This window comes from Gastrolobium bilobum, unplaced genomic scaffold, assembly GCF_033153095.1.
Source record: "Gastrolobium bilobum isolate Gb01-03AN ecotype WA unplaced genomic scaffold, APGP_CSIRO_Gbil_v1 utg102725, whole genome shotgun sequence".
Classification (NCBI taxonomy): Eukaryota; Viridiplantae; Streptophyta; class Magnoliopsida; order Fabales; family Fabaceae; genus Gastrolobium; species Gastrolobium bilobum.
In genome coordinates, this window is record NW_026899056.1 from 1 (window position 1) to 71350 (window position 71350).

At 36.2% G+C, this 71350-nt stretch overlaps 2 protein-coding genes across 2 annotated transcripts; both read left to right on the forward strand.

Moving 5' to 3' along the window:
• Positions 1-714: 714 nt before the first annotated feature.
• LOC133286688 (uncharacterized) lies at positions 715-34433 on the forward strand (the record flags this gene model as incomplete). Its single annotated transcript, XM_061484136.1, has 26 exons — positions 715-787; positions 1026-1081; positions 1192-1297; positions 1414-1479; positions 2079-2176; positions 2235-2250; positions 6856-6906; positions 7329-7464; positions 7634-7695; positions 7776-7904; positions 8930-9020; positions 9111-9145; positions 14363-14438; positions 14534-14716; positions 15103-15261; positions 25204-25225; positions 25330-25444; positions 25522-25638; positions 30008-30151; positions 30463-30606; positions 30919-31062; positions 31441-31552; positions 31921-32125; positions 32266-32457; positions 32740-33060; positions 34055-34433. Coding segments are annotated over 26 exons (3115 nt in total), but the record flags the coding sequence as incomplete, so codon positions are not given.
• Positions 34434-62712: 28279 nt separating this feature from the next.
• Positions 62713-67450, forward strand: LOC133286689 (CLP protease regulatory subunit CLPX1, mitochondrial-like). The gene is made up of 6 exons (XM_061484137.1): positions 62713-63455; positions 63715-63779; positions 64211-64317; positions 64660-64743; positions 65075-65121; positions 67287-67450. The coding sequence occupies exons 1-6, from the start codon at positions 62961-62963 to the stop codon at positions 67398-67400; spliced, it is 912 nt and encodes a 303-aa protein (XP_061340121.1). The 5' UTR covers positions 62713-62960; the 3' UTR covers positions 67401-67450.
• Positions 67451-71350: the final 3900 nt, after the last annotated feature.

Sequence of the window (71350 nt, forward strand, 5' to 3'; positions counted from 1 at the left end):
ATTTAAAATCTGAATATTTGCAGGACTTGTTTGTCAGCTGAATGCAAAACCAAGAATTAACATTCTTTTTTGCTAGGATTTATTTTTTATTCACTTCCATTGCATGTGAAAAAACTTAGTTACTTTACTGATTTGTCATTCTTGCTTAATGATAGTTTAATAAGTTTACACTGATAGTTGATCAAATTTAAACTCTTTTTTTTATGTTGAGGGCCAAAAGGATTCAAATCTAGGTGTCTGGAATATAATTTCAGTTAAAAGGTTTAGGGGTTTCAATTTAGTCTGGTTTGATAACCCGAAGATTTGGAGGTAAAGTACAGGTTAAAAGTGAATGAATTGCTCGTAGATATTTATATGTGAAGCAATTTTCAGTTGGAAGGTTACTTGGCATGTTTTGCTGCGAGTTTCATAGCTATTGCTTTGGATATATACCAATCAAATATTCATCCATGTTTTGAAAGCAAAAATTCTTCAAAAATTCTAAATTGCAATTCTGCTGACACATTATAGTAGTTTCCTAAATTACACCCAGTTTTCAAACATTGCTATCTTTTGATCTTAAGAAATGACTATTTGACTAAATTTGTACTTCCATCTGAAAATTTAAATCACATTTGACGGGTGAGAATCTAGTCATCACGATTCAGGACTTGTATTAGCTGAATATTCCACTGTCTTCTCTTGATTTTAGACTCCTCTCATCGTTTTGTGCAGGGGAAAGATGGGTGCTTCACTTCACAGATCGTCAAAATCAAAGGCCATTGGAGGAAAACCTCCATATTTAATGGTGTTGTTAATTTTCTGTACATTTTTTTTCTTCAATTTTTTTTTTCTTGTTCTGACAAGCATTCACAATGCAAGTGTTTTTAAGCTAGAAGAGCTTTCCTTCATAAATCATGTTTTGGTAACTGGAATTATTTCCCTTATATAAACTTTTGGAGAATACTTTGCTGTATGTGATGATTATGCACATTGAAGCATCAAAATGTTAATCATAATGATTTTCTTTTTTTGGGATTATGCAGCCTTACTTTGGTATGTTTGGATATGGTGGACCCATAGCATCTATGCATTTGGGGAGGTACGATTTCCTTTAAAAAATCTCCATTATCTAGTTCTGTTTCAAGTACATTCTCAAAATGTATATCTTTATCACTCCCTCTCTCTTATTTATGTTATTTAACATTATAGGCGTGCTTTAGTCTCTTCCAAAACAAAACATGTCAAGAAAGTCTACATGTTGTTTCTTGAGAGAGAAGCTTTGTTAAGTGCATCTAGCTCTAAAATGACATGGAAGGTATGTATGTTTTCCTAGCAATGCATTTGGCGCCTTCATTTCTTCTCTTATTTTTCTGTGCTCTCAACAGACAGTAGCATGTTACTTTTACTAAACATCTTTTTTTTGTCATTCAGACTGATGGTGGCATCAGGGATCCCTCAGAGGATGAAATCAGGGACTCTGATGGAAGCTTTACAAGGGTATATATCATCTATCATCTTTTACTTATTGTAGTCCTCTTATTCATTTTCACCATTGTGGATTTGACGTTTGTCTTTAACCACTTAATCATATAATACTTAAACCATGTAATTATAATAAGCTAAATGTGCTTATCATTTAAATTTATGTATCATTTGGGATCGATAGTTTATTTTTTCTTTTGTTTGCTGATTTTATTTTTTATGTAGACTATCATATTATTATTGGTGTTTGAGCTGAGAATTTTCTACTCTCTCTTTTTTTTAATCTTGAAACTGTCCTGAAAATATTTTTTTTATTTTTTATTTAGACTATCATATTATTATTGGACAAGACTCCTCTAAAACGAGCTTGTCTCTATAGTGAACAAGAAATTGGAGCTTTATACCATTACTTCTACTGCCACCTTCACTGTCATTTTCTTAATGTATTTATGTTTTTGGTTGAGCCCTAGTTATTGTCTTATTTATCCAATTCTATATATCAAGGCATCTGGAAAAGTCTTTTCCCCATCGTACTACTAATGTTATGTTTACACGGGGCAAAATGGTTATATCTTCAATTTTATTCATGAACACATTATATGATACTGTTGCAGGTTGACATTTACGAGCCAAAAGTAAAAGATGTTGACATAAGTAGACTCCAGTGCCACCTAAAGGACATATATTTCCCCTACATTCAGGTTTGGATTCTGCCAATGAATTGAATAAGTCTAACAGATAAGATGAAATCTTTATCTTTTCAAATTTAGGTGTGAGTGTTTAGAAGTTCGTTTTGTTTTTTACTATTGTCAACATAAAAATTGGTATTCAACATTATTTCTAGGTGCCTTTTGAAATGATCTAATCTGCTGCTCTATATATTGTTATATTGATGCTTATTGTAAATATAGTATGTTATGTACAAAAAAATAAGTAGTATGGTAGTCTTTTTATGTTTGTAAATGGAGGATGACGGTTTCTTCCTCTTGCTCCTTTTCTCCCTGTCGCTATTTGAGTTTTTAGTAGGAAATTAGATTTATTTAAGAAAACATGGAAATCAGCTCCTTACAACAGAGGTAGACTTCTAGAATACCTATAACAGAAAAATAAAAGATACAATTGGTCATTGGAGACCTGTAACTTCTCAGGTCCTCACTCAGTTTTTGCCTACTTCTATGGTCATATCTTATTTCGCACATAGCCTCTAACTTCATTACATTTCTTCCCATACCAAGTTTGTTGTTATGGCTCAAATTTCTCTTCCTCACTTACTCATATAGGAGTGCCTAACAATATTCCAAACCCCCTTCCCCCCACCCCCGCGGCCCCAAAAAAAAAATCACTTGTCCTGTTGAAGGGTCTGGGAAGTCTTATACAGCTTTCAAGGAAATCTCGCCATGTCCCATTGCTTGAAACACTCTGTTAAAGAACCTTGAGGTCACCACCCCAAAAGCTAGCTCAAAGGGTGGGAGTGCCTAAGGTCTTATAAACTCCACATTAGTTGCACATACAACCAATGTGGGACTATATATCTCAACACGCCCCCTCACATGAAAGCCCTTTGGGCTTGAAGTGTGGACAATGCAACAGGCTCAGCCTACCTGTGCTAAGAAACGCCACAAGAGAAAGTGGGGGGCGGCGAGGCTCTGATACCATGTTAAAGAACCTTGAGGTCACCACCCCAAAAGCTAGCTCAAAGGGTGGGAGTGCCTAAGGTCTTATAAACTCCTCATTAGTTGCACATACAACCAATGTGGGACTATATATCTCAACACACTCAATGAACCCTAGGCAGGCCAGGTAACTTGAGAGGTCGGAATAAGCAGTCTGGAACTTCTTGGGCAGGATTGACTTGGTGCTCAACCATCCTGTTAAGAGTGTTAGTGTTAATAGTGTAGAAGTCCCACATTGAGTCTGTCTCTTTGTATTCTTCAATTGGTTTGCTATATAATAGCACTAATGTTGTGTAGTTTAATACAACAAGGATTACTATTATTTCCTCTTATATCTATGATATTCAACATGGTATCTAGAGCCTAACAAGAGGAATCTTAATCCGTTTAACTTAGTTCTATTTTCCATAATTTCAATATGGTTATAGAGAGATATCACCCTCCTTGAGGGATTCCCGTTGCTATTTCTTTTTCGGGTTTTTCTTTGTATGCTCTGTGACTGCAGCTTAGACTGATCTGTCACATCAGAAAAGAATGATCCTTGAGAAGTTGTTGGGTTGACCACCGTTGTCGTTGACCGACCACCGTTGACCGCGTCGTCCACCGTTGACAGCCGTCTCCGGCGACTTTTCCGGTGACTTTTTTGATGACTTTCCGGCGACTTTTTCGGCGATCCACCACCGTCTCCGAAGACTTTTCCAACGACCCACCGCCGTCTCCGGCGACTTTTCCGATTCCGCGAAGCTTTGTTTTTCTTTAATCTTCTTTCTTCCCAAGATGGAGTATTTATACGATTCATCATCCATCTTGAGGGGGAGCACTGTCCAAGTTGCTGATGTTGTCTGCGCTGATGTTAATTCCGACACTGAAGTTCCTCTTGAGGGGGAGCACTGTCCATGTTGCTGATGGTCATTCCAGCACAATTGTCTTTGCCGATGATAATTCCGGCACTGTTTAGAAGTTCCTCTTGAGGGGGAGCACTGTCCATGTTGCTGATGGTCATTCCAGCACAAATTGTCTTTGCCGATGATAATTCCGGCACTGTTTAGAAGTTCCTCTTGAGGGGAGCACTGTCCATGTTGCTGATGGTCATTCCAGTACAATTGTCTTTGCCGATGATAATTCCGGTAGTTTAGAAGTTCCTCTTGAGGGAGAGCACTGTCCATGTTGCTGATGGTCATTCCAGCACAAATTGTCTTTGCCGATGATAATTCCGGCACTGTTTAGAAGTTCCTCTTGAGGGGGAGCACTGTCCATGTTGCTGATGGTCATTCCAGCACAATTGTCTTTGCCGATGATAATTCCGGTAGTTTAGAAGTTCCTCTTGAGGGGGAGCACTGTCCATGTTGCTGATGGTCATTCCAGCACAATTGTCTTTGCCGATGATAATTCCGGCACTGTTTAGAAGTTCCTCTTGAGGGGGAGCATCGTCCATGTTGCTGATGGTCATTCCAGCACAATTGTCTTTGCTGATGATCATTCCGACATCTTCCATGTTGATGTTCATTTCGACGCCATTTTTAGCACATTGTTGATTTTTGGTTTCTCATTTAGGAGATTTATTTTGATGTTATGTTACTTGGTCTTTCTTGTAATAAGCTTGTAGCATAGTCAAGGGGAAACCACGGCTGCTCACCAACTGTTAAATGAAATGTCTGAGAGGGATCTTGATGCTGATGTCCTGGTCAGCTCAGTTGTCTTTGCCGATGATAATTCCGGCACCATCCATGCTCTGATGTCCATTCCAGCACTGTCTCTTTATCAGCTCTTCACACTGATGGCCATTCCAGTTGATTTGTTGTACTTAGTCATTTCATTTCGTTGATGTAGCATTGTTGTTTTTGGTTCCTAATGGGAGTATTATTTATGTATCAAGCTTGTAGCATATGATCTATATGCTACAGCTTGAGGGGGAGTGTTAAGAGTGTTAGTGTTAATAGTGTAGAAGTCCCACATTGAGTCTGTCTCTTTGTATTCTTCAATTGGTTTGCTATATAATAGCACCAATGTTGTGTAGTTTAATACAACAAGGATTACTATCATTTCCTCTTGTATCTATGATATTCAACACATCCGATGAGCAGCTGGATAACAATATGATTCGTCATTCTTGACACGACATATGTGGCCATTTGTAGATTGACATAGTCAAACTCGTCATTTGTCAGTTCATGATCAGAAAACTTTCATTATCTGCATAAAATTGTGGAATATCTTAGATTTAGTCACGAGCTTCATGAATCTAACAATTGTCAATGTAACTCATTCGAACAGAAAAATAATCTCTTGCCATTCTTGTTGTGAAAGCCTTCTTCCAAGGTCATCTTGGGGACTCAATAATATAGCAACTTCAATGAACCTATGAACCATCAAGACTACCCATTTTCAACTTCCAAATTGTCCTTTTAGTAGTTCTTTTGTTATTTTTGTCACTTATATTTTTAAGAAACCAAACCTTCAACAAACAAGTAATAAAGATGTAAAAATCCTTACTAAATTTTAATTTAGTCGAGAGTAATTTTGTCATAAACAATTCCATGTCAATGATGAGTTCCATACAGGAGAGTTCATTCTGAATCCCCTTATATTCAATTTATATGCAAAAGTAAAATGATCGTAAGTGACGAAAACTTAATTGTTCGGAGGGTAGCTTGTTACATCACGTGTTTACATTCCCCTATTGTTGAGATATATAAAACCATTAATGTAGCCTCACCCAACAACTTAAGCTTTTGGGTTGAATTGGTTCTTTATATGGTATTAGAGCCTCGTGTCCCGGGTTCGATCCTCATCGCCCCCCACTTTCTTTCTAGTGGAATTTCTTTCTTCGCACAGGTAAGTGGGCCGGTGCATTGTCCATCCTTCCAGGCCAGTGGGCTCTCGTGTGAGGCCAACAGCTTAAGTTTTTGGGTTGAATTGGTTCTTTACACCTATGCATTTCAAATGACCGATAAATCTTCGAACATCCTGATGAAGTAAAAAGCCATGTCTTTGTAATGTTATATATCAAGTAGCTATGATATTTCAATTCATAAATTATCTCAAATACCCAAACACTGATCTTATCATCAATCCAAAAGGAAACCAAGCCATAAATCAAATGCCTAAGTAACAATATGCACTTGCAACCTAAAATCCCCACGTCAGGTCAAGAAGTAGAATATTTCAAGCAATTATCATGAAATCATCGAATGCTTGTTGACAAAAGATGAGGAGTAAAGAGCCGAGCAAGCAATTTCTGGAGCTCAATGCGCAATCAAGCAATTTTCACCTTAGTACCATTCCTTGAGCTAAGCCGTCGAATTGATTTATTAATCTTCAAAAAAACTTATATTTGGTATATTATATTTATACATTTATAATATTTTGGTTTCGCTCACTCCACCTGAATTTGGGAGCACAAACTGGGCCTTTGAGGGGAATAGAGAGGAAACCTATTTCCTAGAGTTTCTTTCTCGTCCCATCAAATTGTTAAACTCCCAAACATTAGTAATACCTGATTGCGTGCTAGTAAAACTGGTTTCAGAATTCATCATTTTTTTTTAAGAAAAGAAGGAACAATTAAGTTGATATGGTGATATGACAGTGACAGTGCTAGCATATATGATTGTGAATTTGCCATAGATAAAAAAATTTCTTCTCTTCAAAAGTGTTTTTGGCAAAATATTGTTCTTCATTGAATTGAATATATCCAGTATGAATTATTTCATTCATGCAGAGTGATGACATGTCTGACGAAGGGAAGACTATTACCCCAACAGAGTTTCAGGTTCTCGCACTAGCATTACATTTTCACTAGTTCATGAATACTATTATAGCTATGGACGGTTGTACATTTACACTGAAGTATCCGATAAGTATTACCAAATTGTATTGAAAAAGAGAGAGATGTAATCCAATAAGTATTACTGCATCACGTCAAATCATAATCAACACTTTTTTTTCCTTTTGCTTTTTCTTAGCTTATTTTTCTTTTGTACGAGGCTATGAGCCTAGCAGCTTTCATATTAAAACATAATTTTACTGTCTCAACTAAGATTTGCTGAAGAATTTTGTCTTACACTTCAATCAAATTTATAGATGTTACTTTCAATTTGTTCAAGGAAAAAAATGTTATTATTTTTCTTGAAATGTGAAAAGCATATTAATGAAATATTATGCGGTATTGCTGTGAAATTTGTTCTTTTATAGGTCAATGAGGTTGATTTGACTGAGATTCAAGGTGGAGAGGTTGCAATCACCAATTTGCATTCTTGCAATGGCCCTGAGTTTGTTTTACAGCTTCATCTTTCCTTAGTACCCGACCATGATGGCATCAAAAGTGCAGGTAACCTTTTCTTATCTTAATGAACACTAGTTCTCTCTAGCAATGTTTAGTGTATGATATATGGTAATGCTATATCATGTGTCTAATATGTTAATACGTTTAATCATTTTATATAATTAACTGCACAGAAATTTGAATGTCTACTTCTACGAGGGTAACTATATTTCAGGTTCAAGAGAATTCCAAGAAGCAAATGCACGCTTGAGGTTTCTATATTTCCCATTCACAGAGGTAACGAACATAGTATACAGTACAAGTCTATCCTAGATCTCATGTTCTAGACCAATTAAATGAATATTTTTATGTTACAGGGAAAGGAGAATATTGAGAAGGTTTTGGAAAAGCTAATGGCTGATGGTTTTGTAAGAAGAGAAAACTTCCAAGGCTTTAGTCGAGTATCTATTAGGCGGCTTGGTCGTCTACTTCCAGATGCTCGATGGGTAAAAATTCGAACCTTGGCTTATAAATTGTATAGATAATTGCCCTTGCACTAAGGTTTTAGTAGCTGTTTCCTTATGAAAGCTGTATGATTTCTTTGTCATGAAATCTGAATGAAGATGATACGATCCCAGCTTTAGGGGTGCATTTGAGGAAACATTATAGGAGAATTCCCTTTTTTTGTGTGTGCTTTCAAATTTTGCCAATGTGGTATAAATATACTGTATTAATGAACTGGGCTGGTACTATTCTTATACTTTAACTCATATATGAGTATAAATGAGAGTATTCTTATACTTTACCTCATTAAACCAACATGACAATTAATTGTATGTCCTATTTCTCTTTTCTGATTTTCTTCTTTTCCCTGTAATTTGAACGGTTACCATCACTTACAGTTCATGCTCTAAAATGCATTTCTGTTTTGAAACTGTTTTTTATTGATATCTCAGTGTATATATCATGCGTCAATTTGCAGTGCCTTACGTAACCTACTTTCTGATGTAACCACACTAGCATGAAATTTCCCTTTGGCTGAATTTTTATTTGGTTCTAATAAATTTTCAATCTAAGTAGCTGCTCCTAAGTTTAAAACACGGCTTGTTTCAAACCAGTTTGTATGTTGGGTTTTATCTGTCAGCTCACATGAGGGAAAAATTAGACTACACAAAAAATCTTACTTATGGTTGGTATAAACTTAAGCTTTTGAATAAGCCTTCTTTTTATTAAATTTGGGCTACATTATCTTAGTATTGGACACCAATCATGACATCGACAGCCAGCAGGCTTAGATATAGAGGGATAAGAGGAGGTTTGATCATATACATACAATGAATGCAATCAGAAATTATAATAATTCTATATGCTGGCCAGGTCTTTAATATGTTTCATTTTACTTTTAGTTTATATAAATTAACTATTCTGGCATTCATTAGACTTTCGTCTTATAGTTATTTTATCTTTTAATCATATTTTTTCAATGATTGCTATTGACTTGCATTTTTTTATTTTATTTATATTTTGCCAGACTTTCCTTCCATTTATGGACTTAAGAAACAAAAAGGGAAACAAGGCTAACATATTGAAGAGATGTTCGTTAAGGGTGAAATGCTTCATTGGTATACCATAGTCACGATATGTTCCCTCTTACTTTCGTAATTACTATTTGTTTCTTTGCTCGGTCTCGAGTTTGACGTTCTAATTTGCAGAAACTGATGCTGGTTTTAAGCCAACACTGTCCAAGGTTAGGCTTGCCATACTTGAACATATTACTAAATAAATGTGCTATTATGTGTCCTTTACTATTTTGACCTTTGTTTTTATTTTTGAATCTACCTGTTAAATTATTTTACCCGCCCAAACAGATCTATGCTAACTAACTACCCGTGGGCCTATCACAATCATTATATGTTTTATTGCCAACTAAAAGTGTAACAGGAGCTACGTGAGCTATTATGACGTGCTTGAACTGAACCTTTCTTTATATCAATTATGTTTGCTTTTATTCTGTGGTATTACATTTGTTATTACTTTGAGATTTTAATTCTTGAGTGATACAACTCCCCCTAAATTTAAGACTTACCATAGGATTTTTAGGTAATTACACTTACTGAACAAACTCAATGATGACTTAGCTGCTGAATCATCCAATGGTGGTAAATTGGAAAAACGGTTAGAGGGGTTGGAGTTAAAAGGAACACATATGGAACGAGGGAGCATCTTATGACACATTTGAGACTTAGCCTTCGTAGAGATGAGAGGCTCTCTAAATCCTCTGAATCTACCTTTACTTTCTTCTTCTTTTTTCCTCCAATTTGTGAACATCAAATTGTGATGTTCTTCCTTACTTAATTGTAAACCCTTGATGCATATCCCTATTGAGTTCTGAATGAAACTAGTTACATGGTGGTGACACGAACGATGGACCACATAATGGAGGCTATGGAAACTTGTATTGGAGGACTAAGGAGGCAATACAGAGAGTGGAGGCTGGATTGGCTGATGTTCTTCAAACGCTTCAAGAGCTCGCTGTCGATAGGAACAAACAAAAATCTGCTAGCCGTTCACACAGAGGAAAAGAGGAACGAAGGAGTGGGGATTCATTTGGATCAGAAGATGGGATTTAAGGCTAAGAAAACAGAGATGAATGTTTATGATTGGTTGAATCGAGTCGACAGGTACTACGAAGTGAACCATATGGATGATAGGGAGAAATTACGTGCTATTGTGATCATTTTGGAAGGAGAATCCCTCCATTGGTTCAGGTGGTGGGAACGGAATACTGTTCAGGCTACTTGGGGATCATTTTGCCTTGAGGTCTTAAGCCGGTTCCAACTAGACTTAGAAGGAAACTCACTCTATGAAATGCTAATCCTTCATTAAAATAGGAGCATGCATGATTATCATCGTGATTTCGAGAGAATCAGGGTAGCTCACAATTTGGTTGAATGGCTTGACGAGTTGCATCAGGGAGGAGCTCTTGGTTCTTCCATTGGACTCATTGCCGACGATGATGAAAAATGCCCAACGCATTGAGAGGCACAACTGGGCTTGTGCTATAGAAGGTCTAGGAGGAACAAAAATTACAAGCTCAAGGGGATCCAATAGGGGAGCCCAATTTCATGGAACCTTTTTTTTTTTTTTGTCAAACTAATTCGGGTTAACTTAACTCACGGGTTGGGGCAAACCAAAATAACTCTTTAACGCAGCTTCTGCCATGCAAGGACCTTCGAGAATCCAGCCAATCACACTAATGAACCTTGATCCGGCCAATCCTTTGCAACGTCAAACTGAGAGTCATGCCCGTAAAAAGAACCAGACTAGAACTAGAACCTATCTCAAGCGGAGTTGCAGGACCGGTCTCGTAAAGGGTTGTGCTCCATTGCGAGGAACGGTGGAACCTAGGCCACCGTTGTTGTGTGAAATAACTGAATCTTCTCATTATGGAGGAAGATGTTAGAGAAGACGACATGCAAACCTCAAAGACCATAGCAGAAGGTGATTATGGAAACAATGGTGAAGAAGTGATGTTGCAACTTCCTTCACAGTGTCTGTTGGGCTTGATTACGAGCCAAACCATGTGCGTTTGGGGAGAGGTTGAAGGTAGGAATATGGTTGTGCTCATAGAAGTGGCACATCTCATAATTTCATCAAATAAGATATGGCTGAGCAACTTCAACTAAGGGTGGAGGCTACTCCCAATTACCAAGTTAAAGTAGGCAATGAGGATTGTCTGAAATGCAGTGGGGTCTGACGTGGGGTTGAGATTCTAGTTCAGGAAGTAGTAGTGGTACAAGAATTATTCCTTTTCAGCCTTGTTGGTGTGGACGTGGTACTTAGGTTGAATTGGCTGCAAGGTTTTGGCAACTTTACAGCTAACTTTTGCGATTTGATATTGGGTTTCAACTTTCAAACAAGAGGGACAAAAAGTCCTCATTAGAGTTAAGCCCAAGCTTCCCTAATTGGAAGCATTATTCGAATCAGTGGTAAAGGAAATCAGAGATGATGGGCAAAGGTTCTTCTTGCACTCTTCAAGGGAGGTTCCTTGGGACCCAGGAAGCTAGAGTCATTGGGAAGAGCTAGAACAACTACTAAGGGAGTTTGAGGATATATTTGTGACACCATCTGGGGGACCTTCTAAGCGTAGTCATGATCACGCCATTGTCCTCAAGGCTGGCTGTAAGGTTCCTAATATTAAGCCTTGAAGGTACCTTTTCACCAAAAAGAAGAAATTGAAAAAATATAGTTGAATTATTGAATTCTAGATTAATCCTACCTAGTGTGAGCACTTATTCTAGTCCAGTTGTTTGTGTTGATTAAAGAAAGCTAAATAAGATTACAGTGCCTGACATATTTTCGATGCCTATTATTGATGAATTGATAGATGAGATTGGAGGGTCTAGTATTTTTTTCAAATTTAGATTTGAAATCTGGATAAAAGGGGAGGATATTGAAAGACTGCTTTCATGACCCATGAAAGGCATTACGAATACCTTGTAATTCTTTTCAGGTTACAAATAATAATATCCCTTCCATGTTCCAATCATCCAGAGCGACAAAAATGGATATCCAAGCTAATGGGCTTTGATTTTGAAGTGCAATATCATCCTGGCCAAGATAATGTCGGGACTGACTCTCTCTCTTGCGTAGAATGCAACAACTTTCTATTTCAATGGTTAAGCTACCCGTGATAGAACAAATTGAAGAGGAATAGAAGGAAGATCCCAAGTTGAGGCAATTTATACTTGATATATTAAATGCTCTTTCCAGCCATCAACCCTTCCTAGAAGGGAAATCGTTGTGCAATGATAATCTGGTGGTTCTAAAGGAATCCAAACTAATTACATTGTTACTTTTGGAGTTTAATGACACCTTTTTGTGGAGGACACTTTGGATTCTTCAGAACCTTCAAAAGAATTTCCAATCTGGTTTACTGGGAAAGGATGAAAAAAACCATACAAGCTTATGTAGCCAGTTGTGTGGTTTGTCAAAGAATAAAGCTTTGAATCTGTCGCATGCTGGACCTTTGCAACCTCTTCCAATTCCAAATTAGGCATGGTCTGATATCTCCCTGGATTTCATAGGGGGACTGTCTAAGGCATGTGGATATGATACAATCTTGGTGGTGGTAGACAGGCTCACAAAATATGTCCATTTTATGCCACTTTATCACCCTTAAAATGCCTAAGAGGTGATTGATTTTTATTTCCAATATTGTCAAATTACATGGCTTCCCCAATGCTTTGTCTCTGATAGAGACTTGGTGTTCCTTAGCCATTTCTAGGTAGAACTTTTTGAACAGGCTGAGACCTTATTTAAATTTAGTACAACATATCCTCCCAATCCAACTGATAAACGAAAGTTGTCAATAAATGCCTGGAAACCTATATCAGGTGTTCTTGCCATCCTAAGCCAAAACAAGGGCCTCGTTGTTTGCATTGGGCAGAGTACTGGTATAATACCATGTACAAGTCATCCTCAGGTATCATGCCCTTTAAGGCACTCTATGGGACTGATCCTCCATTGGTCTTTTGAGTAGGACATGTTGCCATGGTAGCAGAAGTAGAGAAGTTTCAGCAAAACAATGACCTTATCTTGCAAAAACTGTAGCAAAACTTGACGAAATCCCAAAACCAAATGAAGGTTTAGGCCAATAAGTATAGAAGAGATATCTAGTTGGAGGTAAATGATATGGTGAATTTGCAAATTCAACCATACATGCTTACAACCGTAGCTAGAAGAATTAATGAAAATCTCGGCCCGCGTTATTATGGCCCTTACAAAGTGTTAGAATGGGTGGGATTTGTAGCATATAGATAGACTTACCCTCTATTGTCTTATTCATCCTATATTTCATGTTTCTTTGTTGAAAAAGGTAGTTTAGGTTTCTGATCAGGTCCAACCTTTGCCTCCAATGAGGTAGTAGGAGTTTGAGTTTCAAGTGACATCTACCAAAGTCTTTAAGTGGAGAAAAACAAGCGATTCTGTGGAAGTTTTGATGAGGTGAAAAGACTTGCTCCTTTTTGAGGATTTTTGGAAGGAATCTTATTTGTTGCATCAACAATTCCCTCTTTCTACCTTGAGGAGAAGGTGCTTGAATTTTGGGAGGGGGGTATTAATACGATTCCCCTTAATTTAAGACTTACCATATGAATCGTTTCAAGGAATTACACTCACTTAACAGCCTCAGTGATGACTCAGCTGCTGAATCATCAAGTGGTGGGAAATTGAAAAAGTAGGTAAAGGGAGTGAAGTTAAAAGGAACACGTATGGAATGGGGGAGCATCTTTTGGCACATTTGGGACTTGGACTTTGGAGAGATCAGAGGCTCTCAAACTTCTCTTGATCTATTTACCTTTACTTTCTTTTCTTTTTTTTCAATTTGTGAACATCAAATTCTGATGTACTTCCTTACTTTATTATAAAACCTTGATGTATTTCCTTATTTTATTGTAAATCCATACTAGTGATGAGTTTTGAATGAAAACAAGTTACTGTTTCATACGAATTCCCGAATTAATTGATTCTGTTGTCACATTAAGCTTCAATACTAAGATGAATTTGTTCATAGATATTCATTTGGCTTGGTAAGTTGTTACATTATGTAGCAAGCAAAATATATAGTTCAAGAACCAATTAACTCTGCATATGGAAAACTGTTGGTTGTGTTAGCTTCCATTATAGTAATGACTTACAATTTTTTTGTTTTTATATTGGTTACTGTTACGTGATATAAGTATAAAGACATTTGTATGTTCGGCTTAAGAAAGCCCAAGTGCACATATTTTTTTATGCGAGAGTAAAATTCAAAACACTATTTAACTATATATAATTGGAAATTGAAAAATGAATCTGCTCTTCCCTTTGTTGAATAGGATTGACTATGTATGCATACAAAATTGATCTTGACCTTTATTTTCTTTCTAATTTAATGATCAACAACTAACTCTTGACTTTTCAGACTGATCTAGCACACCATAATCCTTTTACCACTACTTTGAAGAACTTAGGCAATAAGGCCTCTGACAAAGAGAAGGGTACTTTCTTGGTTTTGATTCCTATGATACTGTTTTAACTTCATTGTCATGATTATTAGATATTATCCAACTCATCGATTATTTAAAATCAACAGATGTTATTGTTGAAATTAGAAAGAATACAAAAGTATTAACTCCTTTACAGTTAGAAAAGGAGTACCAGGAGTGGATATTACAAATGCATGATCAGTATGATGAAGAAGCTGATTCTGGTGAGGATCAACCAACTATCATCGTCAGTCCTACAAACAAAAAGGCACTTTGTATCTCTTCAGATGGTATGTGTGGAGGACTAACCAGATTTTGATATCCTCCCCTCCTCCCCCCTCCCCCCCCCCCCCCCCCCAAAAAAAAAAATATAAAGAAATAGAAAATGGACAAATGCTCCTTTGCAGTGGAGCAATTCAAAGTTTTGAAGGAAACCAAGTTGTCCTTTTCCTTTTCTAACTTAGAGGAAGTCCTAGTCTCCCTAGTCCGTCCTCAATCTTAAGAAAAAAAAACCTTGTTGATCCTCTTATACACTAAACTTGTGATATTGACATAACAAAAGTTCACTTTTGTGTAGTCTCTCGAAATAAAAATGCCATCGTATGTTATTTTTGTTTCTATTGAACAAAATCATATCCACTTTTATTTGATCATCTTTTTCCTTGTCAATATGCAGTTATTAGAGTTCATCAGGTTCTGAAGAGAAGGGAAAAGTATTGGAAGCGGGGACAAAAAGTTAAAGTGTTAAAAGGAGCATGTGCCGGGTGTTACAAGACCACTATTTATGCAACCATAGAGTACTTCTTGCTTGAAGGATTTGAAGGAGACACCGGTGGTAAGCTTTCTGTTTGTACTACATAAGTAATTTGTTAAGTTAGACAACATTCTTTTCTCTCTTAGACAACTTCTTGCTTGTGATTTTGGTTAATAGAATATGTGATTTTGTGATCCCGGAGAATCCCAAGAATTTTGAGAGTGCAGAGGCGAGGACTAGACTCACTAGTGAGAAGAGTGCTTTGAAATATGAACACCCCAATCATACCTAGATAAAAAAGTGTAGGTAATAGCAAGAAAGGTCAACAATAGTAGAAACGCAGACAAGTAATGCGGGGAATAAATTCCTCTATTTTTCTTATCTCAACCAAAATATGCACCCTAAACTCGCAGGCTAGATACACAAAAAGACAAAGGCGTGATGAACTGATGATCTACCTAAATAGTATATATAATGCAGTCTCTGTTCTGTAGTGATTGTTTGCATGGAAACAACTTTGATATATAGGCTTTGGTTATAATTTCATTCAAGTCTTCTTCATTTGGAGCATCCAATTCAAAGTCGTCTACTTTTACATCTTCCAAATCATCATCAAAATTATATTCAATAGATTGTCTAGATTTCTTCTTGGCCAATTTTGTTATCAACTATCACAAAAACATCATTCATGCTTCAAACGATTTCTTTTCTTTGTGTGGACCTAAACAAATACAAAGCAATTAATACACAACTCATATCATATGTTTGATATGAAATATAGTTCATACTTAGTATTATTGAAATTGATCAAATTATACCATCTCAAAGGCACTCCAATTTTTCTCACACCTAAAGGAATTGCATGTCAAGCTTAGCACAAACAATCTTTTGAGCTTTGAAACTTTTATCCCCGTAAGATTCCCACCATGTTGCTGGAGTTTTGGACTCAACTCCCTTCTAGTGCCTTAAAATACCCATTCAATACTTGAATTTTTCAAGTTGCTTATTAATCTTACTTGCATCATCAATACTCCCTCCCATCCTTTGGATAACAATCATATACTCCTAGTTTTACTTCAAGATCAATTTCAAATAAAGGAGAATAATGATGTTTGGGGTTATGGTAATAGCCTGTAGCATGTGAAGGCCTATGGAGTTTCTTGTCTCATCTTTCATCAATGACATCCTATATCAGCTTATAACTAAATAATGAAAAAAATTGAATTAGTTTTGAAACAAAGAATAATTTTTTTTACAAATTTTCAATTAAAATAAAACTTGATCAATTATAATTTTTGGACATTATTGAGGGCTTATTGAATTTTCTCTTTAGCCAAATCCATCTTCTCATCAATGAATCCCATGGCCGCTTTCTCATCGAATAAACTAATCGAAGCACTTTCATAAAAAGAAGAGCACACTTAAAGCAAATGTCAACGTTTTTCCAAAACTCTTTGTTCATAGCCACATCTTCTATAAGCTTTGAACATTCTTATCCGGGGAAGTTTGTTCTCATGAAGGCATTCTAAAGCCAAGTAAGATGTGGCAAAGCGAGTCATGATGGGTCTAATCAAATCTTTGCCTTTGGTGAAGCTCTGCAATAACGAAATGAGAGAAGTCATTGAATATAAATAAGTTGCAACTTTCCCCCTTAGGAATTGTTTCTTGATGAACCGATACCCTCGCTAAATTTTCTAACATCAAGTCAATGCAATGTGGTGCACAAGGTGTCCAATACTTCTGTTAGAATATATTAGATATGATTAGATATGATTAGTATGATTAGATATGATTAGAATCTGTAATTATTCTGATTGTATTAGGTCTGGACCTTTCATATAAGCCCATTAGAGTCTATATATTGTAACCCTCTGAATTAGATCAATACACAACATATTATTTTATATTCAAGTTGGTACCAGAGCTCTTTCGTTCTGGGGACCCTCGCTTCTGCTTAGAAACCTTGTTTTTGCTTTAAAACCTAAGCCCACTGCTTAGGAGTCCTCTTTCTTGCCGTGCGTCCTTCCAGCAAGCCATCTAAGGCTGTAAACAGCCTCTGAGTAATTTTTCCAAACGCGTCAGCACCTCCGACGGTCACCGGAACCACCGCCCGCCACCAGAATCACTGTTCAGGCCACCGGAGACTTTTTCTGGCGAATTTTCCGACCAAACTTCACGCGATCAGGACCGTCTCTTCCCGGCGACCAGGTCTGTGGAGGTCCGGTCAGCAATGCACCTCTCACGCGCCTCCAAGCTCCTCTGCGCGTGGGCCTCACGCGCCACCTTCTGCCGGCGCGTGAGCCCTTTTCCGACGGCTTTTTCCGGCCGGTCTTGGACAGAGAAGCTCGCCTTCTCCTGCTCTTTCTGGATCTGTGGTTGTTTTGGTGTCGGTCTGACTTTTTGCGCGCACCCCTTGATCAGTGATCAGGTTCGTTCCTATTTACTCGGTTTATATCTTTCTGATTTCTTATTATGGCAGCAAATGGTTCTGTTCATTCGGAGGTCAATTCTCCACCTCCTCCTGTCAAAAGTTCTCCCAATATCATCTCTACCAATGTTGGGTCCATTACCTCTTCAAAATTGAAGGGTTCTGTTAATTACAAGAACTGGGCCACCTCTGTTCGAGTTTGGTTCTTTGGACAAGGACATGGGAGCCACCTCACGACTAAGTCTACTGATGTTCCTAAGGAGGAAAAGTCTGATTGAGAAAAGATAGACAACCAGCTTCTGAGCATCCTCTGGCAATCTATTGATCCAGTTGTCTTGGACATCTTCTATTCATTTCAAACTTGTACTGAAGTGTGGCAGGAAGCAAAAAACCTCTATACTAATGATGTTCAGCAGCTCTATTTCATCATCTCTCAGTTTATGGAACTGAGCAAATCATCTGACGTTCAGATGGAGACATATGTTGGCAAGAGTCGATCTTTGATGCAGGCATATTTGGATATGTTACCTTACCCTACTGATGCTACTGCATATCGGAAACAGGTGGAACGCCTCTTTATGGTTGCCACACTGTCTGGCCTCCCTGAAGAATATGATAATGTTCGGGATACTATCTTGACTAGTGGGGAGCCTGATCTTTCAATGACGTATCAGCGTCTTCTGAATCTGAATAAGAAATCTGCTCCTGCATCATCTTCTGCTGTTGATTCTACTGCTCTAGTTTCCCGTACTGACTTTCGCGGGAACATTGGAGGTGGACGTGGTCGTGGTAGAGGCCCGGGAGGACGTGCTCCAGGAGCCCCAGGAGGGCGTGACCCAGAAGGCCTAGTCGGATGTGTTCAGCGACCTCGTTGTAATTACTGTCAGCAACTTGGTCATTATGAGGAACGTTGCTACACAAAGTACCCTCACCTACGACCTTCTTATGCTGCTAATATAGCTCAATCGGATTTTGCTTCAAATGGTACAGTCTCTCTCTCCTCTGAAGACTATGCAGCATTCCAGACTCTTCTCAGAAAGGTCTCTCCTCAGTCTCAGGCCTCTGCTTCAAAAACTGGTAATCCCGTTGCTTGTGTTTCTCATTCTGCATCACTTGGCCCTTGGATATTTGACTCAGGTGCTACTGATCACCTCTGTGGTAATAAGGTACCCTTTTCATCCCTTACATATTCTGATAGCTTACCCTCTTTTACCCTTGCTGATGGCACTAAGGCTCCTGTTCATGGAATTGGACCAATCTGTCCAACCTCTTCATTGACCTTAACATCTGTCTATTACATTCCTAACATCCCTTACAATTTAATATCTGTTAGTAAATTGATCAACTCTCTTAACTGTATTGTCACTTTCTCAAATCATTCTGTTTCTGTGCAGGATCCGGGTACGGGGAAGACGATTGGAGTGGGCCGTGAGTCACGGGGTCTGTTCTACCTGGTTGTGCCGAGTCCTTCCGTTGCTTGTTCTCTCACAGAATCTCCACAACTCATCCATAGTCGCCTCGGGCATCCTAGTCTTTCCAAGTTACAGAAGATGGTTCCTCTTTTGTCCGGTCTTCAGACTTTAGATTGTCAGTCATGTCAGCAAGGAAAGCACATACGCTCCTCCTTCGCTAATCGAGTCAATAAACGAGCTGATGCTCCTTTTTCAATTATTCATTCAGATATTTGGGGTCCTAGTCGTAGTGTGTATGTTTTAGGTTTTCGGTATTTTGTTACCTTTATTGATGATTTTTCTTGTTGTACTTGGATCTCTTTAATGAAAAACCGTTCTGAGTAGTTTTCTATTTATCAAAAATTTTCTGCTGAAATTCATATTCAATTTGGTGCCTCTGTTCGTATTTTACGTAGTGATAATGCTAAGGAATATGTTTCTGTGGACTTTTCTAATTTCTTAGCCAAACAGGGTACTTTACACCAAACTACTTGTCCTCACACTCCACAACAAAATGGAGTAGCTGAACGTAAGAATAGACACCTCATTGAGACTGCACGGACTCTTCTTATTCACATGTGTGTTCCTCTTCACTTCTGGGCCGATGCAGTCCTTGCCTCTTCTTTTCTCATCAACCGTATGCCTTCATCTGTGCTTGATAATGACATTCCTTATCACTTATTGCTTCCAGATGTTCCTCTCTATCCTCTATCCCCACATGTCTTTGGTTGTACCTGTTTTGTTCATGATCTCACCCCTGGTAAGGACAAGTTAACATCCAAAGCCTTTAAATGTATTTTTCTTGGTTATTCTCGTCTTCAAAAGTGTTATCGTTGTTATTCTCCAGATCTTAAGCGTTACTTAGTTTCCGCTGATGTCACTTTTCTTGATCAACAACCCTTTCATTCTATCCCATCTCAGTTGTCACAGGTTGATTATGTTCTTCATGTCCCTTTTCTTGACTTGTCTTTGTCAGCTGCAGGTACTTCTATTCCAGATAAGCAACCTATTGCTTCAATTCCTGCGGACCGTCCATTTCTCACTTATCAGCGTCGTAAAACTGTGCCTCCTGTCGACTCAACTCCTGCTGACTCATTGCCCCCCTGCAGTTGATTCTTCCCCTCCGGATCCTTCACCAGAGGCTCTTCATATTGCTCAAAGAAAAGGTACACGTACTACTCGTAACCCTTATCCTCTTTATACCTTTTTGAGCTATGACCGTCTTTCTTCACCTCATTTCACCTTTGTTTCTAGTCTTTCTTCTATTTCTATTCCTAAAACCACAGGTGAAGCACTTTCCCATCCAGGGTGGCGCCAAGCGATGCTTGATGAGATGATTGCACTTCATTCCAATGGCACTTGGGACCTTGTTTCTGCTCCTCCAGAGAAGTCTATAGTTGGTTGTCGCTGGGTGTTTACTGTAAAAGTTGGACCTGATGGTCATGTTGATCGACTCAAGGCACGCCTAGTTGCCAAGGGTTTTACTCAAATCTTTGGCCTTGATTATGGCGATACATTCTCTCCGGTCGCTAAGATGGCGTCAGTCCGCCTATTTCTTGCCCTTGCTGCTGTTCGTCACTGGCCACTCCTTCAACTTGACATCAAAAATGCCTTTTTCATGGTGATTTGCAAGAGGAAGTTTACATGGAGCAACCACCTGGTTTTGTTGCTCAGGGGGAGTCTGGAAAAGTGTCTCGTTTTCGAAAATCCTTATATGGTCTCAAGCAATCTCCTCAAGCATGGTTCAGTCACTTCAGTTCTGCCGTTCAGGCGTTTGGCTTAATCCGCAGTAAAGTTGATCATTCTGTATTTTATAGGATTACATCTCCTGACAAGTGCATCTATTATTTAGTCTATGTTGACGACATCATTCTCACCGGAAGTGATCAAGACGGAATTCGTCAGTTAAAACAGCATTTATTCAGTGCATTTCAAACAAAGGACCTTGGGAAGCTGCGTTACTTCTTGGGAATTGAGGTGGCGCAATCTAGACAAGGCATTTCTATTTGTCAAAGGAAGTATGCCTTGGATATCCTCGAAGAAACTGGTATGTTGGGGAGTAAACCGATTGATACACTCATGGATCCTAATGTCAAGTTATTACCCGGACAGGGGGAGCAGTTATCTGATCCTGGACGTTATCGGAGGCTGATTGGGAAGCTCAATTATCTTACTGTGACTAGGCCAGATATTTCTTTCGCTGTTAGTACGGCTAGTCAGTTCCTTGATTCCCCTTGTGAATCACATTGGGTTGCTGCTGTGAGGATCCTCCGATACATCAAAGGAGCACTAGGAAAAGGTTTGCTGTATTCAGATCAGGGAAATACAGAAATTTGTGGTTATTCAGATGCTGATTGGGCAGGATCACCCTCGGACAGGCGCTCTACTTCCGGCTATTGTGTCTTCTTTGGAGGAAACTTAATTTCGTGGAAGAGCAAGAAACAACCTGTAGTTGCTCGGTCTAGTGCAGAAGCTGAGTATCGTGCAATGGCAAATACTACCTGTGAGTTAATCTGGTTAAAGCAGTTGATTCAGGAGCTTCATCTTTGTGAACAGAAACAACCCATGACACTCTTCTGTGATAATCAAGTTGCGCTACATATATCCTCTAATCCTGTCTTTCATGAGAGGACCAAACATATAGAGATTGATTGTCACTTCATTCGAGAAAAGATTCAATCAGGAGAAATCAAGACTGCTTTCGTCAACTCCTCTAATCAACTAGCGGATGTCTTCACTAAAGCTCTTAGAGGTCCTCGGGTTCAATACATTTGTGACAAGCTTGGTGCTCACAATATATACGCACCAGCTTGAGGGGGAGTGTTAGAATATATTAGATATGATTAGATATGATTAGTTTGATTAGATATGATTAGAGTCTGTAATTATTCTGATTGTATTAGGTCTGGGCCTTTCATATAAGTCCATTAGAGTCTCTATATATTGTAACTCTCTGAATTAGATCAATACACAACATATTATTTTATATTCAAGTACTTCAAAATCCATCTTCTTATAAATGAATCCCGTGGCCGCCTTCTCATCGAATAAACTAATCGAAGCACTTTCATAAAAAGAAGAGCACACTTAAAGCAAATGTCAACGTTTTTCCAAAATTCATTGTTCATAGCCACATTCTTTTCTCCATCAGCAACTCTCCATCAGGTTCATAATTTGTCTGTCATAACTTGGATATCATTTTTTCACCAACCTGATTAACCACTTCATCAATCATCTTAAAAAATTTGTAAGCTTACGAACACGATTCCCATTAGGGTATTCACTCAAAAATTTATTATTGTTCTCCTTTTTTTATCAGTCCACCCTTCAATCGGTATTAGGCATCCCATTTTCTTCCATTGAGCTCTGTATTCTTAATAGTTGCCATTGCCATATTATATTGTTTCTTCAAACATTTGACTCTGCACTCATAGTAGGATGGTGGCTTGAAACCCAATCAATGTCTTGAAATAGATTCAAAACTGTCAAGACATGCCTCCTCTCTCATATTTTTCTTAAGTATGGTGTTGATGGTTGTTTGAGTAGTTGTTCTACTTTCCTTGAAAATACTACATCCATCTTTATCCCATTTTCTTTTTTCAATTCCAATACTAGACTCTTCTTGTTGTTGTTGTGTGATAGTCTTAGACTTTTTTTAATATTTTTTCTTGCAATCTAGCTATAATATTTAACATTTCGTTCTTTACTTCTTCAGGCATCGCTCTACACGCATAAACATTATATTGTATTTCTGTCAAATGATGTTGTGGTCGTTAATTACCTCTGCTCACTACCGTCTCATAATATTTGCATTGTACTTTTCTTACATCTCCCTCAATTGAAAGCCTATAGCAACTCACAACCAACCACTTTCACAGAGGTCCTGATTGAACCACCATCGCAAAGGTCCTGTAATCCTGATGCAAGTAGCCAAACCAACCACCATCGCACGACCTAGTCTAGTTGCAACAGCCAATAATAGCAAGTCAAATGGAGAAGTCACAAGGCAAAGAAGTCTCAATCGCAATTGCAAATTACAAGATTAGAGTCTTTGAAAATGTTTTTAATCAATTTCAAGTCGTGGGTAACAAAAACGGGTTCTGTGTGCTGAGATTTTTTCCTGAATGAGAAACACTGTGGGATCGCACAATCACACTCATCTTAAGAGTTACACATCGAACCTCGCTCAATCACACCGATCTTAAGAGTTACACATCGAACCTCGCTCAATCACACCGATCTTAAGAGTTATACATTGAACCCATTCATCTTGCTAGGATTACGATCCTAGTTGCAATTTGGACCGATTGGATGTAAAAAATTATAGGATCGGACGATCGTATGATTTAAAACTTGATTTTGACTTGTAACCTTTGGATCCAAGATGTGATAGAGGAGAAACATTTACAGGTTAGCAAATTCCTCACTGACTCGAATTAATTTGTCATGATGACCAAGATTGTTTCTACAAAGAAGTTCAAAGATTGTTGCGAACGAGACAAGGTGGTAATTCGCTCTAATTAATTTGAAAATAGGGAGATTTGCTGGAGTTATTTCTCCTTAATTAGATGCAACATTGGACTATGAAAGGTTAATGACTTTTCAACTTTCCATGCATGGGAAAAAGAAAAGACCTCATGGAAAAATGAAAGGTTACATTGAAATCCTCCTCATTAAAATGAACAACAATTAAGGGCATGGAAGAGAACCTTCCTATCCATCTACAAATAGAGGAGGAGAAGACTTGGAGCACCAAGCAAGAGAAATCCTATTTGAGAGAGAGAGAGAGACTATTAGTAATCCATCCTTCTGTTGGATGAAAATTTGAGTAAACCTCTAAATTTTATACCAGAGAGAAATACCCTCTGTAATCCTATTTTCATAGTGAACGTTTTTTCTTGGAATTGGTCTCGTGATTTTTATTCATTACATTAATGGGGTTTTCCACGTTAAAAAAGTTATGTGTTCTTCATTTGTACTCTTATCTCCTCTTTGGCTTATTTGTAAAAGTAGAGAAAAGCAATTTTTCCCGATAGTGATATCAAAGCCCTTAGATCAAGGGTACTGTAAGAATCAAGAATGGAGGCTAGTGTCATATTGCTAGCCCTCTGTGGTTTACCATTGGAATATTTTTCTGATCAAGATAAGACTTTGGGCTTACTCCCTATTCTCAAGCTGAACACGGTTTTCTGGCAAGCAGCCCTTAATATGCCTCTTCCTTGTTCCCCTTGCACTTGGATCCTAGAGTGCCAATCGCGCTGATATGTTAAGGGCTACCTCCTTTCCGGTAAGCAAATCTCATCCCAGTTAGATAGGATATTTTATATTGAGAATTCACCACTCACTTTATTAGTAGGACTTGCAGGCGGATGTTTTCATTAAGTTCTTGAGTGTTCTAGGACAAGTTACATGTGTTAAACTTGGTGCATCTAACGTGTTTGTTTGATTTGAGGAGGAGTATTTGAATGTGATAAAATAGTGACTAAATTCATTATATAGACTAACCAAATCATATAATTATGGTAAGTAGGATTTTATTTTATTTTTAAGTTTTGCCTTTATTACCTCTTGTCTATTTATATAATTCAGTCTCCATGGTGTAGTCGAACACATGAATTATATAATTTCTCTCTCATTTTGTCTTCCTAACAGAACACGTAGAATTGAACAGCGATAGTGGTGCATTTTAATTGTTTGAAATATATCGCTAAGATTAAACTGGAAATAAATTTTATATCCTATAAGTAAGGAGTCTTAAAAAATATTTATGTAAAATGGATTTTATATGATAATCAATTTTATTATTTTCATTCTTCATTAACAACTGAAAAATGTGAAACAACTTATCGTCTGTTCTTCTGTTGTTTGCATTTGTTTTTGTTTGGTTGATTTTAACGCTTTACAAGTTTAAAGATTAAGTCAAGATGTGCATGAGAAAGTTGCATACTTGAAATTAAGGATAATTTTATTTAGTTAACACTACAAAAAAAGAAACTCCCTTCCCTCGTGTAAAAAAATCGGAAGGTAAAATCTTCGTTAGTTGATGATATGCTTATGCTGTGAATAATATGTTACTTTAGATCAGAAATTAATTTTGACTGCAAAGTGAATTAAATCTGACCAATGTAGTTTCTTTGTTAATAGGAGAAGCTCGAATCATATGCAGGTTAGTTGTACATATTATTTGTAAACTTTGTCCCCCAAAGTTATATAATCCTCTAAAATCGTCACTTCTCAAAATTTATTACCGCTGTTTGTTTGATTTTAAAGGCCAATAGATATCCCAGATGAGAATGGATGTGTCCTTTCTGTGGGTGATGAAGATGCAAGTTTGGACATTCATGGTTCATTGTCTTTACCTTTAACTGTGATCGATTCCGGAAAGGTTCTTTGATTATATTTTAAAGTTCATGTTTTCTATACAGTTGAAAGACTTTCTGAATTCAAAGCAATTTATAACAGTTTGTAGCTGTTGAAAGCATTGAATGGGACAATCGACTTAATAAGAAACAGCAGAAATCTCCTGCTTCAATTGACTTGCTGGGTCCAAGCCATGTTCAACAACGGGAGGTTGATGGGGTTAGTATATCTTTTCAAAAAATATTTACGTCTCTCGTTAAAAGCTTTTATTGGTGATGTGAATAGTGTCTCAGCTCATTGTATTAGTAATGTCTACAATCATTTTACAGGCTAACTTAATCATGTATTCACAATACTTAAAAATCCATTTATCGATACCATGTGAACCTTTACGCTAAAAAACTTATAGGTGTAAGTTTTTTTTCTTAACACCTCCAAATTTCTAACAATAATAAAATATTCATATAATAGAGATATTGTAAAAAAAAAAGAAAAAATAACATTGAAATTATTTAATAAGATTACATAAATATTGCTAAAACTAAATTAAAATCAATTTGAGGAAATGTTATCGCCGCACCTATAACAAGGACAAAGGAACAAGTGCAAGGCTAACTAAAAGATAATCTTATTCCAAAACATATATATTCAATGTAAATATTTAAAAATTTAAATATAAATTAAGAATCTAAATATATCTAATACTTTTGTAATTCCTAAGCCTAGTTTGAAAAGTTTGAGATGTTATCCTCACTCACTGCCAGCGCCAAACTCAAAATCAATAATTAAACAATCAGCAAAAGCTGGTAATCCCAATCTAGAACACAACGAAGATAGTCATAAGTAAATCAATAATTATAATCAACTCAAAATCAATCAAGGCATTTTATTTAGAATAATTATATCTCAATAAATCAGCATAATCAACTCGATGATATTTTAATGGGAAAAATGTTTCTGCAGTTACTGCAGATAAATTATCTGCATTTATTCACAAAATGACATCGTTTTGGTATTGAAATCTTAAAAAATTATAAATATAAATACTATTATAACCCTGAAATAAATTAAAATTACAAAAACACCATGATTTCCGTCCCAAAACGACGTCGTATTAGGCTTACTGCAGATAAGTTATCTGCAGTAACTGCAGAAAAAGCAAACCCTATTTTAATAAGGATAATCATCAACTAACATATTCGGCACAATATTACATAGATGATAATAATCACAAGTCAAATATTCATCATAATCAAATCAAATATCAAATTCTATTATTAATCATGTTTAAGCTCATTTAGTATATTTACTGGGAAGAGAACCATGGTAGACCTAGAGATCCTGCTAGTCTACCCTATGACTCGAATATCTTGCCATTCACATATCAACAATTTGGCCATTATCAAAAACATCTTTTCCTAGTGTACACACCTCTTCCCAAAGTTGCTACTAGTATCCGGATATCCTGTCAGATACCACTTTGAGAAGAACAGATAATCTCTGTCCACATCGTATAAATATATCGGAGGCATAAACCCAAAGGTTATGTTTATCACTTTGGGAGGTACCATCCTAAAGCTATCCTCCCACTATTAATTAATCACAATCACACATAATTTCAATTCAATCATAAATCTCTTATTTAGAAAGTTTCCTTAAGGTGGTGTTTGGTTGAGGGGTTTTTGAAATTATCCCATGCAAATGAAGTTGGCATTCTGGAAAGCACTTGTTTGGTTGACAGAGAAATGGCTGAATACCTAGGCAAGCATGATGCATAGCATTTTCAATTTTGTGAAAGAATGCTAGACTTTGGCACTGTTTAAAAAGCATTGTTGGAGGTGGTTTTATTATGATAGCCGGCTAAACCACATGGCCCCACAACAAATCAGACCATTATACGCCACAACAAATCGATCCTTTTCAATTTTAACAAGAATGCTTTGGAACCACTTACATGCCCTGCCAGGCCCTGATATGAAAAGGAGGAAGCGGATCTGCGCATTGAGTATTGACCGACAATTCTTTTTTTTTTTCATTTCCTTTTATATTAACCTCCCACGCATCCTTCTTTGTCTCTCTGCTCTCCTTTTTTGAATTTGCAACAAATTGAAGATGATGTCGAAACATAAATCATGGTATAAAAAAAGAGTAAATGAAATAGAAATAGATAAAGAAATGGTGGGTTCCTTCGTTTTTATGATTCCTTTTTAAACGGAAAGGAAACGAAAGACGAAACATAAATCATGGATCCACTAAGCCCTCTCGGGGACTTGCTTAACTTAAGAATAAGAAAGAGGAATAACTAATTATTGGACGATACATAGACTTTACAGTTATTTTAAAAACAGGGACATTTTTGTAATTGCCACTTATTTTTCCATATATATTTTACCTCAAACCAAACATAGACTTTATAAATCTTACCTAATTTGCCCGGTTAAATTTTTTCCAACCAAACAATTTTTTTTACTTTTTTCTATCAAACCCACTTTCCAACCATTTTTCCTATCAATTACATTTTCCTAATATTCAAAAAATTTCTCCTCAACCAAACACCCCCTAAAAGCATCATAATTTCATAATTTGTATAATTATTCAATAAGATCCATATACATAATCAATTTTCATATCATAATCATAGTTTCCAAATTTATTCATATATCGCACATAATCATAATTTTCAAAATAATAAAATTTTCTAAAATATTCTAATTATCACATGTAGTGATTTAAATTTAAAAATTACATATATATATATATATATATATATATATATATAAAAATGTTCACGCAAAACTAACCTAAGAACACCTAGGGATTAAGATTACATCCAAGAAAATAATTATGTAATTAATCTTGTGATTTCCTATAAATTAAGATTAAACACAACAAAATTCCCAATAATGTTCATATATAAAAGAAGATCATGAAAATAAAATAATTAAACATATTGAGAAAATTTAGAAATTAACCTAATGGGTCTTTACATCAAAAGTATCTTAAGGTTGATCTAAACTTATTAAATCACACTATTAATATATTAGGTTCCCTAATTTAGTAAATTTTAAAGTATCTTCAAATAAATCAAAATATTAGTCAATTTTTCACAAAATAATTAATTATAAAAATATTTAACATGTTAATATATTGATAAATTTATGTCACTAACAGTCGCATTTTATGTTATTCAACAATGTAAAGAAGAAGGTATATAAATAATTTGTAAGAAGATAAAAATATATATATAATATTAATTATTTAAAAAAAATTAATACTCTGAGGATTAGAATTTACGTGTAACAAATTTCAAATAAAACAACCTGTAATTGTATAAATAATTCAATTATTTTCTATATGTATAAATGAAATCCAATAAAATTTCCAACAATATAATTATCTTATAATATCTTTAAAATAAATTTCGAATAAAACTATCCTAGGATTTCTTTTTTTTTGGAAATAACTATCCTAGGATTTCTTAAGCATCGAGAATACATCAAACAAGATTCATAAAGCTAGATTATGACTTTCTAGGGATTAGGATTACATATACCGAATTTCATACAATTATAACCTATGATTCTCTATGGATTAAGATTACATCAAACCAAAATTCATATCAAGCTACCATATGACTCTCTAGGAATTAGGATTACATCAAACCAAAATTCATATCAAGTTACAATACAATATTTCCTTTTTATTCTTAATTTCTTATGGTTCAGAATATCGCTAACTCATTAGTGACTTTCAATGTTGACTCATCATATCTAATAAAATTACTAATCAAACATGGGATAGGATATTGTTACACCCTAGTTATGTTACACCCATTAGATCGCTTATGTTGATCGAACGGTTATATTTATTTCCATCTTTGTATGGTCATGATTTTCCAAATTTAATATTTTATATTTATTTCTACCTTTGTATGGTTATGATTTCCCATATTTAATCATAACCATACAAAGGTAGAAATAAATATAAAATATTAAATTTGGAAAATCATGACCATACAAAGATGGAAATAAATATAACTGTTGGATCAACATAAGCGATCTACCGGTGAGATTGACTGGGTGTCACATGGGTGTAACATAACTTGGGTGTCACAATATCCTATCCCATCAAACATTACTAATCAAACATTAATGCATAAATGACCAATCAATTAATAATTCAAACAATCACAATTTATCATCTAATCCTAATAATATATATATATAGAGAGAGAGAGAGACACACACACACACATTATTATTATTACTACTAATTTATAATTTATTACTATTATTAATTTATTGTATTATAAATTACTATTATTTTTCATATTACATTTTTTTATTAGTATAATTAAATCCATTTTTTTTAAAAAAAAATGTTAAATCCTGTCTTATAAAGTTTTACCATTTTTATGAAAAACTCTATAGTCTCTGAAATTAAAAAAGATAAGACATAGTTTTTGAAATTGAAAGCTAAGACATAGTAAGTGTATCAGAGTATTCAGTATATTTGTAGTTATTATTTTTTACCTATATCATTCACTACATGTCTCTCATTCTCTTCCTTTGGTGGGATTTGTGTGCAGGTTCCCGGTATCAAAATGCCAAAAGGGAAGAATGATGTTTGTCAAACTCCATCCTCAGATAAGAGTATTCTGCACCCGCAGGACCTACCATCATTTAATCAAGAAAATAACATAATGATCTCCGTAGTAAATAATTGTGCAAAGGTATCAGAAATGAATTCTGCTTTGTTCGTTTTTGTTCTCGGATATAAATGGTTTGGATGTTTGTGTTTCGTCATGTTCCAAAATTCATTATACCAATAAACTTGTTTAATAGTGTCTGAGTCTTAAGGTTGTTTAATAGTGCTTGAGGGTTTCAAAATATGTATTCCAATAAATTATGGGACTTCTTGCTTTGAAGCTGCTCATACGCAATATATCGAGCTATGTCTGAATGAATTTTAAGATTGTAACGTTTTTGTCTTTGCTAGATTTTGGTCCAGCTCGGAGTTATAATTGGTGGGATTTGTGTGCAGGTTCCTGGTATCAAAATGCCAAAAGGGAAGAATGATGTTTGTCAAACTCCATCCTCAGAAAAGAGTATTCTGCACCTGCAGGACCTACCATCGTTTAATCAAGAAAATAACTTAATGATCTCCGATGTAAATAATGATGACATGGTATCAGAAATGAATTCTGCTTTGTTCTTTTTAGTCTTCAGATATAAATGGTTTGGGTGTGAACTTGGATGGATATTTGTGTTTCTCAGGTTTCAAAATTCATGATAACTTCTTTAACAGTGCCTCAGTGTTAAGGTTGTTTAATAGAGTCTGAAGGTTTCAAAATACGTATTCTAGTAAATTAGGGGACTTATTGCTTTGAATCTGCTCATACAATATACCGAGCTATGTCTGAATGTTAAGGTTGTAAAGTTTTGTCTTTACTAGATTTTGGTCCAGCTCTGAATTATAGCTGGCGGGATTCGTGTGCAGGTTTCTGGTATCAAAATACCAGAAGGGAAGAATGATGTTGGTCAAACTCCATCGGCAGATAAGACTATTATGCACCTGCAGGACCTACCATCATTTAATCAAGAAAATAACTTAATGATCTCCGTAGTAGATAATGGTGTCCAGGTATATCAGTAATGAATTCTGTTTTGTTCGTTTTTGCTCTCAGATATAAATGGTTTGGATGTGAAAGTGGAAGGATATTTGTGTTTAGTTATGTTTCAAAATTCATGATAACGGTGAACTTGTTTAATAGTGGTGTCATAGATTAACTAAATATGCTGAAAACTTAAGTTGTTAGGTGGTAGCCAAGATTGGTTTTATGTCTCTCTAACATGCCTTCTCACAAGAAATTGTGAAGGCTGAAAGTCAAGTGATTTTGTATTTATTTGGCATAGTAACTTCTTTTGGTTTCAGCAAATTAATGGTTTATGATTTAGTAATGTCTATTTCAATAAATCTCATATTTTGTCACAACTTGAGTTCGTCTTGATTTCTTTGTAGAAACTTGAAGGCATACTCAGACTTGGGGAGAAAATTCATAGAATAGAAAGTCATCTTAATAATTTGAATGAGCTAAAGGCTGAAACTGACCAAGAGATGCTGCAGCTGCTAGGTTCTCATTCTCTCCCTGTCTTATAAACGTACATGCATACAACTTTCTAGTTTTTAAATTTTATAATGTGAGATATGTGCTTAGATTAGCTATTAGCAAAAAATAAATATATAGTTATATTACTATCATGTTGTATTATTTTTAACAGTTATCAGATCAAGATAAGACAGGAAGTAATTAAGATTTAAAGATCATATTCACCGAATATGACTTTTTTGCATTTGACGTCTTTTTGTCCTGTGAGTTATATCTGTAGATCTAATTGTGGATTTATTATGATTGTTTTCTTCTGTTAACACAATAGACTACTAAGTGATCAAATAAAGAAATGACGTTGTCGATAGTTTGTGTCTGTCTTAATTGCACAGAGAAGGTTCAACCCTATCAATTGGGCGATCTGGACTCTTTCTCTACCAAAGACGAATTGACTACAAAAATTGGAAGTATGGAAAACTCAGCAGCTGGTGTCTTGAGTACACTTTCTATGCACCAAAACCCACAGAACTATTTCATGGAAGATATTATAGGTATCGTTGCCCTCCTTGGAACCGTTCAGAGTCCTGAGCTTAGCAGGTCGAGTAATGTTTCACTCCCCTGCCTCTCCCCTCAGAAAAAAAAAAATGAAAATTCTTCCATTTCAATGCATTGATAAAGAATAAAACGTTTTTAAATCTATTTTACTTCTAAATGTGTTTATGTTAACTTATCTGCAGGATATTAACAGAGTATCTTGGTGAAGATAATATGCTGGCTGTTATTTGTAGATCCTTTGATGCTGCACAATCTCTTGAGAAGTATACACAAAATGGAGAAATTGATTGTGGGTATGCTTTACATGCTGAAGCAGCTTCTCTTGGAAAATCTATAAGCAAGCGTTTCCGTGTTATATGCTTTGAAGATATAAGGTAACACAAAGTTTAACAGTCATGACTGTGATTTTCATTTATATATTATTATATTTTATAAGAGGATGAGTCTGGAAAAGAGTCTTGTGCATCGGGTTTGCTCTTTTATATAATATTTGCGAAGAGGCTGTTTCCAGATTGGAACATGGTCACTACTCCCCTCTTTATATAATATTTTATAATTAAAAAAAAAAAAAAACTATAGGCCAAGGCCTTACGTCGTGGAGCTTTGTTGTTTGTTATTTTTTAAAAGAACAACATGTATATGCATCGGTTTGACAGGCCATACACTGGGTGTTTGCGAGGAAAAGACTTTCAGAGAAAGTTGTGTTTGCCACGTCCTTGCTTGTCAAATGGGAAAACTCCAGCGGGTTTTATTGGTTATGCAGTTAATATGGTTGACCTGGACATCGATCACATGCAGACAAGGACAGCTTTAGGCCATGGGCTTCGGGAGACGGTGCTGTTTAGCCTTTTCAAAAAGCTCCATGTTTACAAAACAAGGGAGAGTATGGTTGCTGCTCGTGCATGTATAGTGGATGGTGCTGTTTCGTTAGATGGTGGTATTTTAAGAGAAAATGCAGTTCTCTCTCTTGGTTATGGGTATCTCTCTCTCTCTCTCTCTCTATATATATGTGTGTGTGGGTGTGATGAATATTCTCCGAAGTTATGCATTTCATCCAGTTTTTTTTGTGTGATAAATATTCTCTTGTGCATCTGGTTTCTTTTGCTCTTATTTTTGCTTAGAGCTCTTTGAAATGTTGTCCTGAACCCATCAATATAAATTTGCATAATTAGCCGGGTCAATGGCATAAATATTACATATTTGGTCACTGGGAGTAAAAGCTGGACAAGTTGTACAAATATGGACCAGATTGTAGATAATTTGTAAAATCGTTTTTCCAACTGCAAGGAAAATCTTTGAGCTCAACAAATATCACTTGAATATTGCCTCTGTCAGTGGGCCCTGTCCTTTTGTCATTACCGCTACATGATTTTATGAGGCTCGAAATAGGTATTGGATAATTTCGTTCTTCTCTGGTGGAGCTAATTGATATAACTCGGGTTTGTTGCTTCTCAGTCTCACAGAACATGAAAATGGACTATTAGCAGGTTGCCTATTAAGCAATCAGTTGAAGAGATGGATGAGAATTTCAGTAATGATATAATATTTTTTCGTTGAAAGATGAAAATCTTATGTTAAAATTTGCAAGTTAGAAGAATTGTTAGCTTTCTCTACCTTATCGTATAACCAAATGTATTTATGGGTTTTTGACTTCTTTGTTAGGGTACAGGGAGAAAAAGGGAATTAATTTACAGTTAAAATGCGTGGAGGTTTCTAGTAGTTTAGGCATAATGTGGTTGGAAAAATGCTATGAACAAACTTTTCAATACTTTATTTTCAATACCTCTTTATTATTGGGTACAATCTTGGCCCTATTAACAGGGTGTGGGCACATGATATTTATGGGGCTATCGAGATTTTACAGTGTTAAAAAGAATGTTAAAGACAGTTTAGCATTTTTATGTTTTTGATTTGTATTAGGATAAGTTATTTGGGTAGAAACATAACCCACCGAACTTGTTCTGGTTTTAGGAATCCTTCAATATGTTTTCGTTGTGTGAATCCGATGGTTCTCAGTCCAGAAACCGGAGAAATCTTGTCACAGATTAAAGGAAAGAAGTCAGATCTGAGGACAATTGAGGAAGAAATCGGAGTATGCAGTAAACGTCGTGAGAAGTATCTAAAGAAATTTACTAAAAAAAAAAAGAGATATCATCAGCTGATGGATAGAATGGAGCATGACAGAGAACTTTTGGATTATAAAACAGGTCAGGGGACAGCTCATAATGTATAGTGTTCTTGCTTGTGAAGTTTCCTGTAGCTGAGAAATGCGATAGGCTTTAAAGCAAAATTATGTGTAAACTTGTTTTTTAATCTTGTTAAACTTTCAGACCATCTGAGAGATGCTTGTTTAGGGTTATGAATATATTATCTTTTGCTCTCTTATTTTTCTAGCGCTCGTAGTGTTTACAGCGTTTTCGTACCCAGTTTTTAATCGACTACAACTTTCGCCCTTTTCCTCTCCAATTCCATCTCTTTCACTCTACAGTTCTGTTCACTCTTACACTGCACAGACAGAATCACTTTCCAACAAAATGAACTTCCAACTTAGCATGCTGGATTTCTCGCTGATTTTTATAGCCTTACACATAGTCGGTCGCAACAAATAAATACCTGTACTATATAATTGTTGCTTATGCCCGGTGTCTGTCTTTTTTATGTAAATAATTTTTGAAATTGTTTCCTTCTTCACCACAGTTCAAAGGTTATTTCTTTGGCTTCACATATTGAGAAGACACTTTGACTCCCTGTTTATTTAGTTAGTAAATGGCAAGAATAGGAGAATGGTGTGAAAACCCTGGGCTAGCAAATCATAAGAATTTGGCTGCAAATATGTTGCTGACGTATAGGTGTATTTTTATGTAAAAATTGATCAAGAAAAGACAAGCGTGGAACCTTGGGTGTCATGGACTCATTTTTAGTAGAACCAATAGAAGATTAACATACATGAAAAATCATATTTTTCTAGGATTAAAACCGTGGCACGGAGTACTCTGTGATGATATTATTATAATATTAAAAAAAATTCTCTCTTCACTCGATCGATAAGTTTATGAGAAGAATATAATTTTTTTTTAATAACCATCACAGTGAGTACGTGGCACAAAAAATATTTCTGTAAGTTAAATTAGTTAAACACTCAAACCCATTACCATTTCCACCATACTTGCACAACTCAACCAACACACATCTTCCCATTATCAACTTTAAGAAACGTAACCCTCATTTAAAAACCTTTAGGATAATTCTAGATACTGTTATAATTTTATGCAAAACTTGTCATAATATGAAATTATGAATAAGTATAGGGTCAAAATCTAATTTCTAACACATTTGAGATTAAATTATAGTTTATTCTTTATACTTTTATTTGTAGGTTAGAAAAATGAAATAATAATTTTACGAAGCTCTTAATAATCTTTTCTATCTAACAACATACTTCACTAAATTATTAAAAATAGTTAAATAGAAAAATCTAGTTTTACATTTTACATATGGTTGCTCTCACATATGGATAACTTAGGTTAATTTAATTGATAATTCTTTTGATAATTTTTTTATATGTAAGCTAGTTGTTGAGTAAATTAAGATTGCCAATTAATTTTATCTAAGAATTATGTAGATAAACTATTTGTGCAACTTTCATTATACATTTTTTAAAGATATTAATGTAAAATTCATGTATTATTATTATTATTCAATTATGCATGGTTATATTAACTCCGCCCATGTGTGCTTGCATGCATGGTCTGTCCCAAGTCAGGATAAAGGAGGAGGGTTGGCATCAGGTGTAGCGAACCGGCCATAAAAAACAGCTATATTTTTATGTGATGAACCCATGGCACTGCATCGGGCCGCGGGTGTAGTGAAAAATGTGCTAGGGTCCTTGCCCCAAGGCAAGGCGCCAGGTCTCCACTCGGATTTGGTGAGAAGTATGTCAGGGTCCCAACACGCAGATGGGCAAGCGTGGCGTGCAAGTACAGTCCAGAGGTTAAGGATGCGATTGGAAAGCTGGAACATAGGAACTTTAACGGATAAATTGAGGGAGTTAGCAGATGTTTTTGCTAGAAAGAAAGTGAATATTATTTGTTTGCAGAAAACTAAGTGGGCTGGAGAAAAGGCCAAGGAAGTGGATGGAATTGGTTTCAAGTTATGGTACACAGGTATTAACAAGAGTCGAAATGGTGTTGGAATTATGATCGATAAAAGTTTCAGAGATAAAGTTGTGGACGTCAAAAGGAAAGGCGACGAGATTATTTTGGTTAAGCTTGTAGTGGGTGATTTAATCCTGAATATCCTCAGTGTGTATGTACCCCAAGTCGGATTGCAACCAATTGATAAAAGACAATTTTGGGAAGACTTGAAGGAGGTTTTGAGGGGAATACCTCGAGAGGAGAATATTTTCTTAGGAGGAGATCTAAATGGTCATGTTGGTAAAAGCAATGGAGGTTTTGATAGAATTCATGGAGGTTTTGGCTATGGGACGAGAAACGAGACTGGAGAAGATATCTTGAATGTTGCACTAGCCTACGATTTGATGCTAGCGAACATCTTTTTTTGAAAAAGGGAGTCACATCTAATCACATATTATAGTGGTCAAAATCGTAGTTAGATTGATTTCTTTATGGCTAGTAGAGAAGATAGAACTTCTTGTGTCGATTGTAAGGTCTACCCTGGAGAGTGTGTCGCTACGCAACATAAGCTGGTAGTCTTGGAGGTTCGGTTCAACAAAGTACTTACAATGAGGAAGATGGCTCAGAACCCAAGGATAAGATGGTGGAAGCTTAAGGAGGGAAAAGAGAGAGAGTTCAATGAAAGAATGTTGCACGAAGGACCTTGGGAGTTTGATGCAGGAGCAAATGCAATATGGAATGAGATGGCTAAGTGTATTCAAAATATGGGAAGGAGGTGTTGGGTGAAAGCAAAGGAAATGGATTTCATACAAAGGAAACATGGTGGTGGAATGGAGAGATGCAAGAGGCAATTAAACATAAGAAGGAATGCTTTAGATCTTTGCATAAAAGTCCAGTGAAGAGAACTTGCAAAAGTTTAGATTAGCGAGAAAAAATGCAAAGAAAGCAGTGCGAGAAGCTAGAGGCAAGGTTTTCGCTGATTTGTATAAAAATCTTGGGTGCAAGGATGGTGAAAAAGGTATATATAAACTTGCAAAAATAAGGGATAAGAAAAGTAAAGACCTCACCCAAGTTAGATGCATCAAGGATGAAAATCAAAAACTTTTGGTGAGAGATGAAGATGTAAATGAAAGATTGATGAACTACTTCAACAAGCTGTTTAATGGGGTGGCGATATAAGGGAGGTGGACTTGGAGGACGCTTATGATGATTTGAATAGAAGATTTGTGCGCAAAATTAGTACACATGAAGTTAAGGAGGTTTTAAAGAGGATGAAGACTAATAAAGCCTTGGGACCTGATGGCATCCCTATTGAAGTGTGGAGAGGTCTGGGGGATGTGGCAATAAAATGGTTGACCAATCTTTTCAATAAGATTCTCCAGACAAATAAGATGCCTGATGCATGGAGGAAAAGTATAATTATGCCTATCTACAAAAACAAGGGAGATATACAGAATTGTTCTAACTATAGAAGCATTAAGCTAATGAGCCATACTATGAAGTTGTGGGAGAGGGTTATTGAACATCGCTTGAGGAGAGATACCAAGGTTTCTGTAAATCAATTTGGATTTATGCCAGGAAGATGTACCATGGAAGCCATTTTCTTGATGCGACAACTAATGGAAAGATATCGAGAAAAGAAGAAGGACTTACATATGGTGTTCATAGATCTTGAGAAAACATATGATAGGGTTCCAAGGAAAGTTTTATGGTGGGTTCTGGAGAAGAAAAAGGTATCATCAAAGTATGTAAAGGCAATCAAGGATATGTATGATGGGGCTACTACATGTGTGAAGCTTGTAACTAAACATCAAGTTATTTCGCTATCACGGTAGGTGTACACCAAGGGTCGGCTCTAAGTCCTTATCTCTTTGCCTTAGTTATGGATGAACTAACAAAAGATATTCAAGAGGAGGTGCCATGGTGTATGCTTTTTGCAGACGATACTGTGCTTATTGATGAGAGCAAAGATGGTGTTAATAGAAAACTTGAATTGTGGAGAAGCACTTTGGAATCTAAAGGATTCACATTAAGTCGGAGCAAGACTGGGTATCTGAAGTGTGAGTTTTCTCTAGTAAGAGACGTAGACCAAGATCCCGTGCATCTAAGTGGTCAAGAGGTACCCAAGAAAGATGCTTTTAAATACCTGGGCTCCATTTTGCAAAAAGGTGGAGAGATTGATGAGGATGTAAATCATAGAATCAGAGCAGGGTGGATGAAATGGCGTAGTGCATCTGGATCTTTGTGTGACCTTTAAATCTCCTTTAAGTTAAAAGGAAAATTCTATAGAACAGCAGTAAGACCTGCAATGCTATATGGAGCTGAATGTTGGCCAACACATAGGCAACATGAGCATAAAATGGGAGTAGCAGAGATGAGGATGTTAAGGTGGATGTGTGGTTATACGAGGATGGATAAGATAAGAAATGAAGATATTCGATGAAAGGTAGGAGTACGACCAGTGGCTGAGAAGATGAGAGATCATAGATTGAGGTGGTTTGGGCACATAATGAGAAGGCCATTGATGCTCCCGTAAGAACAGAAGTTTGTTACCAAGAGCTCAACACAAAAAAGGTAGAGGTAGACCGAAACTTACTTGGGGGAAGGTAGTAAAACAAGATTTAATGGTGTGGATATAGATTGACGAACGGTATGCCTTAGAACGGAATGGAGAAAAGCTATAAGCATGGTGGAGGGTTAGATCTGTTGTTATTCCTATGTTCCAGATGGTTCGTTTTTAGTCATTTTTCCCTCTTCTTCTTTTCCCTTTCTTTTTTACTTATATATATATATATATATATTATTACTATTCTATTCTATTTATTTATTTTTACTTTTATGTTGTTTTCAATCTTTTTGTATCTTTCATTTGGGTTCATCTATCACCGAATCCAATTAATTTGGAATAAATGTGTTGTTGTTGATGTTGATGTATGCATGGTTATATTATTAAGAAAAATTTGTGTTTACAATAATTACTCCAAAAATGACATTTTTAAAAAATTGTATCAATATATAATTATGTGTAAAAAAAATTGCAACAAAAAATATCAAAATTAAACCCTTCTTATTTTATAAACCAAAATTTAGAATGAGAGAATATTTGTGTAATTTCAGGATTACAACGTCTTTAAATTTAATAAACACTTACAAAAGAAACTTATAACAAACTCACTAATTATTAAATATCCCTTCACTCAAAACCAAATTATATATCTGCTATAAATGAAGGACTTAAATAAATAGTGGAATACATGATTGAAAACTCGAATTTTTAAGATGATTTAGTTTATTTTTTGTAATAGCTTTTTTGAAATTTATCTATTCCATGGTATACCATGTTAGTAATTAATGTTTTAAAAATTTAAAAGTGAAATTTACATCAATATAAAAATAACAAATCTTACATTCAGTTTTTATATATTAAATAATAAAAATTTATCGAATTATATTTATTAATTAATAATTAAATTCTAATAATTTATATCCGTTTGATTCACGAAAATTAGCAATTAAAATTAAGTGTATAATTTATTATTTTTACCCAATATAAATTGAAAATTAATCCAAATTAAAAATATGATTTTTCATTACAAAAATTAAAAATTAATCTAAATTAAGTGTATAATTTATTATTTTTACCCAATATAAATTGAAAATTAATCTAAATTAAAAATATGATTTGTCTTAAAAAAAATATTATAGTGAGAGAGACTGTGATTATGAATTTATGATATCATTTATTTATTAGGAATAAGTTATTTTGCTTATTCTTAATTTGTCTATCCTTTTCAATACCGTTAAATTATAATTAATACCGTCAAATTATAATCTCATCCAAGTGGAGATTTACAGAATAAAATAAATCTTTTTACTCTTTTCACCGTCTCTCACCTTTTTCTTTCTTCCTTTTTCTCTATATGAGAAGTACAAATAATTCTATTGAACGTGGTTGATGCCCAAGATACCAATAATATGACAATTATTCGAATACAAAGTCCCTAACTTTCTCTCTCTTCAGTAGCACTTTAGCAACTAATTAAGTATAAATCCCAACGACTCAAGATCTTATGAGGATGAAATCAATGAATTAGCAGAAGATTCACAATTAAATAATAATGTGAATTCGACATATATGATTAATTAGCAAACTCTAACAAAATTTGGAATAGTATCAGGGAAAGATGATCATTGGCCAAAAAGAAACACTTTTTAAATTTCAAAATTTTGACTCTATCCTTTATAAAATTTCAAAATTGATGGTAGGCTTGACGAAGCTAATGGTTGCCAGATGAAATTATAATTTAATGGTATTGAGAAAAGTAGATAAATTAAGAATAAAAACAATAACTTATCCTAAAATAAAAAAAAGAAAAAGAAATGTAGAACCATTCCAGAACCGATAGAGGTTTATCACGAGAACAGAACATGAACATAACCATAACGATAAAAATCATGTAATAAAATATTTATTACCACATAAAGTGATATCCTATGATCGACTGATATCTGTGTGAATTATCTCCAACAATTAACTATCCCTGTTTGTTAATAAGAAAAGAAAAAGTATAACGTCATCAGTTGTAATATCGCAATGAGAGAGACTGTTCCTATATATAATCCTCTTTTATTCTGCACCATCTGAGTTACCCAACCCAACACTGAATTGAAACTGACCGAGTCAGCCAACTCAGCTCCGAACTGAGTCATGTTTCAACCCAGCACCAACAATGTGAGTTTATCTCTCTCTGGATGCTCATCCAATTTTATCTATCTTGTGTTGCTGCTGAGAAAATGCGAGAAAACGAACTTAGCAATTCGGTTTCCATTGTTGACGCTCCAAGCTTTTTCGTCCTCTTTTCCCCTAGTTGAGGGCACATCTCGCTCATCGTACAATGCCTTAGGGCTTAAATGCATGCGTTTTTTCTCGCCGTCGAAGGTTGTCGATGTGTCAAATGGCACTGATAACAGCGTCAGAACTGAGTTCTGTTCTGCATGTTGTAGTCTTTGTGATTTTCTCTTTATGATTTTTTTTTCTTAATTTGAATTTTTGAAGAGAGATCATGTTTTCAACCTTTTTCTATGCTTTAGAAGGTCTCAGAAAGTTATCAATGGAAGAATTTTGAAGTATTTTATTTGGCAATGGCGGTTTTAATGTTGCTGATCATTTTTTGGGTCTGTTCTTTGAGTAATGTAAAGAACCATTCTAATCCAAAAGATTAAACGGTTGGTTGAGACTATCTTAATAGTTTTTATATTTTTCTAACACACCCCTCACGCAAAAGCCCTTTGATGTTGAAGTTGGATATTACACTGTTCCAATTTTTTATTTTACCTCGTGCTGATTTAATTCCACTAGAGTGAGGGGAGGTGAGGATCGAACTCGTGATCACTTAGTCACTGAGGCTCTAATACTATGTAAAGAACCATTTCAACCCAAAAGCTTAAACTGTTGAGTGAAACTATATTAATGATTTTTATATTTCTTTAACAATAGTAAAAACAAAATAAACTCCTGTATTTTTGTTCAATGTAAGCAACATATCCTCTTGCATTGGAGTTGCTATTTGAGAGAGAGATTTTATAGTACAAATTTGGATAACATGTAGATTAAACGTGGTTTGGAAGGCATTGAAACTCAGGGAACGAGTTAATATTATATTTATATGCTACCCATAATGTGTGTAACTGTGTATAATTTGATGGCTTGTTGTTCTGACCTGTTAGATATCATTTATTATTTTTCCTCATCAACATACCAGAAGGGTTCTGCTTCTCTTGCTGGTTGAGGCGGTGCCCCTTAATTATGTATAATTTGAAGGCTAATTGTTCTAACTTGTTAGATATCATTTTTTTATCTTTCCTCATCAACATAATCAGAAGGGTTCTGCTTCTCTTGCTGTTTGAGGCAATGCCCCTTTAGTGAGGTGCATGCCTCTGCCTCGGGCATTCCTTGTTCAAGTGTTGTTGCCTTTAGCTCCTTTTTCATCTTATTATCTGAGATACTAAGGGGTAAAATAGTCAGAATCTTAAAAAAAACTTCTTGTTGGCTTTTGGGACACTTAGCAGCAAGCATTCCAGGGCTTTGAAAGTTACTTTTACAAAGAATATTTTGCCGGGGTAGTTAACTTATGTGGAAAATTAATTCAAAATAGTCAATGTCTTGCTGTTTTCTTCTTTTTTCTAATGTCAATGACTATCTTCAATGAGTCGTGCACTTTTTGATGCCTCTCGCCTCAAGGCGATAAAATGCCCTAGTGCCTTAATGGTGCCTTTCACCTTTGACTATCTTGAAGTGAGGAAGAAAATTTTGTTTTTATGTATGTCAACCGTGTATCTCTTTATGGTTTGATTACCTGTCCCGCTCTAATTAAATACTAGGCTAATGCTCAAGCATTTGGATGGTCGGGCAGTTTTTGAGCAATCTAGCTTCGGAATCAGTTATGAGTTTTCATTGTGATCAAGCATTATCCATGATATATGAGAACAACCTCTAATTATGCAGGCTGCCAATCATACAAAAGCACTATCCATCCAAGGTTCTACGGCATTGTTGCCAGTGAATGTGGATCTGAATGAAACTTATGTAGATGCGCAGGACAATGCAGAAAATGGAGAACTTCTACAAGCAGAGTCCATCATCAGACGGTCACAGGTTGCATATATTTTGTGCTGCTTTACCATTTAGTTTTATTGCTTTTATCAGCAGTGAAAGATGATTTTTCGTTTTCAACTAGTTGTTTGCCAATCAACACTAACTGCATCTTACTTCTATTTGTACCCCCCCCCCCCCACAACAACACAAAGAAACCAAAAAACTGCATCTTACTTTTTGGCAGATTTGCTGTTCTACTAGGTTTCTTAATTTCAAAGTGGTGATAGTAAACTTACCTCACGTAATATTTGCAGAAACTACAAGATGATCTACACATGTTAGGGCTGAAAATTAAGCAGCATGAGGTCAACCTAAATCTTTTGAAGACTCAAAGAAGCAAATTAGATGATTCCATTCTTGATTTGCAAGGTACATTTTGTAAAGAACCAATTCAACCCAAAAGCTTAAGCTATTGGGTGAGGCTATATTAATGGATTTATATATCTCTAATACGCCCCCTCACAAAAGAGCCCATTGAGCTTGAAAGGTGAATGATGCATCAGGCCCAACCTACCTGTGCTAAAAAATTCCACACAAAAAATGGGGGCGGCGAGGATCGAACCCGGGACACCGAGGCTTTGATACCATGTAAAAAACCAATTCAACCCAAAAGCTTAAGCTGTCGGGTGAGGCTACATTAATGGTTTTATATTTGTCTAACACATTTGTTGTACTTTTAAGGAATTTTTCTATCTTTGTTTGGCAAGTGGATAAAAGTAACAGGTTCTAATCCGAAAAATTGCTTCTTTGCATATTTGCAAGGACATGATTGCGTACAAGGATTGCCCTCACCCCACCCTCTCGGGGTTTGATGAGGATTAGTTTTTTTGTTTGGCAAGTGGATAATATTATGGAATAATGATGAAACAAACTATTAAATTCTTAAACCATGCTCCAACACTTCATATATGCACTTCATCAGTGCTACAAGAAGTTATTTATCTTGGAGCAATGACGAAGTTAAGTTCTGGGAGCATCGCTGAAGTGCATATATCAAGTGTAGTCATTCACTTTGGAAATGATTAAATAAAAGAGTAAACTTTGTTTCTTTTTTTGTAAATGCTCATTCCCATTTTGCATTAATTCTCTACTAATGGAGAGTAATTTTCAATTTTGTATTGTTTTTTCGTGTTCTTAGTTATTGTAGGGCAATATCAGAGTTCAAGTACACCCAATGTTGGTAATGCTGACAATCCCCACCTTACAACTAAGGAGGAGGTAAAGCATGAAAGATCTGCTGCCAGTATTTTGTGCCAGCTGAAGACTCGTTATGGAACTGAAGCATCTCATCTTGCATTTATGAAGGAAGTTGTGGGAGTTGTTGCTACTCTGGGCAAAGTTGAGGACGATAATCTTAGCAGGTATTCTTAACTTATGCATTTACTTTACGGCTTTGTGAAATTATGCACTTATAAAAAAGTTTATGCTCAACAGCATTATGTTTAAACAATATAATCACATATGCTGGTTTTTCACTGCGCTTATATAAAATACAGGCTTTTCTCAGAGTATCTTGGAGGGGAGACTATGCTGGCAATTGTTTGTAGAACTTATGAAGGAGTTAAATCTCTTGAAATGTATGATAATGAAGGCTGCATAGCTAAGAGTTGCGGTCTTCAAGGGCGAGGTACCTCTATTGGAACGGCCTTGGGTGGTTGTTTTCAAGTGATATGTCTTGAATATCTGAGGCATGACAGGATAAGTCTTGTATTTTCTTTAATTGGTGGCTGAGGATAAATTACTGTTGTTTTACTCTCTTTTTTCCCTCTCTTTTTGCAGACCTTATGTTGGTAATTTTGTGGTTGATGACCCACAGAAAAAGTTGGACATTTTAAAACCCAAATTACCTAACGGGGAGTGTCCACCTGGATTTCTTGGCTTTGCTGTGAATATGATTAATGTAGACAGTGCTAACTTATTTTGTGTAACTCCCAGTGGTTATGGCCTCAGAGAATCTCTGTTTTATAGTCTGTTTTCACGTCTGCAAGTATATAAGACAAGGACAGAAATGATGCAAGCTCTTCCTTGCTTAAGTGATGGAGCTCTTTCCTTGGATGGAGGAATGATAAGGAGTAGTGGGGTATTTTTCTTGGGCAATAGGTAAGAGGATGAATGGCAAAGTTATTTACTTATGCATTATATCTAATTCTTTTGTAGTTTATTTTGAAAGTTACATGATAGGTTGAAGCCTTAAATTATGTGATGGAACTCTTTTTTTATAAATCTGAAATTGCAGAAAATATAAATGGAGCCAAGCTCCTTACAAAATAAAATGCAGAAAATAAACCCAGAAAGCCTCAACTCCCCCTCAAACCAAATACCTAGGCTCAAGAGTTCCCTAGAGGTCTCCCATTTCCCCACTGACCAATTTCTGAATACATGCCTACCTCACTACACACACTCACCTTTTATCCTACTCACTGAATATTCTAGAAGCAATTCTTTAACTAACTAACTAATTATTTCTGGCCCATCATTATGCCATCCTGGAAATGAGAATAACTTTGGTAGTAAGGTTCATGTTCTCCTTTTGAAAATAGAAGGTCATTAGTGAGAGAAAGATAAAAATAAACTAGATTTTTACCAAGAAAGAAAAGCATGAAATTAAAACTAGAGAGCCTCCTAGTTTTGCTGATTGTCTGAAATTGAAATTCCTCAAAAATCCCACAAGCCAAACACCAAAACATGTTAGGTGAAAAATTGATCATAATTACCTTAAGAGATTGTTAAAAATGAATCTTTACCCTGAATTTGGTGCTCTTTGTGTTTTAATTATTGTTTGTGTGTATCTTGTACATGGTTCTTCAATGGTATAATGTCCTTAAAAAATAATGAATATTATATTTCAACTTATGGTATTGTAGAAGATGAGAAAGGAAATAGAACCAATATGATGAATGCATGACCTGAACAAATCACTTATTACTATTTATACTAAAGAATCAACTTATTTTCAATTTTACCCAATTCTACAGGTGTACACTAATTACACAAATTACTATTACTATTTTCTAAGATTATTTTCTATTTATCTAACACTCCTTAAGCTAGAAAATATATATCATGTGCACCAAGGTTGTTACTTATTATTTAATTGAGTTTCCTCTTAGAGATTTCGTGAGAATGTTAGCTAGCTGATTGAGTTGACAAAAGGTGGGTACCATGTCTCCTGAAAGTATCTTTTCTCTCGTATATTTGTAGTCAATCTCAATTTGCTTGTTCCTTTCATGGAAGGTAGGATTGGAGGCAATATGCAGTGTTGTTTGATCATCACAAAAATGTGTCTTATGCCGTAGGTAAACAAATGGAATTTCTTTCCGCAATTGCTTCAAACTCCCAAGTTGACATGTTGTTGTAGCCATAGTTGTATTATGCCATATGTCTTATGTTTTTGAAATTGATTTTGGGGAATGACTTCGTCAAAATACTGTGTGCTATCAACAATAAATGTTAGCCATGGTGCACCACAATTTATTTACAGGCGGAGATTTTATTATTAATTTATTTCAGGCGGTGACCTGGTATTGTTATGATTATATTTTCTGGTTGGAGAGCCTGGTATTGTGATCACATTAAATTTACAGGCGGGGAGCCTGTGATTGATATGTTGTAGTTCTGTGTTTGAGTATACTCTCACTTCAATGTATATATTATTTTTGTAAAGTGTGGATTTCTAAATTATATGAATTGGTTTGGATTGAAAATTTGCTTTTCAAAGTTGTTTGTTTTCATCTACATATTATTTTGATAAGATATTAATTTTTGTTATATATAAAAACTGATTTGGGATTTGAGGATTTTTATATTTATATTTTGAATTAAATATTAATTTTAAATGTTATCTTGACCTGCTTGTGATATTACTTACTCATTGAGTTGCATTGCAACTCACCCCTATCTTAATTTTGTATTTTCACATGTATAGTTACAGAATTAAAATCTGATTTTAATCCTCCGGTTTAATTGTGAGAGTCTGTTTGGTTGTCAGTGGTGAGCTTGACACATCGTTTCATGTGGGCAAAGTTTATATTTTTTTATTTTTCTAGAAGACTTATATTTTATATTCTAGAGTTGCTCCACTATTTCTACAAGCTGGTTAATTGGAAATTTGATAAATGTAAATGTATTAGGCTGATAAGTTAGATTTGTCAGGCTAATTGATGTTAAGATTAAATTTAGCCTAATATCGATTATGGACTCGAAGTTAGGTCACGACAAAATTATTATGTTATTTAGTGATTCTCATGTTATTTTTAATCATCTAAGAAATATTCCTTATTTTTGGGATCTTTCCATATTTTTTAGGGATTTTATGTTTAATAAGTTATATGCTTTTTGAAAAAAAAATTATTTTATTAGAATTTCCTATTTGATTTTATTAAGATTTTATATTTAATTAGGATTTGTCTAGGATTTTGATTAACTTTGCACTTAGGGGCGTAAATGGGTCAATCGACTTGTTAGGGCCCTATAGTTTAGCCTGTCTTTCGCCTGACTTGGCTTGACCGGTTTTAAAAATAACACAGGCTTGAGCTCATTAAAAGACTTGTTTAGAAATCAGGCCACAAACCTATTTTAGCAGGTCTGTTCTCTAAGCCTCAGGCACGACTTGTATATTTTAATAAATAATATTTTATTTTATTATATTTTTAATAAAATAATATGTTGTTATTTTTTAATAAAATAATGTTTTTGTTTTTCAATAAAATAATATCTTGTTATTTTCAATAAAATGATATCTTTTTAACTTTTAATAAAGGGTTTGTTTTTTCTGATGTTACTTTAGATAACTTTATCTAATGTTCATCAAAACGACGTCGTTTTGGGACGGAAATCATGGTATTTTTGTAATTTTAATTTATTTTAGGGTTATAATAGTCTTTATCACTCTAATTTTTTAATTTTTCAACCCCAAAACAACGTCGTTTCGATGAACATTAGATAAAGTTATTTAAAGTAACATCGGAAACTTTTTTCCCTTTAATAAAATAATGGTTTATGATTTTTGAATTTTTTTATAATCTTTTCTCTTCTAATTTGGCAAACACATTTTTTCTTAACCAAATTCCTTAGCCGCCACAACTCTCCTATTTTCTATCAAATTTCTCTGCTATTCTATCCCTTTCTGTAAAGAACCATTTCAACCCAAAAGCTTAAACTGGTAGGTGAGGCTACAGTAATGGTTTTATATATCTCTAACACCCCCTCACACAAGAGCCCACTAGGCTTGAAGAGTGGACAACGCACAGGTCCACCTTCCTATGCTAAGAAATTCCACAAGAGAAAGTGAGGGGCGGTGAGAATCAAACACTGTGACACCGAGGCTTTAATAACATGTAAAAAACTAATTCAACTCAAAAGCTTAAGCTGATGAGTGAGGCTACATTAATGGCTTTATGCTTCTTTAACAATTCTCAACTTCTTATACTTTCCAAACCGTCCATCGCTCACCATCGACACTCAAAATTTTCACAGCTGATAGTAAGTCCTTATTCTTTCTAATGTTTGCTCTCTTTTTTATCTCTTTGAAAAAATTGCCTCTTTCCAAAATTTCCATAAAAAAAAAACATATTATTTGATTTATGTGTGTTGTATGCATATACATATCTTGTTCTTTTTGGTGCCTTGTTGGACATGTGTTTATGTCTGTGATTTATTTTTTATTTGTTTCTCTTTATTTATTTAATTATTTTTCTTGGGAAATTCTCATATAAGTTAGTTGGTGGATATCTTCTGAGCTGATAGTAAGTCCTCATTGTTTTCCATATTTTTTTTTTTGTATTACAGTTCGATTCGATTGATTGTTTTTTATTTTCAACAACGTAATTAAATTGTCAATATTTTGGGTTGTGTTCAGCTCTACAAAGTAATTATAACCTATAATTTACATAGTACAATATATTATTTTTGAAGGTTTGACAGGCTTGATAGGTCAGGTCAAGCCTTGTATTTTTAAAAACAAGTTAGACCAAGCTTATAATTTAGCTTGTATCAGGTTAACAAGTCAAGTCAGACTTGAAATAATTTATATAGACCTAGCTCATTTAGACTAAAGTCTGGCTTGGCCTATTTAGACTAATGTCAAGCTTATAATCTGGCTCATTTATACCCCTTTGCACTATAAAATATAAATATCCTTTAAGGGCCTTTTGTTATTCGGACTTTGAAATTGATAATAAAGGTTATTGATTTTTTATTTTATATTTTGGTAAAAAAAAGGTTGTCGATTTTATTACCACAAAAAAAAAGGTTATTGATTTTGAATCCCAAGGATTCTGTTTCGGAATTTCGAACATTTCGGATTGTTGGAACCGTGAGGATTCTTGGCTCTCTTCTGTACTGGTTCTACATCAGTATGGCAATAGAAAACTATGGTGGATTGTTCTGAGCATGTCTGAAATAGGTATAGAGCGAAATATTGGAGATTTGAGAGCTGGTGTGAACCATAGCCAGAGAGATCGTCACTCGTATTGGTCATCAATGGTTATAAGGTATTTCGGTACACAGCAGGTACTAGGCCCAGTAGATGGGGCATTATGGTTTTATCCTCCAAGCTCTAGATACCATGCAGAGGACCCATATGGTGAATTCATAACTTCAACAAGTTGCTTCCGTTTCCATTTATTCCAAAGAATCAATGTTTTCCGAGTGTACCAGTCACATGGTTTTACTTTAATTACACAAATGTAGCTAATAACTATATATCTAACAGGTACATTCTTGAGAAGCAAAATAGGGCAAGCCTGGAGAAGTTTTATCATTGTTCTATTGTGATTGAAAGGTCATGAGTTCGAATTCGGGAAACAACCACTTTGTAATGGAGAGTTTTTTTTCTTTTTCTTTCTTTTTTATTGGTACATTGTTGAGAAGAAGATTTTCTTTCTTGTAAAGAACCATTTCAATCCAATATGCAAGAGTCCTTTGAGCTTGAAACATAGATATTGCACAGACCTATTTTTTGGTTCTATCTTGTGCTGAATTAAATCCACTAGAAAGTAGAGGTGATGAGAATTGAACTCGTGACCGGGGTCACGTATCATGATAAACATCCATATCACCTAAAAACTTAAGCTTGTAAGTGATGGCCTAATCAATAGTTTTTATATTATATTTCTCTAACATTTCTTGAATAGCTTAACATGTGATTCAGTTGAATGAACAGTTTAGGAGAGTAACCCTATCTATAAAAGGGACCTACAGTGTCGATTATCACAATCTTTTACTAGATAATATGATTGTAAGAATATACGTATCACTCAAAATGGAACCTCAAGGATAAACATTGAACCTTGTAAATTTAAGGTTTTGTCTTTGATACCTGTTTCCTGTGTTTAATGATGAATAACTGTTTTAAGTTTTTGAAATCAATTTAAAATCCTTTTCGAAGAATAGTTTTGATTTTGGGAACATCAGAATGCTGCTGTTGTTTGTTTGTAGAAGAATGCAATCATCAAAGATGTGAAATAAAAAGTCTCTATAAAACTCTAGGAAGAGGGTAAGCCTAGAGCAATAGTGAAATTGCTTTTTTGTGACCGTGAGGTTACATGTTTGAATTCGAGAAACAACCTCGTTATAAACAGCCTCAGCCATACTTTCGTTAATCAGGGCTTAATGGAGAATGGTTTATAGAACTCTAGGAACTGATTACCCATTTTATTTGTCATGACTAATTATTTTCCTTATTTTGTTTTAATATTTTGGGGGCTTGGCGGTTGTCCATGATATTAGGGAAGATGTGGATGTTAGATTCCCCAGACCAGGAGGACCAAAGGGGCCTGATAACCACGGTGGAATTGAGAGGCAAATGAACGATATTAAATGGAAGAAGGAAAAGATTCTGGAGGACACAAAAAGGGAACAAACTTCGCTGGAGATTGCAAAATTCAATTTCAATAAAAAGAAGAATGATTTTCTTAAGCTTTTGGCTCAAAGTTCATTATATGCAACTCAGGTAACTTTTCTGCATGGAAATCAGAATACTAAGCCCAGGTGATTTTTAAGACCTTGTATGTGGTTTGAAGGTGAATAGGAATCATGATATTTTATTTATTCATTTTTTGTTTTTTGTTTTTTGATACATATTCACTTGTTGTTTTTATCGTTGTTGTTTTTTATAGTTGAGAAGTTAGAACAGTTTGATTTACTTTAAATTTTTTAGGAAGTTATACTATTAAAAGCATTAACGATCTTTCCTCTCTATTTTTTTTTTTTTTTTTAAGTGTATGCTAACATACTGATCAAACTCTGAAATGGGATGCTGATTAATCAACAAAAGAATCTCAGATTATTGCATGCTTATTTGACTCTATCGACATGCAAGCATATGGCAGGTGGTTTACGTAGTTGTGTGAAATGATGAGTGCTAGTTAGATGGCTTTAAAATGTTTTATTTTTGGTGTTACTATGGGGTTGATGCTTAGGCTTTAAATGTTATTACCGGAAGCCATGTTTAGATTCATCGCATAGGTAGTTGAAATCTGAAATAATGAATATTATTTTTTAATATTCATGTACATATGCTTATAATTTATGTATATATTAACGAGAATAATTACTTTCTTAATAAAGAGTTATTCTAGGGAAACGATACAAAGCAAATCAGACCTATAATATGTCCAATCATAATCTCTTTAATAAAAGGGAAAAACAAGTTTATAATAATTACAGAATTATTCAAACTGTATTTACAAAACCTCCCCTTAATTTGGTCAATGGATATTTATCATTTCCTCTTGTTAATAAGGTCTTCAACTCTCTCAGTGGGAAGTCACTTAGTCAACAAATTAGCTAATTGAAGTCCTCAAATGATACAAAAAGCATTCTGGTGTACAAGGTTCCTCGACTTGTGAGGGTACGGGTTGATTGTATGCAGTTTTACCCTTGTATTTTTACAAAGAGATTGTTTCTCAAACTCAAACCCATAACCTTCTGGTCACAAAGGAGCAACTTTATCATTGTTCGAAGGCTCACCTATTTTTGAAGTGCCTGCTATCTAATTATTCCTTGATGAAGTGACAGTCAATCTTAATGTGTTTTGTTCTATCATGAATTGGATTATGAGTTATACAAATGGTAGATTTATTATCACAACACAACTTCATGGGTCTTTCATATTTAACTTTGAGTTTGTTTAGTACAACTTTCAGCTATAATAATTCACAAACCCCTTGATCCGTAGCTCGAAATTCTACCGTTGCACTTAAACAAGCTACCACATTTTGTTTTACACTCTGTGTTACTAAATTTGCACAAAGAAACATACAATAATTAGATGTTGATCTCTTATCAGTAATGGGATATTGCATAATTACTATCAATATACACTTCTAAGTACAAGTTTTCACTTTTTGGGAATAACAATCCTCTCCCAAGTGTAGATTTAAGATATTGTAGAATTCTTTCCTTGTTATGCAAACATATCTCCCTCGAGTCGTGCAAGAATAGTGAGTTTTTCCTCTAGTGAATGTTTAAAGAATAGATGTGGTTTCATTTACTTTAAACCACAAGAAATTTTGGAGACCCAAAAAAATTGATATTGAGAGAAGTGTGCATCACAATCATGGAGAATTCATTGTTGGCATCAATCATCATTGAAATAGGAGAAATCACTATCGGTATGATTCACAATGGGCAACTGATATAAATTACAACAATTCATTACTAATACATCACTATTTGTCTCATTGGTATAGAAAAATTCACTGGAATGATCATCGATGGGAAGAGAGTTGCATGAATAAGGCCAAGCAGATAGAGACAGAGTCAGAGTATCAACGACAAAGACTGTGGCCGGAGCACGGCTAGGACAAAGGTCAAGGCCAGAATGGTGTGGTGGTGGGTTGCCGGTAGGAGGCGTAGTTGGAGTAAAGTGTTGGTATTGAGATGTGGCAAGGAGGAAAGGAACATTGTGTAGTGGCATAACAAGGTTAGGATTTGGTGAGAGAGACATGAAGAAAAGAATCATGGAAATAATGATATCGTTATAATAAGTTTCAGGTATTAAGAAACTTATCAGTGTAATAGTGACAACACAAGTCACAAAGTATGATACCCCTGTGCTACCATGGTCAAGTATGGGGATCTAGGTATTGAAGATAGAAAAGAGAGAATCATATAAAATTCATATTGATAAGTTATGTGTGTTGGGCTTCCTCCTTCAATACTAAGCCCAAGCCTATTTGAGGGGTTTCCTAAAAACCCTAACCCTAATTTCCACCTCCTCTATATATACTCATTAGTTGAGGGTGGAGGCAAGGTTAGATTAGAGAGGTCAGATTTGAGAGAACAAATTTGAGAGAATTATTTGATTGTTTGAGCAAAAGCTTTATGCTTTGCATTTGAGAGATCTCTAGAGAGAGTTTGAGTGAAACATCTCTAAGGTAGTTTGATTATCACCATTCTTGGAGAGGTTGAGTTAACCACCACATTGGTGTATTTGATTATTTGTAACCATTATTTTCATAGTGGATTTCTGATCTGGACTAGGTCCCGTGGGTTTTTACTTCTTCATTGGAGAAGGTTTTCCCACGTTAAATCTGGTTGTGTTCTTCTTCTTTCTCTCCTGTTTTCGTTTTGATTTTCCGCTGCGCTACCCGACCTAGTGAAGTTCAGGCCGAGGTATTGCCGAGATCCGAGATCAGGATCTTGTTGATTGACTTCCGCACAAAAGGCCCCTGAGCCGATCTGAAGGAACCGAGTTTTTCCCAACAGTGGTATCAGAGCCCGAGTTTGACGGGTTCTGAGGGAGACGAGATGGAGACCAGTGGCATAACTCATGATGGAGATATGTTCAAGTTGACCGCAGATAATTTCACATATTGGAGACCGATGATGGAAGATCATCTCTACTGCAAAGATTTGCATGAGTCCATTATCCTTGATGAGAGACCAGCAGGCAAGACAGATAAGGAGTGGGAGATCCTGAGTCGGAAGGCGGTAGCCACGATCAGGAAATATATTGATAAAAGCTTCTTTGAGCACGTGTCCGAATTCACGAACGCGTATGAGTTGTGGACGGAATTAGAGTCCATGATTCAGAAGAAGACTCCCAGGAACAAAGCACACCTGGTTCGCCGACTTGTTAAGCTTGAATACAAGGACGACATGAGCATGATTGAACACCTGAACACCTACAAAGGTATTGTGAATCAGCTGTCAAAGGCTGATATGAAAATTGATGAAGAATTGCAGGCATTGCTGCTGTTGAGCTCGCTGCCAGAAAGCTGGGATACTCTGGTGGTGACCCTGAATAACTCGACTCCAGATGGAAAATTGAAGATGGATGTCGTGACAGACAGCCTCCTGGGCGAAGAATCCAGGAGAAGAGAACGAGGTACTTCGAGTACGTCTGAGGCCAACGTTACTGAGAACAAAGGGAAATCTGACTCCCGCGGTAGAAGCAAAAGCCGAGGTAGAGGTCGTGACAGACGAGACAAGTCCAGAGGTCGGTCAAAGCCGAAATATGAGTTGAAGTGCTTTTACTGTGGAAAGACAGGCCATAAGAAGCCAGACTGCTGGACCCTACAAAATGATGAGAAGAACGACTCTGTGAAGCCGGATCAGATTATTCCCAAGAAGAGGGAAGACAAGAGTACCACTGCGGTGGCTGCCAACCCGGATGCCGAGATATTCCTCCTTGGTGAGGATAATTATTTGAATGTTGCATATGATGACTGCACCTGGATTGTTGACTCCGGTGCCTCCTTCCACGTTACTCCACTCCACACAAAGGTTTTTTCTCCTCTTATCGAGGTGGTGATTTTGGAGTCGTGAAGATGGGAAATCAAGTGACCAGCAAGATTGTTGGTGTCAGTGATGTAACTCTGACCACAGATGTCGGGTGCCGACTTGTGTTGAAGGATGTGAGGCATGTTCTTGACATGCGTTTGAACCTAATCTCGGTAGGCAAACTGGATGATGTCGGGTTAGTGAACTACTTCGGTAGTGTGAGATGGAAGCTGGCCAAGGGAAATTTGGTCGTGGCCCGAGGTAAGAAAGAAGGCTCCTTGTACGTGATGCAAGGAAAGATCAATGGCGGAGAAGCTAATTCTGTTCGAGATGAACCTAGCTTGGAGCTATGGCACAAGCGCCTCGGCCACATGAGCGAGAAAGGGCTACAGATCCTGAACAAGAAAAGATTATTGACCGGGTTGAAAGGCCAAGCGTTGGAGAGTTGCACGCACTGCCTAGCTGGAAAGCAGCACCGGGTTTCTTTTGTGAGACCGGATCAACCAAGAAGACGAAGGAATATTCTTGACCTCGTCCATACTGATGTTTGCTCCATGTCGGAGAAATCTCTTGGAGGAGCTCAGTACTTTGTTTCATTTATTGATGACCATTCGCGCAAAGTGTGGGTATATTTGTTGAAGACTAAAGACCAGGTACTCCAATCCTTTAAAGAATTCCATGCAATGGTTGAAAGGGAGACTGGAAAGAAATTGAAGGTGGTCCGATCTGACAATGGTGGTGAGTATTGCGGCCCATTTGATGCATATTGCAGAGCGGCCGGGATCCGACTTGAGAAGACGCCCCCCAAGACTCCACAGTTGAATGGACTGGCTGAGAGGATGAACAGAACTATTTAAGAGAAGGTCCGAAGCATGTTATCCAATGCCGAATTGCCGAAATCATTCTGGGGAGAAGCCGTCAAAACTGCTGTTGATTTAATCAACCTCTCACCATCACGACCACTTGAAGGAGAAATTCCAGAAGAAGTCTGGACAGGTCGGAAAGCGGCCTACAATCAACTGAAAGTGTTTGGATGCCGAGCTTTCGTGCATATCCCTAAAGATGAAAGGGCCAAACTTGATGCAAAGACTAAAGAATGCATTTATCTTGGTTCGCCGAGATATGAGTTCGGGTTCCGACTTTGGGATCCAATCAATAAGAAGATCGTGAGAAGCCGAGATGTGATCTTTCATGAGCATGAGAACATTCATGACATCTCGAAGCCCAAAGTCCGGGTTACTGTCAGACATGAAGAACCCGTCCCTCCTGTCCGAGCTGAAGCAGGGGGAGAAAATCAAGAAAATGAAGAAATTGATGATCAGCAACAAGCTGATGATGACCAAGACACTGAGGTCCGAGTTGATGATGAGATTCGGGATGAGATTGATGAACCGGGTTCTCAAGCTGAAGAACAGCCGAGATATCCAACTCGAGAAGGAAGACCCTCTACGAGATACCCATCTGATGAATACACCGTTGTTGCTGAAGACGGTGAGCCTCAGAGTTATGATGAGGCTGTGACGAGCTCAGAGAAAGAAGAATGGGAAAAGGCAATGCGAGACGAGATGAAGTCTCTGTACGAGAATCAGACTTATGAGCTGACCGAGTTGCCTAAAGGAAGACGAGCTTTGAAGAATAAATGGGTCTACAAGATTAAGAATGAAGAGAACGGGCAAAAGCCGAGATACAAAGCCCGGATTATAGTGAAAGGCTGCAATCAGAAGAAAGGAGTTGATTTTGAGGAGGTTTTTTCTCCTGTGGTGAAAATGACCTCGGTCTGAACCGTGTTATCTATGGAGGCTTCGATGGACCTCGAGGTAGAACAAATGGACGTGAAAACGGCATTTCTTCACGGTGATTTAGAAGAAGAAATATATATGGAGCAACCTGAAGGATTCCAAACTCCAGACCAAGAAGACTTGGTATGTCTGTTGAAGAAGAGCCTCTATGGCTTGAAGCAAACACCTCGGCAGTGGTACAAGAAGTTTGAATCATTCATGACTGATCATAAGTTTGAGAAGACTGAAGCCGATCACTGCGTATTTATGAAGAGGTATGAGGCCGGAGATTTTCTGATTTTGTTGTTATATGTTGACGACATGCTTATTGTAGGGAAAGACAAATCGAGGATAGCCGCCCTGAAAAAGGCGTTGAGCTCGTCCTTCGCAATGAAGGGCCTCGTCCCTGCAAAGCAGATTCTCAGAATCAAGATCATCCGAGATAGACAGAAGAAGCTACTGTGGCTAAGTCAAGAGAAATATATTGAGAAGATTTTGAAGAGATTCAGCATGGATAAAGCCAAAACAGTGAGCACCCCCCTTGCCGGACACATAAAGCTGAACCAGAAGCAATGTCCGAGATCTGATGAAGATAAAGATGAGATGATGAAGGTCCCGTACCAATCCGCCGTCAGAAGCTTGATGTATGCAATGGTTTGCACTAGACCCGACTTGGCGTATGCTGTTGGAATGGTAAGCCGGTATTTGTCAAACCCTGGCAAAGAGCACTGGGAAGCAGTGAAGTGGATCTTCAAGTACCTCCGAGGTACGACCGACTTATGTCTCCGATTTGGAGAAGGCAAAGCCGAGTTGCAAGGCTATTCGGATTCTGATTTAAGGGGAGATTTCGACTCGAGGAAGTCGACGACGGGATACATGATGAGATTTGCCGGAGGAGCTGTCTCTTAGCAATCAAGACTTCAGAAATGTGTTGCACTATCTACAACTGAGGCTGAGTACATTGCTGCTACTGAGGCAAGCAAAGAGATGCTGTGGATGAAGAAGTTCCTCATGGAACTTGGCCATGATCAAGACAAGTACGAGCTGGGTTGTGACAATTAAAGCGCAATCCATCTTGTGAAGAATTCAACCTATCACTCCCGCACTAAGCATATTGATGTGAGGTATCACTGGATCCGGGATGTGGTGGAAGGTGGAGAGCTCGAACTCGTCAAGGTGCACACTGACCAAAATTGGTTCGACATGATGACGAAGCCGGTTCCAACAAGAAAATTTGAAGACTGCTGTGAAGGAGCCGGGTTGATGCTGAAGCCGACGCATTGAAGTCGGAGGGGGAGATTTGTTGGGCTTCCTCCTTCAATACTAAGCCCAAGCCCATTTGAGGGGTTTCCTAAAAACCCTAACCCTAATTTCCACCTCCTCTATATATACTCATTAGTTGAGGGTGGAGGCAAGGTTAGATTAGAGAGGTCAGATTTGAGAGAACAAATTTGGGAGAATTATTTGATTGTTTGAGCAAAAGCTTTATGCTTTGCATTTGAGAGATCTCTAGAGAGAGTTTGAGTGAAACATCTCTAAGGTAGTTTGATTATCACCATTCTTAGAGAGGTTGAGTTAACCACCACATTGGTGTATTTGATTATTTGTAACCATTATTTTCATAGTGGATTTCTGATCTGGACTAGGTCCCGTGGGTTTTTACTTCTTCATTGGAGAAGGTTTTCCCACGTTAAATCTGGTTGTGTTCTTCTTCTCTCTCTCCTGTTTTCGTTTTGATTTTCCGTTGCGCTACCCGACCTGGTGAAGTTCAGGCCGAGGTATTGCCGAGATCCGAGATCAGGATCTTGTTGATTGACTTCCGCACAAAAGGCCCCTGAGCCGATCTGAGGGAACCGAGTTTTTCCCAACAATGTGATCATTAATCCTTATTTTTAATGATATTAGGCTTCAAATCTTGCTTAAATAAGGAAATAAATCATGAAATATAAAGAAATCAGGAAACTATTAACATACTCTAAACTATTTTAAGGTACAATCAAGATATTATGAGATATTTTTCATATGATCTAACAAGTCGTATTCAGGACAACCTAAATCTTGTTTGCCCCTTACAGGTCTTCCATCGTCGGTTGCATCCACCTTCACCTCAGGATAACCCAGCTCGTGTTCGCCCGTTACAGGTCTATCATCGTCGACTACATCGATCTTCACCTCCTGAATTCCTCTCTACTCCTGTGGCTGATGAGGTCAATGCGGACTCCTCTTTAACACCTACTTATACTTTGGCTTTGCCTCCTAATGCTTACTTTCCCATTGGACTCAAAAAAGGTATTAGTTCTTCTCATAATCCTTTTCCCCACTATTTTACTTTTAGTTATCATTGTCTATCTCCCTTGCATTATGTTTGTTTTTCTATTTTGTCTTTTGTGTTTATTCGTAAGACTGCGGGTGAGGCTTTTCCCTATTCTCAATGGACAAACTATGGTTGATGAAATGTATGCACTTTAGAGAAATGGTACTTGGGACCTCATTCCTCTTTCTCCAGGGAAGTCAGTTGTAGGTTATTGGTGGATCTTCACCATTAAGGTTTGACCCTGATGGTCAAGTTTATCATCTTCAGACTTGTTTGGTGGCAAAAGAGTATACATGATTTTAGGACTGGATTATAGAGACACTTTCTCCTTGGTGACAAAAATGGCTTCTATTTGCTTACTTTTGTCTATGGCTGTCATTCGTCATTGACCTCTTTGTCAATTGGATATAAAATATGTTTTTCTCTATAGTGACCTCTCTCGAGAAGTCTATATGGAGCAATCTCCTAGATTTGTTGCTTAGGAAGTCTTTTAGACTCTTTTGTCATCTTCGCAAATCTCTGCTAGGCCTCAAACCTCTTGGATTAGCAAAATTAGCATTATGGTTGAACAGTTTGGTTTGACTTGGAGTGGGGTTGACCATTCAATCTTCTAACATTGTTCAACCGAAAGGTGCATTTATTTGGTTGTGTACATTGATGACATAGTACATGTGATGATCATCAAGCAATTATCCAGGTAAAATAACATCTTTGTCATCACTTTCAGACTAAAGATATTGAAAAACTTGATAATTCTTAGGGATAAAGGTGGAGTAATGGGAATAGTTCTGCTAAATGCCAAATCAGGGGTAGCTTCTCTCAAATCCAAAGAGATATAGATCAATTAGGAAAATTGACTTACTTTAGTAACTTGTCCAAACATCTCGTTTGCAATTAACATGGTACGTCAGTGTTAGGAACTCAAGTGTGTGAATGATAGAAGTTCCAGATTGGGAATGGATTTAGCAAGGAACATATAAGTGAAAAGATCTATAAACCTAATGCATTCAGGAACATATAAATAGTGCCTAGGTTGGTTGTATAGACTAACCAGAATAATGTAATTACGATAATTGCGATAACCATGATATCTGTATTTGTTATTTTTTGGCTATATAAAACTAGTTTCGGTTATGTAGTTAAGACGTACAAATTTCACCAAATTTCTCTGGTTTCCTCCATCCTTTCCAGTTATGCTAAATTGTGATATAATTCAAAATTCAATGTTTGGCACTATCAGGTGCAGACAACTCCTGACAGATTCATATCTAGATGATATTAAAACCTGCCCTCAAGTTACGAAGAACTCTTGTAGCAGTAACAACCTGTTTATGTACTTGAGCATATAGCTTAGATCCATTTTGTAATCTGGCTCTGGCATCTAGAAGAAAGATCATGTTCTCATTCTAATCTCTGAAATTGGAAGACAAATTTTGGGATAGAAAAAAGGTACAATTTTTTGTTGAAGGTAGGTGCCTTTCTTCAGTTAAGGGCTCTTGTTTCTTCAAGTTCTGTCGTGAAGAGGCATAATCGGATTGGCAACCCTCCAGTGACCTAAGACTTACCAGTGGGTAAGCTGCAATACATGATTCCCTTTTCAAGAAAAAGCCAACAGACAAGTAGAAAGCACTGGGTGGAGGCTGTGAATGTTGTATATATTTGTATATTTTCATGGGGTTTAACCAAATTGTCTTGCCTTATAAAAAAAAAAAAAATTGTCTTGCATTATCTACCCCCGCCCCACTTATTTCAAATCTCCTTTTTTCCGCTGTGGCGGTAAGTGGATAGTTTAATGATGTCTGAATCGGTTGTTATAGGAAAAACTTTCCTGCTAAATGCTAATGAAGCGAATGAGAAATTATGCATACACAGACAATGAGAGAAACCAAAAAAATAGTGGCGGAGAAGTTATTCATCAATTGTTTTACACTTAAATTTCAAAATTTAAACTCAGTTAAATTCAACAATACTCAATTTACCCAAGTGTCTACCTATAAAAGAAAGTCGTGCCTTTTACAAATGTCTAATTCCAACCCAAGTCATCAACCCAAGTCGGCTTTCAAAAGCAAATCCCATGAACCCACTCGTTGTATTAATGAACCCATGTATACTATCAAGCTTCAAAACACCTCCCAAATGTTGAAAAGGCAAGACAAAAATTACCGCAGTATTATATTTATAAAATTTTTGTTATAAATATTTATTCTACAAATATTTATTTTCACGAGTCTAATGTATGTAAAATTAGTGAGTCAGTTGAGTGAACTATAAACCTGAGTCAATTGATTCACATAAAATTCAACAAGCTCAACTAAGACGATAACAAAACCGATTTAATAGAGGACCAGTCACTAATTCGATTATTGAGTTCGAGTAGAGAATGATAAAACTGCTTTAAATAGAGCCAGACTTTTCTATCTAACACCCCCATTTACCTAACCGGATTGTTACATAAAAATAGTATAGATGCACACTTAATTTAAATATAATAGCAGAAGATTATAAATAATATTATAGTAGTTCTCTTGAAATTACATTTACATGATTAATTAAAACTTTTTCTTTATGTTGACAACGTAATAATAAACTACACAGTCCCATAACTGCATAGAATTCAAAACTTAACATCAAATTATGAATTTGAGTGGTTTTCTATTGTAGTAAACAGAATATAACATGAACATAGCATCAAATAATTGGGCTTCTAATCACTAGCATAGCATCTGGTAAAACAAGCCAATGATGTTGAGCACGGAAAAGAATTACCCTCCATGAATGGTGATTTAAGCAGTACGAGCTTTATTTCTTTCTCATGACCTGATCTCATCTCACACATTCTTTTCTGGAGTGTATGAACTGAATAAATATGTTTACTGGTGGTGAAAACAAAAATAAAAATACTGGGTTGGCTCCATTTTCATTACGGAAAAGTTGGGACTTGGGACCCATAATTGAACTGTTGACTCTTCCAATTGTCTAGATAAACTTCTGACCTTCTGGGCCCTATTGATCATGAAAAAAAAAACAGCAAAGTATATGTTACTCTGATTATTTATTTATTATATGATTTGTTAACAAAAACAATGTTGGTTTTTATTTAACTGGCTTGCATTCATTTTGGGCTATCTTGCAGTTTGTCAGCTGAAACCAAAAAAGTCTAGCAGTAACACCTTTTAATAGTAATGAGAAATAAATTCTCAATGATATTGAGTTTTCAAATTATGACCAATTAGCAAACTAAATCTTTTTTCACTTTTGACATACATAAACATTCAGACGGCATACAAACATACATTCAAATGAAACAAACATTCTATGCATATTCAACATATATTTCAATGATATGAAAACCATGTGAATAAGAATAAACATAAAACATAATGTGAATGGTTAACTTTAATGAAATGCATGATTAATGCAACATTATTTCCTTTATTTTCATTTCTTTGCATCATCTATTTTCTTATAGCAGGTGAGGTACCTTGTTACTAATCAAATTTCTCTAAATTTATTTTCTTTGCAAATCCCATCAATTGGTGATTACTTACAACCACCGTTAAATAAGAGTTATTAATTTAATTTTGATCTAATAATCATAAGAGTAAATACCTTTTTTGTCCTCAACAAATGTTACGATACCCGCTTTAGTCCCTAGCAAATAATAAAAAGACTTATCATGGTCCCTAAGAAATTCAAAATGGACGCATTTTAGTTCTTATGGGGACTAATATGGATCTTTTTTGAATTTGTGAGGGACCTCGATTTCAACTAAATGGGTGAGACCTCAATTTCAACTAAATGGTACATTTTGAATTTTTTAGGAACTACAATAAGTCTTTTTATTTGCTAGGGACTAAAATATGTTTCGTGAAATTTGTCCCACCAAAAATGGTATTTACTCAAAAAAAAAAAAAAAAAAAAAAAAAAAAAGTGGTAAAATGTTGTAATAGAATTTTTTTTTATAAATATAACCTCAAGAAAAATTGTAAATGGCAAAGATGTTAAACTGCAGATAACCTTGAACCAGCAGAAAACACCTTATCTATGTTTATCTAGAATCCGATGAGTAAGAAACAAAAAAAAAAAACATTCGACTTGTTACATTTATCCAATGTCTTCATTCCATCTTGATCTTCTTTTCATCAATCAACAAAATATCTTAACCCTTGATCCATGACAATCATAGAATCCATTATATCCAACTTGTCTCTTCAATTCCGTTCTTCCACAGCCCAAAAACAAAAACCCTCACATTTTCTCTGCTGCTCCAATGGCTGCTGCGGCAGCGTTTCGATCCAAGTCCTTGAGTCACAACCAAAAGGCCATTCTCACCATGTCCCAATTTAGATACCTGTTATTCAGCTACGCTCACGCGGGTCGCGTGGTTAATTCCCACTCACCGCACCGAACCAAGTGGGAGGATCCCTTCGCCAACACACCCTATCACTTCACCTCTTTCAAACCCGTCTCGCTTCGCGGCGAGTTCCTCGGAAAGGCCACCCGTTTCCCCAGTAACCTCGCCGCCGCCGGCGGCAGGGTGTCTAACGTTGTTTCTTGCTCCCAGGGCGGAGAGCCGCCGGAGTTGTGGTCCGGCGAGGGGATTGTTGTCCGTAACGGCGATTCCGGTATCCGCGGCCGTTATACCGGGTCGGATTTGAAGGATGGGTTTTGGGGTGGGTCCAATTTGGGGGGTGATTTTCCAACGCCAAAGGAGATTTGCAAGGGACTTGATAAATTTGTAATTGGACAGGAGAGAGCCAAGAAGGTCACTTTTCTTTTTATTTTTCCTCCTTTTGTTTCATTACAACCAAAATAAAAATTAAACCAACAGCTATCATTTAATGTCATTTTGTAACTGTTGATTTGATTTTGATCCAATAATCATAAAGGTGGTTGAAAGAGATTGTAAGGGAAAAGAGGTTGTAAGAATAGTTTTCCTCTTTGTTTCAAATGCTGATTTTATTATTGTTATTTTGGTGGTTTTTTGTTGACAGTTTTAGTTTGTTTTGCTATCTCATATGCAGGTGCTTTCTGTGGCAGTTTATAACCACTACAAGAGAATATTCCATGAATCTTCTTCACCAAAGTGGTTAGTATAGTACTTTCTCTCAGCTATTATTTCTGCTGCTATTGTTTGGTGTGCAATTGGAAATGTATAGACAGTGACTGATCACTACTCCATATATTCCTTCGGGTCGTCAATTTGTCAATTGGCTGATGTCTTAACCAAGGGTCTTCCTACTGATAGATTTCAAGAACTTACTACCAAGCTGGGAATGATAAATATCAATTTCTCAGCTTGAGGGGGAGTATTGTAAATAATAGAATTATTTTATTATTATTTTGTAATAGTTAGAATACTCTATAAGTGTATTATTTAAATAGAGAACTCTTGTACAAATATTATACAATTCAATTATATACAAATCTTCTTTTCTAGTGTAATAATCTTTGTTTGTATTAACTATGTTATTTGTATGTATACTACTTTGGGCATGTTTTTACTATTTGGAGTGCTAGGCCTGCAGGCGATTCAAGCAATGATAAAGCCGATGCTGTTGATGATGATGATGATAGAGTTGAACTTGAAAAAAGCAATATTCTTCTAATGGGGCCAACAGGATCAGGTAAATAGTTTTAACATTGTATTATGGGATGTTAAGGTAATCACGCTTCCATTCTAGGAATCGTGAAATGTTTAAATGAGTTGGACGCTCAGGGAATTTAGTTTCACTCTCGTTTTGTTAGTTGTACTACTGTATAAATTTTTTGTGTTGAGCCCTATGAGTACAAATTCTGCTGTTAAATCATTTTGATTAATTAAACAAATTGCTAAGATAACAAAGTTTAGTTCCTTAATCCTTTGCTTCTTCTGCCTTCATACCTTCATTTGTTTAAAATATCATTGATGCTTTGTTACTCCTGGTTACTAGTCTAACTTGTTTTGTTTGATACCATCTCAAGGACAGGGAAGACATTACTTGCCAAAACCTTGGCACGGTTTGTAAATGTTCCCTTTGTTATTGCAGATGCAACTACACTCACGCAGGCAAGTTTGTGGTCTTTTTTTATGTGTTATGATTTATCATTTGAACAAACAAACGGGCAGGGGGTTTTGAAAGATACATAAAGCTCCCCATGGATTTAGTAGCACTTCTTCCCTTCTTCCCCTTTCAAGAATTCAGCTGAGGGTCAGAAAGGCTGTAACATTTCAACAAAAAAATAATATAATGTCATATACTCAAAAAATTTAAACAATTTATTCTTTGATTAAAAGACGTACATTTATTACATGTTTCAGCTTTTTTTAAACTAGATTTTTGTGTTAAATTTTGTTCTCTGGAACTTACAGGTCTAACCCCAACACCACATTTGTGCAGGCAGGTTATGTTGGAGAAGATGTGGAGTCCATATTATACAAGCTCCTCATGGTAAATATTCTGATGTCTATATTATATTCATGCACCATAGTTATTCTTCTGAAAAGTTGGAACTTCACCAGTGATTTTGTATTCCTTTTAGGGATGATTTTTACCATTTTTTTTTGTAAATTTATAAAAATTCAAATCACATTTTCTTGCTTTTTAATGAGAAGTGGGTCTCAGATTCTATTTATATTTGGAACATAAACCGGGTACAAAGAAACAGTTGAATGTCTGAAATATGATTCAACCATGGAAAGAGAATAGGTTTTCTTGGTTTTGCAAATAATTTTCCTGTAATCCTTTCAGTTTTTAATTGATTATTCTTAACTAACTTTGGTTTCATGACAGCAAGGAATAGGAAAAAGGGAAGTTTGAGTTGTTAAAGTACTTTTATGCTTTCATGGTTGTGATCATAGAAAATCAAGTCTAAATTAATGCATAGGGGTCTCAGATTTTTCTATTAGGTAAATTATGGATCAGTTCAGTGCAATTTTAATCACAAAAGAATTTAGAATGTAATTGTGTACACATGAACTTCTAAAGCTGTATTTAGTTTCCATGCATATGAAGTCTCTTTGAATTGTGTAAGGAAACCGCCTATCCTGCGGGTGTACCATAAGGAAAGGCAGTAGGGGATCACATCCCAATTAATAGGATGTTGTGTAGAGTGTGATGTAGACAATTACCACCATAATTTTTTTAGTTTCCCTAAACTAAAGACATAATTTTTTTACAACACATGAAACTAAAACACTTAATGTAAACAGCCCAGACTAAAACACTAAATGTAAGCAGCTTAGCTACTTTGATTTCTGTAGCAAATTCGGGGGCGTTTGGTAGAAGGTATTTTTTAGGATTCCCGGGAAACTGAGGGTGGTAATCTCATTTACCCACGTTTGGTACGAGATTTCTAAAATTTTCCCTAGAATTTGATTTTTTCGGGATTTTATTTTGTGTGTAAAATTTTCTGAAAATACCATCCAAGAATACCACCCAGGGGTGGTATTCTAGGATTCTCATGGCAAGGGAAAATTTAACACAACGAAACATAGCATCAAGAAAATTAACTCAACATTCCCGAGTATATTTTGGCCTACCAAACAATTTTTTTGGTAACATTCCCGGGAAACTTATTTTTCCACCATATTCTTAGAAATCATGATTCCCGAGTAAAAAAAATTTCTCCTCTACCAAACGCCCCCTAAGGACATTTTCAGGGCAACAAAACAAGGACTTAGGCTTCAATCAAATGCAGAACAGAGGTCTGAGGCTTCAATCAAACACGGAACAGAGATTGAACAGTCAGTACAGACAAAAGTCGAACACTTTTGCAGCTGAACAGAGATCTTGTTCTGTGTTGTGTCTGAGAGAGGTTGATTCAGGTTTTGGGTTGAGTATGAGAGAGGTTGAACAGCAGTGTTTGACATGCAAGGTCGACTCCCCTTAAGATCGAGTTGCGGGATGAAGAAGAACATCATTTTTATTTTATTTTATTTTATTTTATTCTTTTGTTTTTAAGATTTGAGGTGTGGATCGCCTGGCTCAACCCATTACAGCCATGGGTCGCCCAGCTCCCCTAACTCATGCTGATCGCATGATCTCACTGTTTTTACGAGCTTTCCCAGCAATCCCACCATAATCCCAACATTGAATGATCCGCTGTGTGAATGGGATTGCGAAACACCATGAAACTCGTAGGATCGTGCGATCTTATGAGTATGATCGTGATTTTGACTACATTCAGGATGATCGCTACACTGATGATTACAAATGCAAGTTAAATAATTTATATTGCACATATACATTAATAGCTGTTAATTAGCTCTACCTTACAATTAGTCATTGATAACTCTTGTACTTAAATAAGATCAACTCTTGTACTCTAGTCCTAAATAAGATTGGCTGTGTGTAAACAAAACACGCATTTTCACTAAATATTCATTATAATTTCAACAGTTATCATTGTAAGCACTTTCTATTTTGTATTTTTTTCTTGTAAGCAGAGGAATTGATTTATTTACCCACTGTTCTTAGTCATACTATATGCTCTAATTATTGCTGAGCTGATTTTTTTTTCTTCTCTTTCTCTTTCTAAAAAGTAATGCCTACCTTCCTTTGTAATATGGCAGTGTATTATGGATAGTTTTAACATTGCTCAAGTTTATTTCCAGTCTGCAGATTATAATGTAGCAGCTGCTCAGCAAGGCATTGTTTACATTGATGAAGTTGACAAGATTACTAGAAAGGTTCTCCATTGTTATGTCCTATTAGAAGAGATCCATTAAAGGAAAGCTTAAGAAAATGAGAGAAAGCGAGAGAAAAGGTTGAGAGAGAAAGAGATGAAGAGAAAGCATTATTCTATTGAATCTGAACCAAATGAATCATTATTACAGAGAGAGAAATGAAGCTAACATTTATATACTAAATGGCTAACAGCTGTAACAGTGGCTAACAGCTGTAACAGCTTATGGTTGACAGCTGTAACAACTTATACAAATAAGTAGTTGTGACTAAAGTAAAGAGTTCTACTGTATATACACTAATATTCCCCCTTCAAACTTAAGTGGGTTGGATCAGGAGAGCATGATCCAAGACCTTGAGTTTGTCTTTTAATTCTGTAAACCTTGCAGCAGAGAGAGGTTTAGTAAATGTATCAGCAACTTGAAGAGAAGAAGGTATGTGAAGGACAGCAAGAGACTTTGCCAAGACTTTTTCACGAACAAAGAACAGATCAAGCTCCATATGTTTCGTTCTTGAGTGTAGAACAGGATTGTGAGCTAAGGCTACTGTGCTTTGATTATCACAGTATATAATAGGAGTTTTGCTTGACACATGAAGTTCTTGCAATAGTGTCTGAACCCACAAAATTTCTGCTGCAGTGAGAGCTAGGCTACGATACTCTGCCTCAGCACTAGATCTTGCCACTACAGACTGCTTCTTGGACCACCAGGAAATGGGATTGGAACCAAGGAATAAGCAAGCACCTGCGTGGATCTTCTATCATCTGGATCAGCCCCCCAATCTGCATCACAGAACCCAACAAGAGAGAGAGGCTGGTGTGGTGAGGCTGGATGAAATAGAAGACCATGAGACAATGTTCCCTTGAGATAACGCAAAATCCTTTTGACAATCTTCCAATGTTCTTCCAATGGTTGGGACATAAACTGGCAAACTTTATTTACGGTAAAGGCAATTTCTGGCCTTGTTAAGGTAACATACTGCAAGGCACCAACTATTGATCTGTAGAGGAAGGGATCAGCAACATAATTCCCCCCATGCTTGCTTAGTTTGCAGCCACTAGGCATAGGAGTAGAGATACCTTTTGCATCTGACATTCCAGCTTTGCACAGTAAGTCTTTCACATATTTACCTTGAGATAACAGAAGTCTCCCATGAGAAAGAGGCTTAACTTCTATACCCAGAAAATAATCCAAGGTTCCTAACTGTTTTAGAGCAAAGTGAGAGTTCATTTGATCAGTGATCTGTTGAATTAGAGCTGAGTTGTTTCCAGTGATGATGATATCATCCACATAGACTAATACATATATGCAGCTCCCATTAGAGTGAAGAATGAATAAAGAGGGATCACACTTGCTAGAGTAAAAACCAAGTTGTCGAAGAGTAGTTCCAAACTTTTCAAACCATGCACGAGGGGCTTGTTTTAGCCCATAAAGAGCTTTGTGTAATCTGCATACCAGATTCTTATTCTCTGTTTCAAATCCAGGGGGTTGTGTCATGTAGACCTCTTCGACAAGCTCTCCATTAAGGAAAGCATTGTTGACATCGAGTTGTTTTAAGGGCCAGCCATAAGAGAGAGCTAGAGTGAGAATAATTCTGATTGTGGTGGGTTTAACAACTGGTGAGAAAGTCTCATTGTAATCATAGCCCTGCTGTTGATGAAAGCCTTTGGCAACAAGCCTGGCTTTGTATTTGTTAACTGTTCCGTCACAATTTTCCTTGATGCGAAAGACCCATTTACACCCAATAGCCTTCCTGCCATGTGGTAAAGGAACAAGAGACCATGTGTGGTTAGATTGCAAAGCATCATATTCTAATTGCATTGCCTTAAACCAGTGAGGACTAGTCAAGGCTCCCTTAACTGATGTGGGTTCTGAATGAGTGAGGAGAACAAGATTTCTGGTTGCAGCCTTAGAGCGTGTGATAATAGAGTGTGTTGGAGAGGGAGGGTGCAGAGGACCTGATGGGACATACTCAGAGGAACATAATTCAGGACCAGAACTAGAGCTGGTGTTTTGACTGGAAACATTAGGAGTGTGAACAGAAGGTGATGGGGAAGAAGGTAAATGTGTGGCTGAATTCGAGAAATGACCAGACTGGTGTGTAGTGTTTGCTGACAGAGAAATGTTGGAGGAGTCAGAAGAAGGATCACTGTGAGGAACAGATGTTGATGAGGAATTAATAGATGATGCTGAATTAGTGGTGAGGCTGGTTGGACAAGTTTGTGGAAGGAAAATAGTTAGAGGAACAGAAGTAGAAGTAGAGGTAGACTGGTGCAAAACAGAAGAAGTTTTGTTAGTATGCCATTCTGTGTAAGGAAACTTGTATTCATTGAATAGGACATCTTTAGATATAAATATTCTGTTTTCTGGACTCAAGCAAATATACCCTTTATGATTGATAGAGTAACCAAGAAAAATGCACTCTTGAGATCTAAACTCAAGCTTATGTTTGTTGTAAGGTCTTAGAAAAGGGAAACAAGCACAGCCAAAGGTTCTAAGAAAGCTGTAATCAGGTTGTTGATGGTGCAACTTAATGTGAGGGATTTCAAATTTGATAGCAGAGGAAGGAAGTCTGTTTATAAGGTAAGTAGCTGTGGTAAAGGCATAGTCCCAGTATTGCATTGGAAGAGATGAATGAGCTAAGAGGGCTAGACCAGTCTCTACAATATGTCTGTGTTTTCTTTCAACAACACCATTTTGGTGAGAAGTATGTGGGCAAGTGATTCGATGAGCTATTCCTTGCAAGTTAAGATATTGAGTAAAGGCTCTAAACTCCCCTCCCCAATCTGTTTGTAAAGCTTTTAGAGGGAGTTGGAACTGATTGGTCACCATGGCATGAAATTGTTTGAAAATGCTTATTGCATCTGATTTTTGCTTTATTGGATAAAGCCATGTGTACCTAGTGCAGGCATCAACGAATGAGATATAATAAGCATTGCCTAGAGTGGATTTAAGAGGTGATGGTCCCCACAAGTCACTGAAAACAAGAGTGAATGGCTCTTTGTATTCTGTATGAGATGGTAAAGAATGTTGTCTATGAGACTTTGCACAACAACAAGAAGGACAGAATTCAGCCAATTTATTATTGATGTGTATATTACAAGATTTGAGTACACTTTTAAGGGAATTAAAGTGGGGATGTCCCAGCCTATAATGCCATAAGGAATACAAAGAGCTAGAAGGGCTACATATATCAGAAACAGTTCTAGAACAATGACTATGTGTTTTGCTATTTGGACTAACAGCATTAACAACATTAACAGACTTGTTGATAGTCGAGGACACAGGAGAGCTAGCACAGATGTTACTGGTTGCAGAAGTATGACTTTTGGAGGGCTTCAACTTTGGAAAATAGTACAACCCATCAGAACCCACTGCACCTTGAAGGAGGACTTTATGTGAAACCTGGCATTTTACAAAACACACATCAGAATGAAACTCAAAGAAAACTGAGTTGTCTTTAGCAAATTTGCTAACACTGATAAGATTGAGGGAACCAAAAGTAAATTCTGAAGGTGCAGGTGAGTGTTAGAGTCAAAAGGAGATTGAAAAGAGGAGGAACCAGTAGCTGTTATAGGAAGACCTTGTCCATTTCCAATCAGAACATGATCAGTACCACTAAGTTGCTGGCCTTGCATAATATTTTGAGATGTACCAGTTACATGACTTGATGCACCAGAATCTGGTAACCATTCAACCAGAGGGGGAGAACTACATGTGGAAGGTAGACTAGAAGGAGCAGCAAAGTATGCTTGAGGCTGAGACTGACTTGTTGGTCTTGTATACTGGAAAGATCTCATTGGTTGAGATTGTTGGTGTTGATACTGGAAGGACCTCACTGGTTGAGGTGGTTGATGAACAAAGTGTTCATCAAGCTAGTAACTCCACTGTTAGATCTGCAATAGTGCAGTCTCGTTCTCGTCCTATGTATCATCATAACGAAAGAAGTATACTCTGATGGTAATCCTTCAAGAATAGTCTCAGTGTGCTCCTCA

Bases quoted from the DNA above. Each gene is read 5' to 3' on its own strand.
- LOC133286689 (XM_061484137.1), top strand. From the start codon at position 62,961: ATGGCTGCTGCGGCAGCGTTTCGATCCAAGTCCTTGAGTCACAACCAA. The intron at 64,744-65,074 runs GTTTGTGGTCTT...TTGTGCAGGCAG, and splicing joins AACTACACTCACGCAGGCAA to GTTATGTTGGAGAAGATGTG. The intron at 65,122-67,286 runs GTAAATATTCTG...GTTTATTTCCAG, and splicing joins TATTATACAAGCTCCTCATG to TCTGCAGATTATAATGTAGC.